General features: G+C 34.5%; 1 long non-coding RNA gene across 1 annotated transcript; it reads left to right on the top strand.

The window, feature by feature from the left end:
- Positions 1–35,216: 35,216 nt before the first annotated feature.
- Positions 35,217–46,625, top strand: LOC115832339. Its single transcript, XR_004027788.1, has 3 exons — positions 35,217–35,290; positions 37,781–37,783; positions 46,615–46,625. It is a non-coding gene; the product is annotated as an uncharacterized LOC115832339 (long non-coding RNA).
- The last annotated feature ends 25,464 nt before the right edge of the window (positions 46,626–72,089 follow it).

The following is a 72,089-nucleotide window of genomic DNA, read 5'->3' as shown; positions in this document are numbered from 1 at the left end:
TAAAATATTCAATGGCTACAAAAACCCATTGAGCAATTGCACATATAAAATCAAAATCTGTGAGGAACACAACTAAGGATTCTAACAAGACGATTGAAATAATATCTCTGGTTAAACTAACTGTGGAAAATTAAGCTATAGTGAGGACAAAAATAGACTCCAATGTAGAACTGCTGTTTATCTTATTTCATTTATATAAATAACATGCAACATGTGCATATTCAATGTAAGATCATTTATGAGTAAGAATAAATATAAAATCTCTCATGGAAAATTCTGCAAAACAAGATTTATTTCTAACTGTATACCACACAGTACAAGTATTTTATGAATTGGTACAGCAGGTAATAGAAATCCAACTAGATTGAACTACATTAATGGGTGAAGTCTCTTTCAAGTATTAACTTTTAGAAAATACAAAGACCGAACTCTATGAGCCCTGAAGAAAGGAAAGCTGGTGGTTTCCTCTTATCACCTCTAATTCAGGCATATCAATATTGGCAGATGAGTTGAAATTGTGTAATTACACTGACTGTTTTTAATTCTTACTCCATTTAAAAGCCATGTGATAGTGCCAAGTTATTTAATCTTTATGATTATCATTTTCCCTTTTTAAGGGAGAAAATAATACCAACTCATAAATTTGTTATGAAGTTTAAATAAAGTAATGTTTAAAGGGGATTTGGATAATAGCTGGCACATGTTAAGTGCCCAACCAATGTTAGCTCTAATTAGCTAACGATAATATCTACTATAGAAAATTTGCATCAGGCTCCTCATTCATCTGAACACAGATACTTTATATCCCACCAACTCTTGGAATCGTGCATTTGTTCTCTATTTCAGTACGGTTTTATTTTCCTATTCTGTTTGATGAATCAGAATCTTCCCTGGGTTCCACATCTGCTAGCTCCTGTAGATGCACAATGCTGAAAGGCCCATATATTCTTACCAGCACATAGCAGCTATTCCCTATTCCCCAACTCATGTAAGGATGAGTGTACAAGTGTGAGATGGCAGATAGAGGCACATAATGCAAACTGGTTTATGACATACAGGTGCTTAGAAATCAGAAAAGAGTTCTCATAAAGACCAGAATAATAAAAAGGGTAAAAAGTATACAATCAGGAAAGTGACCCCTTTGAGAGAATACAACAACAATATCTTGGTATAGAAGAGAGGTGAAAACGAAGAAAAAATAAATACGTATGCACACATGTATGCATGCCGACATGTATGCCATCAATTTTAGTCCTATAATAAGACACTCTTAATTATTCCATGTATGCCCTTTATTAAGAAAATTTCTTTCTATTCCAACATTGTTGACAATGTTTTTTTTCCTAATAAATGGGTGATAAAATTTATAAATTTCCCTCTACATCTAATGATATAATAAGGTATCTCTTCTTTAATTCTGGTGATATTATGAATTACATTGATTTTCATATATGGAAATAATTTTACTTTTGAGACAGGGTCTTGCTGTTTCTTAGGCTGGAGTGCAGAGCCGTGATGACTCACTGCAGCCTCGATCTTCCAGGCACAAGCAATCCTCCCACTTAGCCTCCCAAGTAGCTGGGACTACAGGCATGTACTACCATGCCAAGCTATTTTCTTTTTTTATTTTTGTAGAAATAGGGTCTTTTTCTATTGCCTAGGCTTGTCTTGAACTCCTAGGCTCAAGTGATTCTCCCAGTCAGCCTCCCAAAGTGCTGGGATTACAAGTGTGAACCACAATATCCACCCTTGAAATAGCTTTTTTTTTTTTTTTTTTAATTTTTGGGGAAAACTTCATTGTTTATGACGTATTTTTCTTTATTAGTATCATCAGATATAATTCATATGTTATACAATTTATACATTTGAAGTACATAATTCATTGCTTTCTAATATTCATAAAGTGTGCATTCATCACTACAAACAATTGTAGAACATTTTCAAAACCCCCAAAAGAAACCTCATACTAGTTAGCAGCCACTGTCCATTACACCTCAACCTCCCCAGACCTAGATAATTGCTAATCTACTTTTTGTCCCAATTGATATTCCTACTCCTTTCATATAAATGGAATCATAATATGTGTCTTTTATGACTGGCTTCTTTCATTTAACATAATGTCCTTAAGTTTCATTCATGTTGTAGCGTCTATCAGTAATTCATCTCCCCTTTTAAGATTGGCAATGTTTCTTATTCTAAATATTTAATAAAAGTTATCAATTGAACAATCTGGTGTTAGAGTTTTCTTTATGGAAATAATTTGATGACAGATTTAAATACATTAATAGACATGGGGATTTTCAAATTTTCTATTTTATATTGGTTTTATAATTATTTTTCAAGAAATTTGTCCATTGCAATGTTTGAATGTGTCAGCATATTCTTTGTATTCTTATCATTTTTATAACTCTATGATCTTTAGTGATGTCTCATTTCATTCCTGAGATTGATAATTTATATATTTTACTTGTTTTTGATACGTATTTCTAGAACTTAATTTTATTTAATACTAAAAACTGGCTCTAATTTTTTCTATTGTTTTTCTGTTCTTTAGTTCATCTGTTTCTTCTATTACCTTTATTATCTCCTCTATTAATTTGGTTATAATTTGCTCATTTTTTTAACCTCAGTGTGGAAGTTTAGATAACTAATTTTAAACTTTTATTTTTGAATAGGACTTGATTTTAAAGTTTTCATTTAAATAAATGCTATCTTATGAGCATCACCAACATTTTATATTATGTATTATTTAGTTTAAAATAATTCCAAATCAATAGTTATCTAGACATGCACTATTTAATTTGCAACTTTGTGAGGCTTTTCTATTTATTTTGTTTTTATTTCTAATTTAATTTCATTTTAGGCAAAGAGCATACTCTGTATGTTGTCAAAGTTTGAAATTTATTTCTGAAATACATCAGTCTGTTTCATAAGACAAAGAATATTTTCTTACAAACTCAGAGGACTTTTATCAAAACCCATAAATCATATTAATCAGAATAATATTATCTAATCTTAAGACCATATTTATATTTACCAGTTATTATTTCAGTGTGGTTTATAACAAAAACAATTTAAAAACAAACAAAATCTGGATGCAGGTTCCATCTAGAATCATATTTGTACTTACTTGCCATGGTACTTTATCTTTTTCAAGTCTGGAATACTCTCTCAGTGTTTCTTTTTCTTTCATAGCCTAGGCTTTTTCTTTTTTTATTGATACGTAATAATTATACACATTTCTGGTATACATGTGATATTTTGATATATGTATACAACATGTAAAAATCCTATCAGTGTAGTTGGGGCACCCATCACCTCAGCATTTATCATTTTTTCTTGGGAACATTTTGAATTTTCTACTCTAGTTATGTTGAAATATACAATAAATTGTTTAGTCACCTAACTGTGCTATCAAATATTAGAACTTATTTCTTCTAACTATACTTTGTATGCATTAACGAGTGTCTTTTCATCCTCCTTTCCCATACCCTTCCCAGCTCCTGATAACCACAATTCTACGCTCTACTTCAATAAAATCAACAATGTGTGAGTTTCTTTTTCTCCACATCCTCACCAGTATCAGTTATTTTCTTTCTTGTTCTAACAGCCATTCTAACTGGGGTCTCGTGATATCTCACTGTGGTTTTGATTTGCATTTCCCTGATGATTAATGATGTTGTGCATTTTCAAAATGATTGTTATCCATTTGAATGTCTTTTTTTTGAGAAATGTCTACTCATCATTTCCTCATTGTTTAATCAGATGATGATGATTCTGCTGTTGAGTTCCTAATGTATTCTGGTTGTTAATCCCTTGTAGGATGCATAATTAACAAATATTTTCTCCCATTCTATGAGTTGTCTCTTCACTCTGTTAATTGTTTGATTTCTAGAAGTCTATATTTTTCTGTATGAATTTTTGTTGTCTACATTTTGGAGATTGTGCCCCAAAAATGGCCAAAAGCAGTTTCCTAATGTTTTCTTCTAATAGTTTCATAGTTTCAGGTCTTATATTTAAGTCTTTAACACATTTGATTTTATTCATTTTTTTTACATGGTGACAGAAAAGAGACTAGTCAGTCTTATTCTTTTGCATATGGATATCTAGTTTTAACAGCACTATTTCTTGAAGAGACTTTTCTTTCCCAAATGTATGTTCCTGGCACCTTTGCTGAAAATGAGTTGGCTATAATGCATGGATTTATTTCAGAGTTTTCTATTCTGTTCCATTGGTCTGTTGGAATCATGCTATTTGGGTTATTATAGCTTTGTAGTATATTTTGAAGACAGATAGTGTGGTGCCTCCAGTTTATTCTTTTTGCTCAGGATTTCCTTGGCTATCTGGAATCTTTGTTGCTTCATACACATTTTAAGATTTTTTTTCTACTTCTGGGAAGACTGTTATTGATATTTTCCTAAAGATTGCATTGAATCTGTAAATCACTTTGGGTAGTGATATGGTTTTACTCTGTGTCCCCACCCAAATCTCATCTCTAACTATAATCCCCACATGTCGAGAGAGGGACCTGGGGGCAGGTGATTGGATCATGGGGGCAGTTTCCCCCATGCTGTTCTTGTGATAGTGAGTGAGTTCTGAAGATATCTGATGGTTTTATAAGGGGCTCTTCACCCTTGTCTCACTCTATCTCTATCCTGCCACCTTGTGAAGAAAATGCCTGCTTTCCCTTCCATCATGATTTCTCATTTCTTGAGGCCTGCCTAGCCATGCAGAAATGTGAGTCAAATAAATCTCTTTTATTTATAGCTAGTCTCGAGCAGTTCCTTATAGCAGTGTGAAAATGGACTAATACAAGTCTTAGCAACAACAATCTGACTTCTTTTTCAATTTGGATGCCCTTTATTTTTTTCTTTTGCATAATTACTCTGGCGAGAACTCCCAGTACTATGTTGAATAAAAGTGGTGAAAGTGGGCAGCCTTGTCTTGTTCCTGATCTTAGAGGAAAGGTGTTCAATTTTTCTTTATTAGGCATGATGTTAGTTGTGGGTTGGTCATATATGACCTTAATTGCTTTGAAGTATATTCTTTCTATACCCAGTTTGTTGATAGTCTTTATCCTGAAGAAATGTTGAATTTTATTGAATGTTTCTCAGTATCTACTGAAATGATTATATAGCTTTTGTCCTTGTTTCCGTTAATGCAATGTATCATATTTATTGATTTATGTATAAGGAACTATCCTTATATTCCTAGGATAAATCCCAATTGTTCATGGGAATGATCTCTTCCATGTGTTGTTGAATTTGGTTTGTTAGTATTTTGTTAAGGATTTTTGGATCTATGTTCTTTAGGAATAGTTGACTAGTTTTGTTTGTCTGTCTTTGTCTGGTTTTAGTAGCTGGGTAATGGCTGAACTCAGAGTGAGTTTGGAAGTATTTCTTCTTCAATATTTTTGAGTAGTTTAAGTAGAAGTGGTATTATTTCTTCTATTTTTTTTTTTTTTTGGTAAATTTTAGCAGTAAAGCCATCAGATCTTGGACTTTTTTTTTGATAAGAAACTATATTACTCCTTTGATCTCATTACTTATTATTGGTTTGTGCATGGTTTTGTGTTTTTACATAGTTCAATCTTGGTAGGTTATATGTAGTTTGGAATTTATCCATTTCTTTTAGGTTGTCCAATGTACTGACATACAATTTTTCATAATAGCATCTAACTCCCTTTTGTATTTCTGTAGCATTGGTTGTCTCTTTTTTTTCACTGATTCTATTTGGGTTATCTCACTTTTTCATAGTCTAGTTAAATGTTATTTTTGTTACCTTCTTAAAAATTGGACTTTTCATTTCATTGATCTTTTTATCATTATTTTGGACTCAATTTTATTTATTTCTGCTCTAATCTTTTTTTTTTCCTTCTACTAATTTTGGAGTTATTTTCTTGCTTTTCTAGGTGCTTGAGGTGTATCATTAGGTTGTTTATTTGTAGTCTTTCTACTTTTTCGATGTAGGCATTTATTGCAATGAACTTTCCGTTTTGTACTTTTTTTTATGATATCCAATAGGTTTTGATATGTTGTATTTCTATTTTTACTTCTACAGATTTTCAAATATTCTTCTTAATTTCTTCATTGATCCACTGGTCATTCAGAAATATGTTTAATTTCCATGTATTTGTACTATTTCTAAAGTTCCTCTCATTATTGATTTCTATTTTTATTCAATTGTGGCCATAAAAAAATTGGTACAATTTCAATTTTGTTGAATTTCCTCACTTGTTAAGTGGACTAACATATGATCTATCCCAAATGATGTTTCTTGTGCTGATGTGAACACATATTCTGCAGCTGTTGGATGACATGTTTTATAAATCTCAGTTAGGTTCATTTGGTATAGTATATTTAACTTTGATATTTCTTTGTTGATTTTCTGTCTGGATGATCTGTTCATCACTGAAAGTGGGTTGTTGAAATCCCTTGCTATTATTGTATTATAGTCTAGCTTTCTCTTTAGATCTACTAATATCTGCTTTATATATTTTGGTGCTCTGATGTTGATTGCATACATATTTACTTTTTTCTTTTCTTCTTTTTTTTTTTTTTTTTTTTGAAGACAGGGTCTTACTCTGTTGTGCAGGCTGGAGTACACTGGTGTGATCACAGCTTATTGTGGCCCTGACCTGCTGGGCTCAAGCAATCCTCCCACCTCAGCCTCCCAAGTAGCTGTGACTCATGCACATGATACCACACATAGCTAATTTTTAAAATTATTTTCAGAGATGGGGTCTCACTTTGTGGTCCAGGCTGCTCTTGAACTTCTGGGCTCAAGTGAGCCTCCTGTCCTGGCCTCCTAAAGTTCTGGGATTACAAGTGTAAGCCACCATGCCAGCTCTGCCAGCTCACATATATATTTACATTTGTTATATCCTCTTGCAGAATTTACCTCTTTTTCAGTGTGACCTCCATCTCTCTTACAGTTTGTTACTTGATGTCTATTTTTCTGATATAAATATAGCTACTCCTACTTTTTTGGCATGGAATATATTTTTCTATTCCTTTCCTTCACTTTTAAGTGTCTTTATAGGTAAAGTGAATTTTCTGTAGGTAGCACATAGCTGGCTGTGGTTTAAATCCATTCAACCATTCTATGTTTTTAAATTTGAGAATCTATTCCATTTATATTCACTATTATCATTTTTACACAAAAACTTCCTACTGCCATTTTGTTATTTACTTATTCGTTGTTTTGTAAGTAAGTCCTCTCTTCTTTTTTTTCACTGTCTTCCTTTGTGGATAATAGATTTTTTTGGTAGTATGTTTTAGTTCCTTGCTTTTTATTTTTAGTGTATCAGTTATAAGTTTTGCTTTATGTTTACCATGAGGCTTACAAAAAAAAATCTTGTATTTATAAGAATTTATTTTGAAAAAATAACTTTGATCATGAAGGAATTAAAAAAAAACTAAAAATTTTTACACTTAATTTATCACCCCACATATTTTGACTTTTATTGTCTGAATTTCCATTGTTGCCTCTTAAGAAATTGTTGTAGTTATTAATTTTTATGTCATTATCTTCATACTAGAGATGCAAATTGTTACTCACCTCACTGCAGTAGTATTCAGAAATTGTGCACTTAGTTCTACTAGTGAGTTTCATACCTTCTGATATTTAATTGCACATTAGCATCTTTTCTCAGATTAAATAACTACTTTTAGCATTTCTTTTAATACATTTCTAGTGCTAATGAGTTTTTTCGGCTTTTGTTTCTCTAGGAAAGTCTTTGCCTCTTCTTGTTGAAAGGACAGGTTTACTGATGGACAATATTCTCGACTGGCAGCTTTTTCTTCAGGCCTTTGAATATGACATCCCATTCCTTCATGGCCTGTTTGGATTCCAGTGAGAAGTCTGTTACCAGATGAATTCATGCCCCTTTATGCCATTTGCTTCTTTTCTCTTTCTTCTCTTAGGGATTCTCTTTGTCCTTGACCAGTGAGAATTGTATTACTATATACCTTAGAGTAGTCTTACCTGTGTAGGATCTGTTTGGTGATCTTTGGCTTTTCTGTACTTGGATATTTATATATATATTTCTCTGGGTTTGAAAGGTTTTGTTATTTTCTTTAAATCAGATCTACACTTGGTTATCCCTCAATCCTCCTGGATGGGCAATGACTCTTAGATTGGCCTATTTGAGTTTATTTTCTAGATTTGTAGGCATTCCTCATTCCTTTTTAATATTTTATTTCCCTCTTTTTTTTTTTTTTTTTTTGAGACAAAGTCTCGCTCTGTCACCTAGACTGCAGTGCAGTGGCGTGAACATGGCTCACTACAGCTTTGATCTCCTGGGCTCAAGTGATCCTTCTGCTTCAGTCTCCCAAGGAGCTGGGACTACAGGCATGCACCATCATGCCCTGCCCAGCTAATTTTTTAAACGTTTTGTAGAAATGGGGCCTCACCATCTTGCCCAGGCTGGTCTCAAACTACTAGGCTCAAGTAATCCTTCTGCCTTGGGGTGCCACAATTGCAGGTGCCAGCCACTGGGCCAGGCCTAATTTTGCATTTTTAAATAGCCTATAATTGAGATCACTAATTCTTTCATCTTTATTAGTTTTTCTGATGAGACCCTCAGATGCATATTACAGCTCATCTAATATATTTCTCAGCTCCTGAATTTCTATTTGATTTAAAAAAATTATTTCAATCTCTTTGTTAAATTTACCTTATAATTTCTGAATTGCTTTTTAATGTTACTTTAAAGTTCTCTGAGCTTCCACAACACTGCTTTTTTGAATTCTTGATCTGAGAGCTCATTGGGGTCTGTTGCTGACTTCTTTTTTTTTTTTATTATTATACTTTAGGTTTTAGGGTACATGTGCACAATGTGCAGGTTTGTTACATATGTATCCATGTGACATGTTGTTTTGCTACACCCATTAACCGGTCATTTAGCATTAGGTATATCTCCTAATGCTGTCCCTCCCCCCTCCCCCCACCCCACAACAGTCCCCCGAGTGTGATGTTCCCCTTCCTGTGTCCATGAGTTCTCATTGTTCAATTCCGACCTATGAGTGAGAACATGCAGTGTTTGGTTTTTTGTCCTTGTGATAGTTTACTGAGAATGATGTTTTCCAGTTTCATCCATGTCCCTATAAAGGACATGAATTCATCATTTTTTATGGCTGCATAGTATTCCATGGTGTATATGTGTCACATTTTCTTAATCCAGTCTATCGTTGTTGGACATTTGGGTTGGTTCCAACTCTTTTGCTATTGTGAATAGTGCCGCAATAAACATACGTGTGCATGTGTCTTTATAGCAGCATGACCAATCACAGACAGAGAGCCAAATCATGAATGAACTCCCATTCACAATTGCTTCAAAGAGAATAAAATACCTAGGAATCCAACTTACAAGGGACGTGAAGGACCTCTTCAAGGAGAACTACAAACCACTGCTCAATGAAATAAAAGAGGATACAAACAAATGGAAGAACATTCCATGCTCATGGGTTGGAAGAATCAATATCGTGAAAATGGCCATACTGCCCAAGGTAATTTATAGATTCAATGCCATCCCCATCAAGATACCAATGACTTTCTTCACAGAATCGGAAAAAACTACTTTAAAGTTCATAGGAACCAAAAAAGAGCCCGCATCGCCAAGTCAATCCTAAGCCAAAAGAACAAAGCTGGAGGCATCACGCTACCTGACTTCAAACTATACTACAAGGCTACAGTAACCAAAACAGCATGGTACTGGTACCACAACAGAGACATAGATCAGTGGATCAGAACAGAGCCCTCAGAAATGATGCCGCATATCTACAACTAACTGATCTTTGACAAACCTGACAAAAACAAACAATGGGGAAAGGATTCCCTATTTAATAAATGGTGCTGGGAGAACTGGCTAGCCATATGTAGAAAGCTGAAACTGGATCCCTTCCTCACACCTTACACAAAAATTCATTCAAGATGGATTAAAGACTTAAATGTTAGACCTAAAACCATAAAAACCCTAGAAGAAAACCTAGGCAATACCATTCAAGACAAGGCATGGGCAAGGACTTCATGTCTAAAACACCAAAAGAATGGCAACAAAAGCCAAAATTGACAAATGGGATCTAATTAAACTAAAGAGCTTCTGCACAGCAAAAGAAACTACCATCAGAGTGAACAGGCAACCTACAGAATGAGAGAAAATTTTTGCAACCTACTCATCTGACAAAGGGCTAATATCCAGAATCTACAATGAACTCAAACAAATTTACAAGAAAAAAACAAACAACCCCATCAAAAAGTGGGCAAAGGACATGAACAGACACTTCTCAAAAGAAGACATTTATGCAGCCAAAAAACACATGAAAAAATGCTCATCATCACTGGCCATCAGAGAAATGCAAATCAAAACCACAGTGAGATACCATCTCACACCAGTTAGAATGGCCATCATTAAAAAGTCAGGAAACAACAGGTGCTGGAGAGGATGTGGAGAAATAGGAACACTTTTACACTGTTGGTGGGACTGTAAACTAGTTCAACCATTGTGGAAGTCAATGTGGCGATTCCTCAGGGATCTAGAACTAGAAATACCATTTGACCCAGCCATCCCATTACTGGGTATATACCCAAAGGACTGTCACTGACTTCTTACTTTATCCAGTTGGGGAAGTCATGGTTCTTTGCTTGCTGTTGTTTGTTAAGGATATATTTCTGTGTCTTCACATTGAAGGATTACTTATTCCAGTCTTTACTGTCTCTCCAACATATGTGTGTTTAAATGTTCTATGGATTCCTTTAACACTGTATCACTGCTTTCTTTTTGATGTTAGATGACACCTTAAGGCCAGGGTTGCCATGCTCTTGCAAAAAGTCCCAACTAGGGGAGTTAGAAAGGGTTTCTCCAGCTGTGTGGGGAGGCCGTCTAGGGGTTCATCCACAGAGGGCCTGTGAAGACTGCTTTCTATTGCACAGTGCAGCTGAACAACCTCTCTGATTTGCATTCTTTTTTGTCTGAGTTGGAGAGCAGCCTGTGAGTTTTGCACTGGTGCTGCTATTCCCCGTCTCTACTGTTTATATTCAGCTGTCCACAGGGGTCCCTCCCCACACAGGGAGTTACAATGCTCACCTGAGGGAGAGGGCTGAGGCAGAAACAGCTTTTCTGTGTAGAAACCCAAGCTGACGGGGAAGCTGGCTGTATGCCTCATTGTCACTTTTTCCAGTAAAGAAATCATTAGTCCAAGAGACTTTTCCACACAGTGCCTTACAGTATGGAGGGCAGTTGTACAGATACAGAAGTCCATTTCTCCTAATTTCTGCTCAGTTTTTTACTTATTTGTGGCATTAGGATTTCTTATAAACCTCAGTTTTGAGTTCCAGGATATTGGTGGTGATAAGCTTGGCATTAGATAATATTCTTTTTTCATTTTATCTGTGGGAAAGTGAAGCCAGATTGTTGAAATCACTCTGTTTCTGAGGAGTACAGCTCAGTTATTTTGTGAAATATCACTAAATTGCATTATTTTTTATATTTCTCAAGACTAAATTCAAATTATTGATTTTGGGTAAGAATACCATTAATATACTCTTTCTGAGTATATTTTATCAGCAAGAATATGACAGTGATGGTAGTGGCAGCCCATCTGGAATGGTACAGCCATAACAGCGGTTGCTGCAGTGGAGGCTTGGCCAGGGCTGTGCACTTCACAGAGCCAAGAGGTGCAGGAAGAGGCAGAAGTGCCTCTCCTTTCCAAGTTGGAGGAGCTGGAGCCCCATCCTCCTGTGTACAGCTGTAGCCACCCAGCCACGAATGCAGACCCGGGCATCTCTGTACTCTTTGGGGCCCAGAAAACCCCCTGTCCCTGTAGGCTCAGAAGTACCTACTCCCACTGCCTGGCCTCTCTCTACTCCTTGTGCTCACTCTGATTTCACAGCGAAGTTGTGGCTAAGCCTGGACACTGTCATGACATAGCCAAATGTGCACATGCTCAGAGCAGCACTGACATGCTAGACCACTGACGCCTCAGCTCCCCTCCAGACTTTGGGCACCAACGAGCATGGGAGGGAGGCCAAGTGGGGGCTAAGGTCAGTTCACCACAGGCCTGCAGGTGCCCCTTGGCATGAACAGCCTGGGCATCATGAGCACTGTGGACAGCAGGTTAATGGCATCAGGAGGCAGACAGACTCCTGGGCATAAGGAGTGGGTCCCCAGTAAACCCCACCTTTAGCCCAGGGATGGCCCAAGGCCTGGGGACTGGGCTGCCAGTTCCGTGGACCAAAGTGAGAACTTATGGTGCTTTTTCCTGGCCTGCCCATGGCTGCCCATGAATAAGCATGTACTTCCTCCCCTCTGAAGCCCATAAAAACCCCGGACTCAGCCAGACTTGAGCTGATGATTGGATGACCTGTCTGTGAAGAGGAACTACCTACTGTGGGTCTCCTCTCTGCTGAAAGCTAAGCAGAGGATGGATGACCTGTCCAGGGAGAGGAGCTAGCCACTGCGGGTCTCCTCTCTGCTGAGAGCTAAGCAGACAAAGAAACAAACTGCCTATGAAGAGGAGCTTCTCATTGTAGGTCTCCTCTCTGCTGAGAGCTGAGAAGATAATGGAACAACCTGCCTGTGGAGAGAAGCGACCCACTGTAAGCCTCCTTTCTGTTGAGAACTGAACATTCCTTGGGATGACCTGCTTGGGGAGAGGAGCTACCCACTGCAGGTCCCCTCTGAGCTGTTCTGTCACTCAACAAAACACCTCTTTGCCTTGTTCACCCTCCACTTGTCCACATACCTCATTCTTCCTGGATGCAGGACAAAAACTTGGGACCTGCCAAATGGTGGGGCTGAAAGAGGTGTAACACAAACAGGGCTGAAACATGCCCCTTGCTCCACGTCACCACGTTACAGGTGACGAGGATAGAAGAGAGATGGAGATAAGAGCTGCAGCCCTTTGGGAGGCCCAGACCTAGGAGTTCCCCAAACCAGGCTGCGACACCCTCTTTGGGGCTTTGCAGTTCCTGGCATCTCCAAGCTTCTAGGTGCCACCACATTTCCCAGCATTGTGGAAGTGGCTTGCAGTACTCCTGGTCCAGCTGCAGCCTCACAGGGAGCTGGCATCCATGCTGGTCCCTGGAGCTGCTCACCCTGCTGCATCTAGTGTGCTTGGCTGTGCACAGTGGCCAGGCACCACGCTCATTTGCTCACACACCCCTCACCACTCCATGCCTGGCTCACCCTTGGTAGGCATGGGATCCAGGCCAGTAGCCCAAGCCAAATGCAGCCTGCCACGTTGAGTGGGTAGAACAAACCCAGTGGGCCCAAGAAAGATTTGAGCAAAGGTGCCACCAGCTACAGAGGTTTCTGGCTGGAAAAGCTACACCCCAAGGATCCTGTGACAAAAGCTTTACCTTATTACTAAATCGTTTATTTTGAAATCTCCCACATCAAGTAATGCTTATATGTCCTATTGTCCCTAAACCTTCAGTTTCTTTGCACCTCACCACTAGTTCTGTAGGGTCCAATTATATCTTGTATGATCTACTTGAATAAACTTCTAATTGAGCCTATGACAACCATTCTTTTCTTCACTTTCAGACTTATCAGACTAAGGCATAGCATATATGAACTTTCTTTTTAGTGCCTAAACTTTCAAGAAGTACATAATTAAATTAACTTTTAAAGCCATGTGTAATCTGATCTCAATATACCATACTAGGCTTATTTTTTATAACTCCAATGAGCACATAGTTATTAAAGACTAAGTTATTTGCTTCTGTATAAAATTTCTTAATAATTGTAATACTTTCCTTCTCCATGTATTGCAAAACTCCTTTTTTACTCATTACAAAAACTTCTCATGAGTTCTTCATTTTATATATTTAATCACATCTGAATGAACTTGTCACCAATTTTACTTATTGAAATCTTAGCCACTTGTCAAAGTCTATTTCAATTACCATCTCTCTGATGAAGTCCTTTTAAAAATATTTCTAGTTTTTTTTTTTCTTGAACTGTCATACTGTCTGAATCTCTTTATAAATACTACATAATACTATTACACAATCAACCATGAATTTTTATCCTGCTTGGGGCAGGGGGGCAGTACGTATAGACTAGTGTTTAAGAGAATTTGGCGTAAGGTCAAATTGCCTGTGCCCAATTCCTGGACTACAACTTCTAATTATGTAATTTCCCCAGCTCTTTTACCTTACCTCTCTGTGCCTCATAGAGGTTACCTAACTCATAAGCTTAATTCTATTATAAAGATTAGGTATAAAAACTCTTCTAAAGAAGTTATCACAGTGCCTGAAACAGATAAAGTGCTCAATAAAAATGAACTATCATTTTTATGTGGGTTTTGCCTTCTTAACATCATCCTTACATGCTCTCCCCTCACTATTATTTTCTCTCTCCTCTGCTTTCCCTCTCTGACTTTCTTATTTGATAACATATTCTCAGCACAGCTTCTGTAACTCATGCTGCCCAACTTAAACTCTAATTTTTATTCCTGTTGGAGTGGTCTTTCTCAAACCTAATCCTATATCTAAAGTACCCGTTCCTGCTTAAAATCTTTCAGAGAATCACATGGCTCATAGCAAAGAGGTAAATTTCCTTACCATGACTTAAAATATCTTTTAAGTTTTGATTCTCCTTTTTGCAATTGTATCAATATTTTTCAGATTCATAAACTTCCTGTGATGTTTCACAAAACTTGACATGCTAATGGAGCAACTTTTGTCTGCAATACTATTTATTCTATATTCTTCCTTTTTACTAAATCCAATGAAGGCATTCTGCCCTCATTCAAGATGTTAGCTGAAGGATCATCTTTCTGATTATTTCCTTTCAATCACACGAAGCCAGTCACTTAGGTCATATGTTTACATGCCACGCAACATACTGATTGCTAACAGGGAAGATATAACTTTATTGTTTATTTGTCTATCTATCATTATTAGCAAGTCATCAACTTTATATCTCTGATATTTAGTGCGCTGAGTATGGTGGTTTTAATAGAATGCCCAGTATTTTTGAGCAGATAAACAGGTAAATGTTGTTAATAATGTAACAATTATTGTGTTGATCAGGACAGACATAAGGCATTAGATTTTCCTTTGGAAGAGGACATGCTTGATGATGTCCTCACTTAGAGACTTATATTGTTGGAGTCTCTAGATTTAGAATACCACTAGATATAGCCAAGGAGGAAGCATAATAAAATATATATGGGAATTTATAAGCTATCACTGGAGGTGACAGGCTCACCACTGCTCACTTGTAACCAGAATGGTGCAATTCTACCGTGTTCCAGAAGTAAGAGAAATAAAATATTATGGATCAGAACTGTTTATTACAAGATCAACACCTATAATAGTAAACTGTGAGTTCTTTAAGGGCACAAAATATATTTCATAATCTATACGTATTTAAAAAACACACATACACATGGTTGCCCATAGCAACTATTCAGTAAATTCTTTATAATGAGGGGCTATGTAATCTCATATTCATTTTAAACATCAATTCAAATAATGATTATATTTTTAGGCAAAATATATATAGGTAAATAAATGTAAGTAGTTCTAGAATGACTTCATTTAGCTAAAAGGTTTGTAGATTTCATTCACTTTGATTTTTCATTTTCTTAAATCTCAACTGTTTCAACTTAGGAAACAATTGTGTTATCTGCAGTTTTTACTCCAGTGTATAATATAAATCATCCTTGGGACTTTGCCGAAGCTCTTCCTCTGTTATTATTCTATTTTTAAATCTTTTAACATTCTATGGTAAAACACTGTCATCTACAAACAATCATATGTGGGGTGGTTTAATAATACTTTTTTGTGGGAAATTAAGTGTTATATTTTCATACCATGCTAATTATCTTCAGTGTAAATGTTTTAATTCTTTTCTAGTCCCACTGAACACGGCTCTCCTTCTGACCTAATATAACCTTTATGCACTCAATTATATTTCTGTAGAAAATTTACTGGTTTTGAATCTCTACTCTGGAATCCTTCCAGTGGTTTTCAGGCTTATATTCTTGACCTTACTGAACAAGCATGAGTGGGTGAAATCTTACTGAAAGTGACATGAAAGATATTCCAAAGTATTAACCCTAAACATTGATGATGTATAATTACAGTGTTGTGATGAGAAGCTTCTTGATTTTGAAACCCTAAAACTTTTGGAGTTATTTGGAGGATATGAGAAGTACAATTTAAAAAAGAAAATTAAAACTTTTCTAAATATCATATATGAGTATACTACATTAAAGTGTAGTTGTACAAAGAGGAAAGTATCTAAACACATTGTCCCCCTGACATAAAATATTCTGTGAGAGCCCTATTCCTCTGATATTTTGTTTTGGTGACTTAAATTCAAAATGACACACTTGTTACATTATTTCAAACCTTGCTACCTAAGTAATCCGGATATACGTGAAACCAGCAGTAATATGAAGAATGATATGATTTATGTCTCTTTTCAAGTTTTCATTTAATTATTTAAAAGTAAGTCATAGGTAGTTCAGTCCAGAAAAAAATTGGATAATTAAATATTCTTATTTCCTTCCCAATAGGATCCTCATCCTTATTCAACAACATATGAGGACTTTCTTCTCCCTCTTGTGTCTTCTACTCTTCTCAGCTGATTCAATATGGAAGAATAACAGAATAACACAAACACTATGCTAGAACAGAGGCACAAAATTTACCACTCAGTACTAAGAGAACAGACATTTTTAAGCAAACTTTGAACATAGGAAACATTGATTATAATGGTTCAAAAATGAATGAATCTCACTGAATTCTAACTTATATCACAAATAATGTTATTTTCAAAAACAACTTATTTAAAATAAAAAATCACAATAAATTTTTTTTAAAAAAACCCATATATTTGGAAACTATATATTAATGAGAAACTCTTAGTTAAAAATCAAAATATCATAGAGGCTATAAAATGATTAGGATTGAATGTTAAAGGACACTTTCACAGACCAAAATCTATGAGAACAGTAGAACTAATATTCTACATTAAATGTTTCATAAAATTGCTCCTTTGTATATATTTATCAGAATATGAATAATTAAAAATAGAAATAAAAAACTAATAATACTCTTCAGTATAACTGGATAAGTGTAAAAACATGAAAATAAAGAATAAATTCCACATAAATAAAATGGCAGTATAAAAAAATAAAGAGAAATAATAAAAAGAGCAGCTGGATCTTTTACAAACTTAATATAATAATAATATAGTAAAGCCTTATCAAAATTTATCTAGTTAAGCAAATAAAAATAAAGACGACAAAAAGAACAAATCCAGAGATAACACAGATTAAAAGAATAAAACAATTAACAATGACATACTAATAAATTGTGTAATATTTAGTCACATGAATAAATTTCTGGAAGGTTTTTAATTTGTATAATTGTTTAAGAAAAGATAGAAACTTTTTTAAAAAAGAGCAGAAATTGAACTAACCAAGGAACATGTCTCTACCTTAAAGAAAATATACAGATAATGTTTACAGTTGTTTCTTCCAAATATTCAAGAAAAGGAATCTTCATATTATAGAAAGTATTCCAGAGTATATAGAAGAGGTGGAAAGCTGACCAATTCATTTTATGAAATGAAAAAATTGGCTAATCAGATTCCTGAAAAAGGATGCCAAATTTCTAAATATGAAATATTTATAAAATTAACTGCATAGTTCATTAATAGAAATATAAAATGATTGAAGATCAGAGAATCTAACAATAGAAATTACATTAATGAGGTAATAAATAACATCTTATGATTTTCTAATATTTTCAGGAAAAGCATGCTACCGTATTAGTAACCTATTTATAATACAACTTTCAGGAACTTGAAATAGGAAACTTCATTAAATTGAAAAAAACAAATTCATAGAGCAAACAATCTAATATTTGTAATGTGGAGAACTTTTAAACATATTTTCATTAACATTCAAGGACATGACAAGAAGGACCACACTTAAATATGTGGTTCTATTTTACAATTATGAGTGGAAAAAGGCTAATATAGCAAACATGACAGTCCTATTCAAAATACAAATTTATCTAATATCTGTAGAAATCCCAGAGGTTTTTATATCAACTCAGCAAAGCCAATTATGAAAGCATAAAAGTCAACAGAGAGCTAAGCCAATTTTGAAAAAGGACAAAGAGGAAGGAAGGAAACATTCTACTCAGTATTTATTCATTTCCAAGCAACTGAATTTTTGATAGACATACAGTATTTGTTGAATAACAGAAAAGTAAGAGAATGGAACAGACAGAACATTTAGAAACAGAACAATGGATACACAGAAATTTGATTAATATAATAAAGAAAACACCAATAATTCATGTGGAAATCACTTATTTATTAGTTCCAGTGCTGCAGAAAAATTGTACTGCATCTTTATGGGACATATGGAAAAAATAAGGCTAGTTTCCTACTTTATGCTATCCATAAATTATACCCCTTATAAAAATTGATTAAAAACACAACATTTTATAAATAAATTGAAGACAGCAAATTATTAAAACCAAGAATGTGTGGGAGAAAATCTACTACAAAGAAGGTAGGATAATATCTATCTCACTAAGTAAAACTGTCTTTAAACACACACACACAGAAACACAAACCATAAAGCAGAATGTTGACATATGTTATTACATCAATAGTAAATATTCTAGTTCAGTCCAAGGACACGGTAGACAAAGTTAATAGACAAACTATAAAAAGATATCTGCAAGTCTAAATCAACAAAAGGTTAATATCCATCAAATTTAATTATATGAAAATTACATCTCAATTAGATGGCATTCAACATCCACAAGAATGGCAAAAAATTAGAAAAAGTATAACGCAAAGTATTGGCTAAGTTGTGCAGAGGAAAAAAACATGAAGTTTTGCTAGCAGACATGTAAATCTATTGGTAAAGCCACTTTGGAAATTATTGAACTTCAGAGTTCATATACAGAATGATTCAATGAACTCTCTTGAGAAATAAATACTAAAAAATTACTGAAAACATAAAGATAAGCACAGACAAAAAGACCTTCATCACGACATGTATGTGATAGCAAAGGGTTTGATGCAACTTAGTTTTCCATGACTACAAAATGTATAAATAAGTAAATCTAGTAGATGTGTAAATCTCACAGGACCCAAAAAAACAACAATACAATGAAATTAAACCAAGGTATTAGGCAACAAATAGCACAATGAATAGAATAGTACCTCACATCACAATACTAATGTTGAATGTAATGGCCTAAATGCTCCACTTAAAAGATACAGAATGGTGGAATGGATCAGAATTCCCCAACCATCTGCTGTCTTCAAGAGACTCACCTCACACATAAGTACTCACTTAAACTTAAGGTAAAGGGGTGGAAAAATATATTCTATGCAAATGGTAACCAAAAGCAAGCAGGAGTAGCCATTCTTATATAGGACAAAAAAAAAACTTTAAAGCAACAACAGTTAAAAAAGACAAAAAGAAACATTAAATAATGATAAAAGCACTAGTCCAGTAGGAAAATATCCTAACCCTAAATATATATGCACCTAATACCGGAGCTCCCAAATTTATAAAACAATCACTACTAGACCTAAGAAATGAGATAGAGAGCAACACAAATGATAGTGGGGGACTTCCATACTCCACTGACAGCACTAGACAGGTCATCAAAACAGAAGGTCAACAAAGAAAAAATGGAGTTAAACTATACCCTAGAAAAAATGGACTTAACAGATATTTACAGAACAGTCTATCCAACAACAGCAGAATATACGTTCTATGCATCAGCAGATGGAACGTTCTCCAAGATAGACCATATGGTAGACCACAAAAGAAGTCTCAACAAATTGAAATTATATCAAGTACTCTTTTAGACCACAGTGGAATAAAATTGGAAATTAACTTTAAAACGAACCCTCACATCCATCCAAATACATAAAAATTAAATAACCTGCTCCTGAGTGATTGTTGGGTCAACAATGAAATCAAGATGGAAATTTAAAAAAATTTTAAACTGGATGATAATAGTGATACAGCCTATCAAAACCTCTGGGATACAGCAACAACAGTGCTAAGAGGAAAGATCATAGGATTAAATGCCTACATCAAAAAGTCTTAAAGAGCACAAACACACAATCCAAGGTCACACCTCAAGGAACTAGAGAAACAAGAACAAACCAAACCCAAATCTGGCAGAAGAAAAGAAATGTCCAAGATAAGAGAAGAACTAAATGAAATAGAAACAAACAAACAAACAAAAACACTACAAATGCCAATGATCGCTTGGCACAGAATGAGCAGATAAAAAAAAAATACCTCAGCACAGAATGAGCAGATAAAGAAATCACTGCTGGGGAGAAAAAGAGTTGATTCATGTGTCCATCACTTCGAAATCTCCCGGGATGTCCAAAGAATCAGCATTTGTCCCACTAGTCCTGAACTTTGACAACCTATGATGTGGCTGTGTTAGACCTGTCAAAGGTGTAACTATTAGCCTACCAATGTTGCTTTTTAGACATCATAGCTTCTTCCCTTCCCCAACTCAGCACAGAGTGAGAAGACAAAAACCACAGTGATGTGTTTCCCTTTGGGAAGGGAAATTGTTGATAGAGCCTCCTGGGATCTCTGGCTAAGCTGATAGATGGAGTCTTCTCCTGTATATGGCCAGTCTGTAGAGATTGGGAAAGAAGCCTGCTTTGTATAATGTGCAGACTCCAACACAGAGAGACAAGAGAAAGGACCAACTAGGCAAAGATGTTCCAAACAAAGGAACAGGATAAAATTTCAGAAACCAATCTAATGAAATTCAGTTGTATGATTTACCTGACAGATAATTGCAAATCAACTTCCAGAAAGATGCTCACTGAGGTCCAAAAAACAATGCATGAAAAAAATGAGAATTTTCATAGAGCTAGAAAATATAAAAAGTACCAAGCTAAAATCAAGGGGCCAAAGAATTCAATATCTGAACTGAAACATTTTCTAGAGGCATTTAAGAGGAGATTGGATTAGGCAGAAAAAAGGGTCAGCAAACTCAAAGGTCACTGCAAATAATTCATTTAAGAGAGTAAAAATTAAAAATAAAGGAATTAAAAAGGGTGGAGAAATTTTAAGAGAATGATGAGACCAATCAAGCAGACAAGTAAATGCATTATGGAATCTCAAAATAAGAGAGAAAGAAAAATGAAGGAAGATTATTCAAATAAATAACAGCTGAAAACTTCCTAAATCTGGAAAGGCAATGGACATCCAAATCCCAAAACCAAAGTACATCAAATGAGATGAATCCAAATGAAGACACACTAAAATCAAACTGGCAAAAGACAAAATATAGAATTTTTAAAGAAGTAAGAGAAAACCAATCTGTCACATATATCCCCATAAAACTCTTGGTAGAATGTTTAGCAGAAAACTCGCTGGCCAGAGTACATAAGATGTTTTATTCAAAGTGATGAAAGGTAAAAAAAAAAAAAGTTAACCTAGAGTATAAAATTGTCTTTCAAAAATTAAGAAAATATAAAGAACTTCTCTATCAAATAAAACCTGAGGGAGTTCCTAACTGCTAGACCTGCTTACAAGAAATGCTAAAGGAAGTTCTTCAACTTGAAAAGAAAAAATGCTAAATAGCACCACAATAACATAGGAAAATATAAAATTCATTGTTAAAGGTAAATATGTAGATTAATACAGAATACTATATACTATAGTGGCAAGTAAATCACTTTTAATTCTAGTATAAAAGTTTAAAAAGTATTACAAATATAATAAGTAAAAATGTATTAAAACGTACAAAATAAGAATAGGTGTAAATTGAGATGACAATAGCATTAAATATGTATGGGGGAAGAAAGAAATAAAACGTAGAGCTTTGTATTCAATTGAACTTAAGTTCTTATCAGCTTAAAATAGACTCTTATAACTATGAGATATTTTATATAACCCACAGGTAGCCACAACAAAATCCTGTACAAGTTACACAAAAGAAAAAAGAAAGGGATGAAAGCATATTAATACAAAAACAATCAACAGCACACAAACAGAGACAGCAATAAGGAAACAAGGTACTAAAAGAGACTCATTAAACAGTTAAAATGGTAATGGTAGCTATATCACTATCAATAATTGCTTGAAATTTCAATAGACTAAACACTGCAATCAAAGGACATATGTAGCTGAATAAATCTTTTTAAAAAGACCCAAATATACTATTCACAAAAAACTCACTGAAGATTTAAAACCACACATAGGGTAAAAGTGAAGACATTGGAAAATATATTCTATCTAAATGGTAACAAGAAGAGAGCAGGGATAAATTTTCACCATACACAAAAAATTAGCTCAAAATAGATTAGAAACTTAAGTGTAAAATCTGACACTGTAAACCTATTAAAGAAAACATAGGGGAAATTTTTTATGATATTAGTCTTGGCAATGATTTTACGGATTTAACACCAAAAGCCCAAATACCTGAAGCAAAAACAGACACAGAGGACTACATCAAACTAAAATCCTTCTTCATAGCAAAGAAAAAAAACCAAGAGGGAAAAAGGAAAACTTATTGAATGAGAGAACATATTTGTGACCATATATCAGATATGGCATTACTTTTCAAAATATGTAAGAAACTTCTATAACTCAATATCAAAACCACTAAAAAAAAAAAACCCCACAAAATTTAGGTCATTAAAAATGCACAAAGTACTGGAATGGATATTTTTCCAAAGACGACATATATGGCTGGACATGGATTCAGGCCTGTAATTCCAGCACTTTGAGAGGCCAAGGTGGGAGGATTGCTTGAGGCCAGGAGTTCAAGACCAGCCTGGGCAACATAGCAAGACCTTGTCTCTACAAAAAATAAAAAAAGCCAGGTATGACATGCCTGTAGTCCCAGCTACTCTGGAGGCTGAGCTGGGAGAGTCACTTGAGCCCAGGAGGTTGAGGTTGCAGTGAGCTATGATTGCACTACTGTACCCCATCCTGGATGACAGAATAAGACCCTGTCTCACGCACACACAAAAGAAGAAATACAAATGACCAGCAGGTATATGAAAAATTGCTCAATATCACTAATCTTTAGAGAAACAAAAATAAAAGCTACAATCAGATATCTCCTCATATCTGTTAGGATGGACATTATCAAAAAACCTAAAAGATAACAAATATTGGCAAGGATATGGAGAAATTAGATTCCTTTTACACTGTTAATGCAGATGTCAAATTGTGAAGCCACTATGGAAAACAGCATGGAGGTTTCTTAAAAAATTAAAAATAGAACTACCCTATAACCAGCAATCTTACTTATAGATGCTTATCCAAAAAAAAACCTGGAACTAGAATCTTAAAGAGATATTAGCACTTCAATGTTCACTGAAGCACTATTCCCAATAGCTAAGATGTGGAAACAATTTAGCTGTTCATTGATATCTGAATGGATAAAGAAAATGTGATATATACAACTAATGAAATACTATTCTGCCTTTAAAAGGAAGGAAATTCTGCAATATGTGACAGCATGGATGAACCTGGAACACATTACGTTAAGTCAGATAAAACACATGCAAAGAAAGACGAGTACTACATGACAGCATTTACATGAAGAATTTAAGTTAGTCAAATTCATAGAATCAAAATGTGGAATCATGATTGTCAAAGAAAATGAGTGTAAAGTTTCAGTCAAACAAGATAAATATAAATAAAATAAATAAAATATAAATATAAATAAATAAATATAAAAATATCTAGCAATCTGTTGTAATAACATTATCCCTATAGTTAACAATAATGTAAACTTAAGATTTGTCAAGATTGCAGTTCTCATGTTGTGTTAGGATCACTATAAAATAACAAAATAAAATAGAAGAAAATAAATTTTTAAAAGTATTGAATTTAATGTTAGAATATTCAAAAGGTACATCACATAATAGTACTTATTGTTAAATATTCAATGCTAAAATTGATCAAACATATAATTACAACCTACTTGGTATACAAAGATGTATGTATATGCAAGGCATATTTGAACAAATTAGAGTCTTTTGGCGATGGCAGTCTGGGTAATTTGTATAAATCATTTCATAAAAAAGCTAGATTACCTGGACAATATTTTTAAAATCTGATCAAAGATATTCGAGGGACATCAAGACAGAAAGGGTCATGGTGTCTAGATATGAGCAGCTGAACAATAGCTTTAAAGAAAATGAAATCACCAAATGACTAGACGTTACAAAAAAAACAGAAATTTACAATCTTAAAGTTACAGGCACATAAGCACTGCAAAATTTAATCTGTATCTTTGAAAAGGGAGTGTTGCCAGTTTTACTATGCTCCTGATCAAGCTACAGTCTGCTCAGAGGAATGCCAGAGAGCTACCCTCAGAAGATTCAGGGCCAAAGATGGATGGTCTGATGTGTGCTCGTCCTCAGGCCAGGTATATCTGCAAGACCTCCAGACTGACGAACTTGTTTCAGCAGCAATGGCCACTCCTCAGCATAACCTTGCCACCATAGACAGAAGGCTCTACAAATTTCTGTAGCTCCATGCATTGATAGATGTTCTAAACATTTTGAAGATAAACAAAATTTGCCAGTGGCTTCAAAGAGCTACAATAGAATCTCACCAAATCCATTTATCTAATGGAATCTAACTAAATGCTATCTATATTGAAATTTTAGCAAGTAAAATGCCTATAGTGGAATCTAACGAAAGTTCTCTTCTTCCATCTAGTGACAAATTTGGAGAATGCACACCTACCTTCCCTAATATGACGGTTAAATAAGACTGCAAGGTATACTCTGACAGACATGATGCTTTAAAAGTTCAACCGAAAAGTATGCAGCCAGAGCAAAAATGTTGCAATGTTTTTTGTCTCTCAAATACACAATCAAAATTGCTCCTCAGCAAAATGTTTGCCTGACATTGGATATAGCAGAAATTATTTACAACAATCATTAAAAATGCCTGCAGGTACCACAAAGAGCCAGTTTAAAGAAACAAGCCTGAAAGCTCAATGTAATATATACAGTTTTTTGTAACCTCGCCATTAAGATTTTTTCTCTCCTTTAGATTTTCTTTTCTTTTTTAATAAAATAGGGTCTTGCTGAAGGTGAACTTTGTGCAGAGTACTCTAGTTGATTATCCTCAGAAAGGCTAAATTTAGAGCTTTCTTGGCCATAAATTGGTCGTGCCCAATCCTTCCATATCTTCTGAATCTTCATGAGAACTTACAATCTTAGCTCAGAATTTAAGATTTTTTCAAATGTTCATTCTAATTTAGTGGTATCCTTTGATCTAATATTTTCCTATTACTGAATAATAAAATATATGGACTAACATAAATATGGAAAGATTTTCATCACAGTCCTTTGTAATTTTAAAAAGATAAAAGCTAAATTATAATCAATATCTGTGAAAAAATTACTTTCTATATATGAATCAAATCATACAATTATATTTTTAATAACATAAAAACTAGCTGTACTCTTATGAGTGATTTTAGATTTTTAATGCTTCTGTTTTCAAGTTTTACAGTGATTTGTATATATTAACTGTATAATTGAAAAAAAGGAACTTATATTTCATTCATTGCAATCAATTCATTTATTAGGAGGTGGAAATTAAAGTTCAAAGTCACACTGGCAATTATTGACACAGCCAGTACTTGAATCCAGGTCTAATGAGTCCTGTGCTTTGCTGGTTCTCCAAAGCCATGCTGTGAAATGTAAAGTTAAAATGGCTGACTTTTTTATCCTCTTCTAATCCATTTCCAATTGGTCTTTTCCTTGAAACAGTAACAAATATTGCTCAATTCTGCATCTATTGACTATTTTTCAGGGGATGGAATAAAAACTGGAAGTCACAACTTTTCAAGAGGCCACCAGTCATTAGATACTGACATCCCTTAGAACTGCTGCAAGCTTAAATCAAACAGTCACCTGGAAGGAATAGGTCTCTGGAGACTCCCCTCTAGCTCTGAGATCTGTATTTCACAATTATTTGAGGTACTGTTAAAAGCAGAGAGTAAAATAGTTGAAAATTCACTTGCTGTTTTCAATGTATTATTTATGCAAGAGAATGTGTAATTTGGGAAAAAAGTAAATCCGAAAACTGAATAATTTAATATACATGTCTTTGTTAAATTTTTAAAATATTATTTTCCATTGTAACCATTATTAGAGAACTATGGAATGGATGGACAGGGCTGGATGGATGTAGAGTGGAAACACGTACAAATGCCCTTTCTTTACGATCCTTCTCCTATGAAAAGTAATTATCTGTTTTGATGTTTCAGTGAGTACTTGATTCTATAAATTCTAAATGTATGTAAGTGTTGGTACTTCATGTTTTCAGGAGTAACTCTATTTTGCTACAACAACCTTCTGCTGAGCTAAGATTATAGATCCAGGAGCTAAGTGGCCACTCAAGATATATTCTAGTATCCATCTCTTGTTTAAGACAAGTAATAAAACATTCTGCAGAAGTGATAACTCAAGTCCATAAAGATGAAGTGAAATACTTAATGCATATAGAAATAATAAGTAGAGTGGAAAATCAAAACCCATGTATTCTGCCTTCTCCAACATTATTGTTTATAGCAATATATTCTGTTTAATATATTATTATTTTCATTCTAGAAAAACAGAGAAATAGTGTATTAGTTAAAAAAAAAAAAGGGGGGGGTGAAGATAGGCTGGGTAGAGATAACCTTTACATAAAAACCTTTAAAAAAAATTCAGACTCGGCCAGGCGCGGTGGCTCACGCTTGTAATCCCAGCACTTTGGGAGGCCGAGGCGGGCAGATCACGAGGTCAGGAGATCGAGACCACGGTGAAACCCCATCTCTACTAAAAATACAAAAAATTAGCCGGGCGTGGTGGCGGGCGCCTGTAGTCCCAGCTACTCGGAGAGGCTGAGGCAGGAGAATGGCGTGAACCCGGGAGGTGGAGCTTGCAGTGAGCCGAGATTGCGCCACTGCACTCCAGCCTGGGTAACAGAGCGAGACTCCGTCTCAAAAAAAAAAAATTCAGACTCTCCTTTCTTTCCTCAACTATATATATAGTTTCATATATATATAGTTATATATATATAGTTATATCTATAGTTTTATATATAGTTATATCTATAGTTTTATATATATAGTTATATCTATAATTTTATATATATAGTTATATCTATAGTTTTATATATATAGTTATATCTATAGTTTTATATATATAGTTATATCTATAGTTTTATATATAGTTATATCTATAGTTTTATATATATAGTTATATCTATAGTTTTATATATAGTTATATCTATAGTTTTATATATAGTTATATCTATAGTTTTATATATATAGTTATATCTATAGTTTTATATATATAGTTATATATATGTTATATATATATGTTTGATTGATTAAGGAAATGATTAATGATTAGGAAATTAAATTTGTCTAGTAAATGTTACAATTATAAGCTCTACCTAAAAAAAAGAGAGCAATGTATTTTTCAATGATGTTATCACATTAATTAAAACATGGCTTTATATCATGTGTAGCTACTATAATTTATGAATATAGGCTTTTATTAATTAATTTCTCCAATATTCCTTGGCCATGTACTACATACCCCTGTATTAGGGTTTTCCAGAGAAACAGAACCAATAGGAGATATATAGATATAGATACATACACATATGAATATTATGTGAATTGGCTCATGAAGTTATGGAGACTAAGTCTCACAATTTCCCATCTGCAAGCTAGAAAACCAATAAGCTGGTAGCATAATTAAGCCCAAGTCCAAAGGCCTGAGAATCAGAGGACCAGTTGTGTAAGTATCCATCTGAGTCCAAAAGCTTGGCAATCAGAAGCATTGAAGTCAAGAAGATGGTGTCAGCACAAGCAGAAAGAACAAATTGCTCTTCCTTTATTTTTTGTTTTTGCTCTATTCAGGCCCTGAACTAATTGCATGATGCAGACCCATATTGGGAAGCCCATCTGCTCTACTCAGTTCACCAATTAATACTAACCTGTTACAGAAACCCTCACGGACAAACTCAGGAATAATGCCTTACTAGCCAAATTGGGCCATTATTGTGTTGCTGTACTGAAATACCTGAGGCTGGATAATTTATAAAGAAAAGAGGTTTAATTGGCTCACAGTTCTGCAGACAGTAGAAGAAGTATAGTACTGGTATCAACTTAAGGAGAGGCCCCAGGAAGCTTACGATCATGGTAGAAGGCAAAGGAGGAGCATGTATCTCACATGGCAAGAGCGAAAGCACTTTTAGACAACCAGATCACTCTTCACCAAGGAGATGGTGCTAAGCCATTCATGAGTGATATGGCCCCATGATAGAAGCATGTCCCATCAGGCCCTGTCTCCAACACTGGGAATTGCATTTTTACATGCGATTTGGATTTACACATATCCAAACTATATTACTTCATCCCTGAACCCCCAAGTTTCATATCCTTCTCACACTGCAAAATATGATCGTCTCTTCCTAACAGTCTCCCAAAGTGTTAACTCATTCCAGCATTAAGTCCAAAGTCTTTTAAGTCTCATCTGAGACTTCTCTCCTTCCACCTTTGAGCCTATAAAATAAAAATCAATTATTTACTTCTAAGATACAATACGAGCACAGGAATTAGGTAAACATGCCCACTCTAAGAAACAGAAAGTGTCCAAAGGGAAGGGGCTACAGGCCCCACAGAAGACTGAAACCCCACAGGGCAGTCATTAAATCTTAGAGTTCTAAAATAATCTCCTTTTAGTCTATGTCTAGCATCCCTGTATGAGGGGTGGGCGCCCAAGGCCTTGCACAGCCCCACCACTGTGGACTTTCCTAGGCACAGTTTAGGTAGCTGTCCTTATGGGTTGGAATTAAGAGTCTGCCACTTTTCTAAGCACAGGGATGAAGCCTCTCAGTTGATCTTCCTACCATTTTGGATTCTAAAACACAATGACCCTGTTCCCATAGCTCCTTTAGGCAGTTCTTGAGTGAGAACTCTGTGGGAAGGCTTCAACCCCACAATTCCCCCTTGGCTCTGCCTAGTAGAGGCTCTCTGCAGGGGCTTTGCCTAGGCACCCAGGCTATCTCATATAATGTATTAGTTCAATTCTCACACTGCTAAAAAGAACTACCTAAGCCTGGGTAATTTATGAAGAAAAGACGTTCAAGTGACTCACAGTTCTGCAGGCTTAACAGGAAGCATGACTGGGAGGCCTTGGGTAACTTAAAATCAAGCCAGAAGTCAAAAAGGAAGTAAGCACCTTCTTCACATGGCAGCAGGAGAGACAGAGAGAGCAAGGGTGGAAGTGTCACACAATTTTAAACCATCAGATCTCATGAGAACTCACTATCATGTAGACGGCAAGGGGGGAAATTCACCTCCATGAGCCAATCACCTCCCACCAGGTCGCTCCCCCAACATTGGAAAGTACAGTTCAACATGAGATTTGGGTGAGGACACAGAGCCAAACCATATCATACATCCCCTGAAATCTAGGTGGAAGCTGTCATGCCTCCTCTACTCTGAGAACCTGCAGCTTTAATACTACATCAAAGCCACCAAGGCTTATGGCTTACATCATTCAGAGTTGCAACCTGAGCTGTACCTTGAGCCTTTTGAGCCAAGGCTGGAGCTGGAGCAGCCTAGATGAAGGGAGCAACATCCCAAGGCTGAATAGAGCAATGGAACCCTGGCCTGGTCCACAAAAATCATTCTATCCTCCACAGGCTCTGGGCCTGAGGAGAAAGGAGAGCCAGTCCGAGTCTCAAACTGAAGAACTTTGAGTCCTATGTTCAAGGGCAGGAAGCATCCAGCATGGGAGAAAGATGTAGGCTGGGAGGCTAGGCCAGTCCAGCCTTATCACATTTTTTTTTTTTTTTGCCTGCTTTATATTTGCTGGCAGCTGATTAGATGGTGCCCACCCAGATTAAGGGTGGGTCTGCCTTACCCAGCCAACTGCCTCAAATGGTAATATCCTTTGGCAATACTCTCACAGACACACCCAGGATCAGTACTTTACATCCTTCAATCCAATCAACTTGACATTCAAGATTAACCATCATAGTTGATGAGAAAGGGTAAGCTCCTTAAAATTGAGTAGAAATTATGCTTTTATAATAAAAGACTTTATTTAGATTTACCATAAACCTCTTGCCACCACACTTGCACAGCCTACCCCACTATCAACATTATCCTCCAAAGTGGTACATCTGTTAAAATTGATGAAACTACATTGACAGATTATTATTACCCAAAGGCCATGGTTTATATTCAGGTTCGCTCTTGGCTTTGAACAAATGTATTCTACGGCTTTGGACAAATTTCAAATCACATGTGTCTCCTATAACTATCATACAGAAGTTCCACCAACCTAAACATTTTCTGTGCTCTTTCTATTTATCCTTCCCTGTCCCCTAACTCCTGGCAGTCACCAATCTTTTTATTGTCCCCAGAGTTTTGCCTTTTGCAGAATGTGATATAGTTGGAAGCATACAGTATATATAGTTTTAAGACTGGCTTCTTTTATTAATAGTATACATTTAAGATTCTTCCATGCCTTTTCATGGCTTGACACTTTTTCCCCTTTTATTGCCGAAAAATAGTCCATTGTCTGAATGTATAACAATCTATTTATCCACTAACCTACTGAGTCCTTCATAATGATTGCTGAGTTCAACCATCTTGATTGCCTCCAAGTTGTGGCAATTAAGAATAAGGGTGCTGTAAATACCTGTGTGCAGTTTTTGTGTAAACAAAAGTTTTCAACTCATTTTGGTAAATACCAAAAACTATAATTGCTGAATCATATGGTCAGACTGTTGTCAAGATTCTGGATTTGTCCATTTTAATTATTGTGTGGTGGGATCTCATTATTTTAATTTATATTTCTATGATGACATGATGTAAAATATCTTTTCATATGTTTTTCATATGTTTACTTGCCATCTGTTTATCTTCTTTAGTGAGGTGTCCATTAAGGTCTTGGCCTACTTTTTAATCAAGTTGTTCATTTTCTTATTGATGAGTCTCAAGTTATTTGTCTATTTTGGGTAAAGGTTCTTAAATGAGTTGTTATTTTACAATTGTTTTCTCAATCTGGGGCTTGTTCTTTCATTCTCCTGAGATAAATTTTTAATTTTAATGAATTTTTTGTCTACTTCTATAATCCATTTTGTCTTACTTTTTTTGTGAAGAATACAGTCTTTATCCAGATTCCATTTTTTTTTTTGCATAAAGATTTCCAGCACTATTTGTAAGAAAGACTATCTTTGCTTCATTGTACTATCATTGCTTAGTTGTGAAAAATCAGTTGACTATATTTATATGGATCTATTTTGGGACAATTTTGTTTCATTAATCTATTTGTATATTCTTTCGTCCTGTGATAACTTTATTATAAGTTTTAAATTTGGATAGTATCAGTCTTCCAACTTTTTTTTCCTTCAAAATTATGTTACATGTTTTGAGTCTTTTTATCTCTGTATAACCTAAAATCAGGTTGTTAATATTGACAAAAATAAAAATAAATAAAACAAACCTTAGTATTGTGTTAGTGATTGTGTTAAATCTATAGGGTAAGAACTGCATCTTGACAGTATTGAATCTTTCTATTTATGAGCATGGAAAACTCTCCATTTATATTCTTCTTTAATTTTTTATTAGCATTTTTTAGTTTTCTTCATAAAAATCTTGTACTTTAAAAAATTTTTTACTTAAGTATTATAATTTTTGGTGCTAATGTAAATTATTTTGCTTTCTGATTTCAAATTCCACTTTTTTATTGCTGCTATATGGAAAAACAAGTGACTTTTGTATATTAACCCTGGGGTTATTTCTTTCAAGACGTCCTTTGTTGACTTTTGGATTTTATATATTAAAATTATGTCATCTGTGGACAAAGACAGTTTTGTTTCTTTTTTCCATGTCAGTATCTTATTTTATTTTATTCCATCAGCTAGGATTTCCAGTGTGATGTCGAAAAGAAGTGATGAGAGGAGACATCCTTACCTTGTTTCTTGTTTCTAATGATAGTTTCTTGCCATTAAGCATAATGTTAGCTATAGTATTTTTTGTAAATATTTTTTACCACATTGAAGATGTTCCCTTCTATTCCTAGTTTACTGTAAGGGAGGGGTAAGGTAATTCATAGAATAGCTAATTATATTAGTGCAAATACAGAATTATCATGGAAGAGAATAAAATTCTTTAGCAAGTACACAATCAGAAAGATGTTTAGAAAATATGCAGCGTCCCACAGATCACTTCACTTAAGGAGAAGGAACCCAACCCAAATGCAAGGCACAAGTTGCACTATCAGCCATAGAAACTTGCCCCAAGAAGCTTTATCAATCACATTAGTAATTATAGTTCTCTTCTGTTCAATGCAGCCCTTGCCCTGCAGAGATTTTTGCATGAGAAAAACATGCCGCTTGTAAATATTCCACAAAATTACCATTTTCAACAATCATTTTATTATGACCATTATTCACCAAAGACTGCTAACTAGTCTTTCCATCCCTACATTATATCTTTCATCATACACCCAACTCCCTTGGCTTTAAAAATATGGAGTTATTTATCTCAGCAAACACTGAAAATTCAAACAAATATTTAAAAACCTCAAATTTAATTCCAAGTAGTCAAATACTTGCCTTATGGAAATCCCAAAAGAAGAGAGAGATAAAGGGGAGGAAAGAATATTAAAAATGTGATAGATGGAAACTTCCAAAATCTGAGGAAGAAAATGGACATCCATGTCTAGAAGCTTACCAAGCCCCAAATAAGGAAAATGCAAAAAAAATCCATACCTAGAAAACTTATAACCAAATTGACAAAAGTCAAAGACAAAAGGAGAATTTTGAAAGCAGTAAGTGAAAAGTGATTTTCATATATAAGGGAAATCTATAAGACTGTCAGTAGATGTCTCAGTGGAAACACTGCATGCCAGAAGGGAGTGGGATGATATCTTCAAAGCACTAATGAGATATAAATAAATAAATGTCAAACAAAAATACTATATCTGGCAAAACTTTTCTTCAAAAAAAAGTAATAAAAACTCCTTGTGAAACAAACTTTGAGGGTGTTCATCAGCACTAGTCCTGGCTTATGAGAAAAGCTAAAGAGAGTTCTTCAAGTTGAAAGAAACTGATGCTAAACAGTAATATGAAATGACTGGTATAGGTAAATACCAAAGCACATACAGAATAGTGTAATACTGTAATGTTGATGAGAAAATCATTTTTAATTCTAGTATAAAAGATACAAAGACATGACTACATAAACATAACAAAAAGATAAATAAATATAAGTATAAAATATGTTAATGAAAGCATAGTACAAAAGCTGCAAATAGTAACATCAATAACAAAGTGTTAGGGGAGAGGAAGTAGAAATGTAGAATTTTTGTATGTGAAAAAAATTAAGTTTTTATCAGCTTATAATGGACTCCTATAAGTTGGTTTATGTAAGTCCCATAGTAACCAGAAAAACTATCCACAGAAAAAGACTTACAACATAAAAAATGATAAAAGGATCAATGCATAGTAATAAAAAATAATAAAATACAGAGAAAGACAGTAAAAGTGAAATAGGTGCAAAAAACTAGACAACACCCAGAAAATGATAAACAAAATTGCAGTAGTTAAGTCCTTTTCTATCAATAATTACTTTAAATGTAAATGGTTTAAACTCTTTCAAAGGAGCTAAGAGTGGCTTAACAGATACAAAACAAGTTTCAAATATATGCTGTCTATAAGTGTATTAGACTGTTCTCACACTGCTATAAAGAACTACCTGAGACTGGGTAATTTATGAAGAAAAGTGGTTTAATTGACTCACAGTTCTGCAGACTATACAGGAATCATGGCTGGGAGGCCTCAGGAAACTTACAATCACGACAGAAGGTGAAGGGGAAGCAAGCACTTCTTACCATGGCAGAGCAGGAGAGAGAGAAAAAGAGGGAAGTGCTTTATACTTTTAAACAACCAGATCTCATGAGAACTCACTCACTATCATGAGAACAGCAAGGGGGAAATCTGTCCCTATGGTCCAATCACCTCCCATCAGGTCCCTCCCCCAAAGTTGGGAATTATAATTCAACATGAGATTTGGGTGGGGACACAGAGCTATACTATATTAACAAGAGACTCACTTTAAATTTAATGACATATAGAAGTGAAGGGATGAAAAAAGATATTCCATTCAAATTATAACAGACAGCAGGGTTGGCCGTACTTAAAAATACATATACTTTAAGTGAAAATCTGTCACAAAAGATGAAGGACATTATATAATAATAAAAAAGGTCAATTTTCCAGTTACATATACTAATTATAAATATATTTTTACCCAATATCAGAGGACCTGAATAGACAAAGCCAACATTAAAAAACTGAATAGAGAATTACATAGCAATAAAATAGTATGAAACTTAAATACCCTATTTTCAATGATGAATAAACCATCTATCTGGACAGGAAAATCAATAAAGAAACAGCAGATCAAACAACACTATAGACCAAATGGACCTAAAAAAAAAGGAACACTACATCCAACAGCAACAGAATATACATTCTTCTCAAGTATGCATAGAATATTCTCCAGGATAGATCACAGGTCTTAACTAAACATGTCTTACAAAATTCCGAAGATGTAATTGATACCAAATGCCTTTTCTGACCACAATGAAATAAAACTAAAAATCAAAGCAATAGAAAACCTGGGAAATTCACAAACATGTGAAAATAAAACAAAACATAATTGAGTAACCAGTGGGTCATAAAATTTAAAGGAAGAAAATTAGGAACTATCTTGAGACAAATGAAAATAAAAAGACAACATACTGAAACTTACGAGATATAGAAGAAACAGTACTAAGTGGGAAGTTTATAGTGACACAGGCCTATATTTTAAAAAGAGGAAAGATTTTAAACAACCTAACTTTATCCTTCAAAGAACTGCTTAAAAAAAATTCAAAGTTAGTAGAAGGAGAGGAATACTGAAGAATACAGAAAAAATAAACAAAATGGAAAATAGAAAAACAGTATCAGTGAAATTAGGGAGTTGATTCTTGAAAGCATAAACAAAATAGACATTTTCCAACCATTACCAAGACTAAGAAAAAAAAGAACTGACTTAAATAAAATCAAGTATGAAAGAGGAGATGTTATAATTTATACCATAGCAATAAAAAATGAACCATTAGAAACTATATGAGTTCTAGAAGTAAAAAAATTAGATAACTAGAAGATGTGGATAACTTCCTAGAAACATACAACCTTCCTAGACTGAATCATGAAGTGTAGAAAGTCTAAGAAGATCTGTATTCAGTGGATATTTACTAAAAATATCCATGTTTATTGTAATAGAAATAATGCAATTTTCAAACTTATGTAGAATCCAAGTGAATTCTCAATAGCCAAAACAATCTTGAGAATGAAGAACAAAGCTGGAGATATCATATTTCCTGATTTTAAAATATATTACAAAGCTACAGTAATCAAAGCAATGTGGTCCTGGCATAAACACAGACATACAGACCAGTGGAACAGAATAGAGAGCCTAGAAATAAATCCACACATATATAGTAAACTGATCTTCAACAAGGTTGCCAAGTATCCATTCTGAAGAAAGGATAGTCACCTCAACAAATGGAGCCAGGAAAACTGGATATCCACAAGCAAAAGAAGAAAATCACCCTTATCCTATAGCATACATAAAAGCAACTCAAAGTGGATTAAGGACTCAAACATAAGACCTGAAACTGTAAAGCTCTTTAAAGAAAACATCAGAGACATTATAAAAACATCAGAAAAAACCTTCATGACATTGGCCTCGGTAATAATTTTATGAATAAGACACTAAAAGCACAGGCAACATAAGCAAAAGTAGTGGGACTGCATCGAACTAAAAGGCTTCTGCACAGCAAATAAAACAATTAACAAAGTGAAAGGGCAACTTACAGAATGGAGAAAATATTTGTATACTATATACCTGATAAAGAGTTAATTTCCAAACACATAAATAACTTGTATAACTCAACAGCAAATAAAATTAACAACCCAAGTTAAAAAACAGGCTAAAAACTTTAATACACTTTTCTTCAAAAAATATGCACAAATGGCCAAGCAGTATATGAAATGATGCTCAATCTCACTAGTAATTAGGGAAGTACAAGTCAAAAACACAATAAGCTATCACTTCGCAGCTGTTAGAATCCCTAGTACCAACAAATCAAAAGACAGGTGTCAACAAAGATGTGGAAAAATTGAGACCCTTGTACACTACTAGTGGGAATGCAATATAGTACATCTGTTACAGAAAACCATACGGATGTTTCTCAAAATTAAAAATAGAACCATCACATAACCCAGCAATCCCACTTCTGGGTATTTATAAAAAAAAAAAAAAGAATTGCCCTCAGAGTCTCAAAAAGATATTTGCACTCCAATGCTAATTGAAGCACTATTTACAATAACCAAGATACGGAAACCACCTAAATATCAATGGACACATGAATGAATAAAAATTAAGTATATACATATAATATTATTCAGCCTTAATAGAAGAAAATCCTTCTATTCAGCCTTAAAAAAAAGAAAATCCTTCTATATACAACAACATAGATAAAACATGAGCACATTACACTAAACAAAATAAGCTAGTCACAGGAGGACAAGGAATCCTGATTTACTTAGACGAGGTATCTAAGGTAGTCAAACTCATACAAGGAGAAAGCAGATAGGTTGTTACTGGAGCAGAAGGAAGGGAAAATGAGCTGCTAACAAATAGGTATAAAGATTTAATTCAATTATGCAAAATGAATTTCTCGAAATCTGTTGTACAATAATTTGTCTATAATAATATTGTATGATACACTTAAAAATCTGTTAAAAGGGTACAGCTCAAGTTAAGTGTTCTTAAAACGAAAAGTAAAAAGTTAAAACAATTCATGCAATCAAATATCTTATCAGAAAGGTAAATATGAATGAATATTGTTAAAATGTAGAATTATTTTTATTTAGAATAGTCATAGTAGAGCAAACATTACAAAAATAATCTAAAAAATTTTTAAATAATACCAGAATGTTATTAATTTTTGCAATTTGATTTTGTATCTTGCAATATTATTGAATTTATTTATCAGTTCTACCAGCTTTTTGGTAGTGAGGATGTGGATCAAAGAGAACTCCTGTACAGTGTTGCTGGAAATGTAAATTATTACAGCCATTATGAAAAAGAGTATGGAGTTTCCTCAAAATCTAAAATCTAAAAATAGAAATACTTTATGATCCAGAAATCCCAATGTTGGGTACATTTCCAAAAGAAAGAAAGTCAGTATCTAAAAGAGATATCTGAACTACCCTATTTATTGCAGCATTATTCACAATAGCCAAGGTATGTCTCCTTAGCCAAGGAATGAACCTAAGTATTCGTTAACAAACTAATAAGAAATAGGATATAGATACACAATGGAAAATAAGCCACAAAAGAATAAAATCCTGTCATTTCCAATAACATAGATGAAATGGAGGACACTCTGTTAAGGCAGGCATAGAAAGAGCCCCAATCTAGCAAAGCAGGCCAACATTCAGATTCAGGAAATACAGAGAACGCCACAAAGATACTCCTCGAGAAGAGCAACTCCAAGACACATAATTGTCAGATTCACCAAAGTTGAAATGAAGGAAAAAATGTTAAGGGCAGCCAGAGAGAAAGATTGGGTTACCCACAAAGGGAAGCCCATCAGACTAACAGCTGATCTCTCGGCAGAAACTCTACAAGCCAGAAGAGAGTGGGGGCCAATATTCAACATTCTTAAAGAAAAGAATTTTCAACCCAGAATTTCCTATCCAGCCAAACTAAGCTTCATAAGTGAAGGAGAAATAAAATACTTTACAGACAAACAAACGCTGAGTGATTTTGTCACCACCAGGCCTGCCCTAAAAGAGCTCCTGAAGGAAGCACTAAACATGGAAAGGAACAACCGGTACCAGCCACTGCAAAAACATGCCAAATTGTAAAGACCATCGAGGCTGGGAGGAAACTGCATCAACTAATGAGCAAAATAACCAACTAACATCATAATGACAGGATCAGATTCACACATAACAATATTAACGTTTAATGTAAATGGGCTAAATGCTCCAATTAAAAGACACAGACTGGCAAACTGGATAAGGAGTCAGGACCCATCAGTGTGCTGTATTCAGGAAACCCATCTCACGTGCAGAGACACACATAGACTCAAAATAAAGGGATGGAGGAAGATCTATCAAGAAAATGGAAAACAAAAAAAGGCAGGGGTTGCAATCCTAGTCTCTGATAAAATAGACTTTAAACCAACAAAGATCAAAAGAGACAAAGAAGGCCATTACATAATGGTAAAGGGATCAATTCAACAAGAAGAGCTAACTATCCTAAATATATATGCACCCAACACAGGAGCACCCAGATTCATAAAGCAAGTCCTGAGTGACCTACAAAGGGACTTAAACTCCCACACAATAATAATGGGAGATTTTAACACCCCACTGTCAACATTAGACAGATTATCGAGACAGAAAGTTAACAAGGATATCCAGGAATTGAACTCAGCTCTAAACAAAGTGGACCTAATAGACATCTACAGAACTCTCCTAATATTGCATTTTTAACTCAAATGTGAAAGATGAGAAAGTTAATCTCATAGATGTAGAGAGTAAAATGGTGGTTACCAGAGTTTGGAAAGGGTAGGAGGAAAGAGGGGAAGAAAAGAAGTTGCTTAATGAGTACGACAATGCAATTAGATAGAAAGAATACATTGTAGTGTTTAACAGCACAGTAGTGTAAGTATAGTTAACAATAATTTATTGTATATGTCAAAGTGGCTAGTAGAGAAGATCTGATATCTTCCCAAGACAAATAATGTTTGAAGTGATGGATCCCAATCACCCTGATTCAGTCATTACACACTGTATGCAACCTATGAAAAAACACATGCAGTCCATAAATATGTACACTTATATATGAATAAAAAAACTAAATATCAGAAAATTTATCTGGACAACCATATTATTTAGAGGTCTCTACAGCAGTCTTCTCTGACAGGTGTATGGTGACAGTGAAAAATTACTTTATCATTTGATTCCTTGAAAAATAAAATACAAATTAACTTCTAGCTTACTCAGTGTATAGAACAGAAAAAAAATATAAATACTATTTGCTTTATTAGCCTAGAACACTCTAAAATATATTGAGTTTTGAGGTAAAAATTGAAAGGTGGATAGTTAAAATGTGTATGGTGATAAGGAAACTATTTGTTTGAGCTATGAATAGAATGACCACTAGTTCTGATTTACCCAAGAAGTTGTCTGCTTATACCTAAAGTCTTGGCATAATTATTAATGAAGAATATTTTTATCTCCCAAATTTCCCAATTTTGACCATAAATTGTATGGTTGCTATGATAGTAAATTATATGTGTTAACTTGGTTAGGCTATTGCATCTCTATCTGCATCTCTATATCTGAATGGTATATTGGTTTTGTAACTCTGGAGAAAGCTGACACATTTACCACAGGTATAAATAGTTAGATAATAATAATAACCAGTAACTATAGTTATTACCACTAACTAATAATCCCAAGCTGCCAAAGTTCTCATTTATAAAATGATGAAAATAACTCCTACTTCATAGTCTGTTTATTATGAGTATTCGAGATCCATTTTGTGCCTGGTCAGAATAGCATTCCAAAAAAGAAAAAAAAAATGTTATTTTAGAAGAAACATTAGTTCTAAAAATGGCTTTCTTCTTAATCGAGATTCTATAGATAGTGATTTACTTTTTCTTAAATCAAAGATCAAACTTTAGTGTGTCCTCCTTACATGGGCTTCTTTGTTGTAGAGTCTGGGTTTTTCTACTTTTGGTGGAAGTGAGGTGGTACCTTCTGCTTCAAGTTTTTTCACCTAAGTTCTAAGGAGAGGGGTTCCCGTTAATGGATTGACTGTAATGTTGGAAAAATGAGGATTACCGCATGCTGAACAATTCCCTGGACGTGTCCCCAGGAGTTCATTTTCTTTGTTTCTCTTTATTTTAAAAACCATAGTGCTACATTCACCATTAAAAGCAAGTCTCAGAAAATTTCTATCTCCAAAAGTTTCCAAAGGTGCATTTGACTGCCTAATGGGGTTTCATCAAAAGTATCAATAAAACTCACAGCTAAAAACTCAAAGATAAGCCAAAAATAGTCTTTTATTTAAACCATAAGCACTTAAACCTATTTCTACCAAGTCTATTTTGTAGAAATTTAGCCAACGGGTGAATTTAATCTTAATTGGTCAATTTCATATAAAGTATTCAATTTTTAAATAAGTAATCATTATCTACTCCCTGAAAGCACTCTACTTAATAATATGGAGACAAAAAAAACGTTCAAGTCATAGTTCTGGTTCCAAACTTTAAGTTCAAATCAGGTAAGGAAAGAATGGTGAAAATCACTGTGATGTAAAATTGAGAAAATGAATGCCATAGCAATTGCAAAGATAAAATGTAATGGAGTTCAGAGAAAGGAATGATTGTTTCGGCTGGAGTGTTACATTAAGGAGATGGCATTTAAACTGTACCTTGAATAATGGGTGAGTTTTAACATGGAATGATGAAGAAGAAAGAGATTAGAGACGGAGGGTACTTGTAAATCAACTCTCAGAGTTGAGAAATGAAGAGGACCTGGGAGAACTACAAGAAGCTCAACATCTTTAGAACTTGGAGTGTGAGAAAAGGAGTAGCAAGGTGTAAGGATGGATTGACCTCTGTTTTGACCTAAATTGGCAGGCTAAGTTTTTAGGTGGTGATAGATATCCATTTCAGATTTTGTTTTCCTTTATTGTGGCAGATGTTATTAATGCAACATTTTGTATTAGCCCATTTGTGTTACCATAAATACCTGAAACTGCGTAATTTATAAAGAAAAGAGGTTTATTTTGGCTCATGGTTCTGTGGACTGTACCAGAAGCATAGTGCAGGCATCTACTTTGGTGAGGGCCTCAAGAAACTTACAACTATGGTAGAAAGCAAAAAGAGACCCAATATGTCACAGCATGAGAGAGGAAGCAAGGGAGAGGAGGAGGTGCCAGACTCCTTTAAGTAGGAGTCATTTGTTTAAAGGACTAATAAACTGACAGGGTAAGAACCCTTTCATCATCAAGCATGAACTAACAGAGTAAGAACTAACAGATGAACACATGAACTAACTGAGTAAGAACTCACTCATCATCAAGGTGATGATCCTAAGCCATTCATAATAACCCCGTGATTTAAACCTCCCACTAGGCCTTACCTCCAACAGTGGGGATCAGATTTCAATACGAAATTTGGAGAGGACAAATATCCAAACTATATCACTTTTTAAAAGATAAATATAGCAATAAGATAAATATGGCAAAATATGTTCAGAATGCCTTAGACATTTGAATTTGTTTTAAAAAGTATAAGGTAAAGAGAATCTGAAATAAGAAAATGTCCGTGGAATGGCGAGAAGGGCAGCAAGTTTTGCAATACCACAGAGATAGAATAAAAAGGATGTGAAAAGGCAGAGGAATTCAAAGATGATTTCAAACCTGAATGACTAGAATGATCTTATTTGAATGAAGGCAGTCAGAGCAATGAGCAGAGGTAAGTTTTTCAGAAAGTGGGAGGTGTGCAGTCTTGTTCCTGTTGATGTTAAGGTGCTTATCACACAAGTCTGCCAGGGTGAAGGATGTCCTCCAGGCTATTGTACTAATTTTTCTATTTATATTTTGTTCTTATCTAGAGATGTCCAAACATTATTAAATAGCCACTTGCCTTGCTTTTTATTTTAAGAGAAGTACTTATAAGTAATCATTTCCTGTAAAGTTTGCTGTTTACTTTTTTTTTTTTTTTTACTGTGGTGGCTACCATATTCTAGTATTTTTCCTTTTAGGCTTACTTCCTCTAGAAATATATTGGTGGATCTGGAGTTCTCAGTGAGGTCTTGGTGGGTACATGAGTTTTATTCATATGAAAGGGAAAAACTTTAGAGACAGAATGGGACAGAATGTGATTCTTGTGGGCATATGGTAGCAAGTGAAAAAAAGCCTAAGGAAAGACACTTGATAATTATTGCATCTATGAAGTAGTAGAATAAAGACAAGGAAGAGAGGCAATAAGACAACACTTAAAAAGTGGGTAACAGATATGCAAATGTTTGGAAGTAGAGAGTTTCACGAAACATAACTCACTAATTAGCATATGGTTAGATGGAAAGGGAAGTCATTCTCGATCATGAATTAAATAGTCTCTTCAGGTGTTTTTACATATATAAACATGGAGCTATGTTTGCCTCTTTTTTCCCAATATTTGTACATTCTTTCAATTATAGAATCTAGAACTTTCTAAACAATGTTAAATATCAGTGGAAATAGTAAAATACTTGCCTATTTTTCATTTTAATAGTTTGATACAGGTCATTATTTTCTACAAAGTTTTCTCTTGGCCTTAGACTTAGTTTGATATTTTATTAAAAATGGTTGCGATTTTAAAAACATTTTTGGTATCTGCATATATTAAATTGCATTTTATCCCATTATATAATATCTGCTATATTATTTCATATTAATTTTAATTCTATTTTGATGGATTTTGGTATGTCTTTCCCATGTACACACTTCATGTCACACCATTATTTCCCTATTCAAGAAACAGTATGGATGTTTTATCTTTACTGCTATTTTTTTAAGAGAATGAAAGAACCAAACATAGAAAGCAATAAAGACAACAGTTTCCTCTTCTATTTCAAAAGCATAAGCTCTGAAAGACTCATCCAGGGAACAAGAAATAGATTTCAAAACATAGATGAATAGACAATATATCTCATTTTCTGGCTGAACAAAACTCTCCAGAATAGGGGAAGTAAAAGATTCGCAGGGAAATCTTCAATGTGTCCTTGGGGAAAAGGTCTGCACTTTGACTTATCCCTACCCACTGGACAATCACTGTGTGTGTGGGAGGGAAGGGGAGGCTGGAGAACTCTCAGAACAGTAGAAAGCCCATAAGGGTTTTAGCTGTACCATAGTAGAATGTATGCCCTATTTCTGGAAAAGTTTCTAAATATATATCTGGCTATCCATATTTTCTTTTTGATAGACTTCATACACAAAAGCAATAAATAAATAATGGTTGAGAAAAAATTTATGCATATGAGAAGGGAAAGTCATATTATGAATACAGAAAAAGGTGTCTAGAAATTGGTGAGGGAAAGAGAAACAATTCACTTTTGAAATGAAATAAGACCTACATAGACAACCAACAGAAGATGAAGTGAAAATGGTCAATAAATATATGGGAAAAGTACTGCCTCACTAAAAGTGAGAACAATGTGAATTAATCAACAAAATATTTTTCACCTATAGAATCAATGCAAATAAAAAGAACTAAAAAAAAATAATGCTTTGTAATTCTGGCAGAATTGGAAACCAGATACTCAAAGGACCTTCCCACAAAAAAACAAAAAGCCTGGACAAAAATTAATTTTTAGGCATTGCTGTTTCACAGTAACTTCTGAAAATCTGTTTCTTCTTTAATCAAAATATATTTGTATTTTATTTCATAAATAATAAAGTATATGTATTTATAGTAAATAAAAGATGGAATAAAATAATCATCAAGCAGTAAAATACTATCAAAATAATGAATACAGTTTAAAAATACCAACTTCTAAAAATAAAAATTAATTTTTTGAAATTTAACAAAACTTAAAAGTTTCATCATTAAACACCATGGAAGAAAAAATTATAAATCACAAGAAAGATATAAAAAATTTTCTCATAATTAATCACATAAAGACATGAAAAACAGAGGGAAAACGAGGCTATAAGATAAGAGGAATAGAATGAGGAAATGGTACAATACTGAAAGTCTGCTGTGACGGTTTTTAAAAGCTTGGAGAAAGCCAAGATCCATCAAGTAAAGTAACGATGCAAGAGTTACCATGGGAGGCAGTGGAAGAAACTAATTAAAAATTCACAAAAAGTATATAGTAGAATAGGTATGCCACCTATGGATGACTATTATTCACAAGAGGGCTTGTCTAATACTTTGTTTACCAAACAACAAGGAAGGTGATTGTGAGAAAGGCACATTAAGAAAGCTCAGTGGTGCCTAGGTCAGAAGTAAAATTAGGAGAAAGCATATTGAAATGGGCTCGGTGAATAACTAAAAGGATGATATTCAAGAAATAAGAGAGTCCAGGTGGCAATGTTTAATGATAAGAAGAAAGCACTATACAATTATTATAAATCTATCAAGATTAGAATAGGTATCAGGGACATTTGACCCATATAGAACTCTAGAGATGGTTACTAGAACACGGCATCTCTATGGGCAAGATTACATCTGGAAAAAAACGGAATTTTTCAATCTATATAAGCAAAAGAAATGATTATATGATCACATGGTTGAGGAAAGCTAGCCCAATAAACAGTCATAATCTTTTGCTGTTTGGTTCCCTGACTGGTTAGGTAAGAAATATGATGATGGGAAAAGTCAATTGGAAAACTTTGCAGATAGAGATGGAAAAAAAAAAAAGAAAATCTATCCTGGAAAAAACTGCAGTTTAGCAATATACTTTAAAACCTGAAAAATGTAGGGACAGTGATCCTAATCATATTATTAATGCACTAGTCTAGTTCTCACAAAAGCCAGACAGATCCTGGAGGATAACAGTGGTCTTCCTCACATAGTAAACCCTACCACAGCATATGCTTATACAAGAACTTTGCTGAAACATATGAAGACTACCTCTGTTATATGACAGGTGGCTATTGACCTAGGAAATGCTGTCCCATTGTTAATCATAAATTAAAAAAAAAACAGTTTGCATTCACTTGGAATGGATAAAAGTATACGTTGATAGTAATTTCCTAGGCCTTTGTTACTTTTTCAACCTCTGTAACAATGGGAACTAAAAGGATCTGGACCCTCTGGCCATGTAACACAATACTAAAGCCAGTTCAATAAAAGTATAACAACATGGTAATCAAATCACATTGGCAATAAGTGAAAAATATATTGGAAGCTATATTAGTCTGTTCTCATGCTGCTAATAAAGACATACCAAGACTGGGTAATTTATAAAGGAAAGAGGTTTGACTCACAATTTCACATGCCTGGGGAGACCTCACAATCACAGCAGAAAATGAAAGAGGAGATAAGTCTTGTCTTACATGGTAGCAGGCAAGAGAGCATGTATAGGAAAATTCCCCTTTATAAAACCATTAGATCTCATAAGACTCATTCACTATCATGAGAACAGCACAGGAATGACTTGCCCCATGATTCAATTACTTCCAACCCAGTCCTTTCCATGACATGTGGAAATTATGGGAGCTACAATTCAAGACAAGATTTGGGTGGGGACACAGTCAACCCATATCATTCTGCCCCTGGCACCTATAAAATCTCATGTCCTCACATCTCAAAATTATGCCTTCCCAACAATCCCTCAAAGTCTTCCGCATTAACTCAAAAGTCCAAGTCCAAAGTCTTATCTGAGACAATGCAAGTCCCTCCTGCCTATGAGTCTGTAAAATCAGAAGCAAGTTAGGTACTTCCTAAATAAAATGAGGGTACAGGCATTGGGTAAATACAGCCATTCCAAATGGGAGAAATTGGCCAAAACAAAGGGGCCACAGGCCCCATGTCAGTCTGAAATCCCACAAGGCAGCAATTGAATCTTAAAACTCTGAAATAATCCCCTTTGACTTCATGTCTCACATTCAGGTCACAGTGATGCAAGAGGTGGGTTCCCATGGCCTTGGACAGTTTCACCCCTGTGGCTTTGCAGGGTACAGCACCCCCTCATGGCTACTTTCACAGGCTGATGTTGAGTGTCTGTGGCTTTTCCAGGTGCACAGTGCAAACTGTCAGTGGTCTACCATTCTGAGTCTGGAGGATGGTGGCCCTGTTCTCGTAGTTCCTCTAGGCAGTGCCCCAGTGAGGACTCTGTGTGGGGGCTCTTACCAACATTTCCCTTCCATACTGCCCTAGTACAGGTTCTCTATGAGGGCTCTGCCCCTGCAGCACATCTCTGCCTGGACATTCAGGCATTTCCATACATGCTCTGAAATCAAGGTGGAGGTTCTCAAACCTCAATTTTTGACTTCTGTGCACCTGCAGGTACATCATGTGTAAGCCACCAACGCTTTGCTCTTGCATCCTTTGAAGGGTGCCTGAGCTGTACATTTGCCCGTTTTAGCCATGGCTGGGATGCAGGGCACCAAGTCCTGAGACTGCACAAAGCAGCAAGGCCCTGGGTTCAGCCCACAAAACCATTTTCTCCTCCTAGGCCTCTGGGTCTGTGATGGGAAGGGCTGCCATGAAGACTTCTGACATACCCTGGAGACATTTTCCCTATTGTCACGGGTATTAACATTTGGCTCCTCATTACTCGTGCAAATTTCTATAGCCAACTTGAATTTCTTCTTTATTGAAGAAAATGAGTTTTGCTTCTCTATCACATCATCAAGCTGTAAATTTTCCAAATGTTTATGCTCTGCTTCCCTTTTAAACATAAGTTCCAATTCCAAACCATACCTTTGTGAATACATAAAACTGAATGCTTGTAACAGCACCCAAATCAACTCTTGAATGCTTTGATGCTTAGAAATTTCTTCTGCCAGATACCCTAAATCATCTCTCTCAAGTTCAAAGTTCCATAGATCTCTAGGGCAGGGGCAAAATTCCACCAGTCTCTTTGCTAAAGCATAACAAGAGTCATCTTTGCTTCAGTTCTCAACAAGTTCCTTATCTCCATCTGAGGCCACCTCAGCCTGGACTTTATTGTCCATATTACTATCAGCATTTTGGCCAAAGCCATTCAACAAGTCTCTAGGAGTTCCAAACTTTCCCACATCTTCCTGTCTTCTGATCCCTCCAAACTGTTCCAACCTCTGCTTGTTACTCAGTTCCAAAGTTGCTTCCACATTTTTTGGGTATCTTTACAGCAGTGCCTCACTACCTGGTACCAATTTACTGTATTAGTCTGTTCTAAGACTGCTGATAAAGATATACCTGAGACTGGGTAATTTATAAAGCAAAGAGTTTTAATTGACTCACAGTTCCACATGGCTGCAGAGGCCTCACGATCATGGTGGAAAGTGGAGGAGCAGCAAAATCACATTTTACACAGTGGCAGGCAAGAGAGTGTGTGCAGAGGAACTCCCCTTTATAAAATCAGCAGATCTCATAAGACTTATTCACTATCATGAGAACAGCACAGGAGGGACCCACCACCATGATTCAATTACCTCCCACTGGGTCCCTCCCACAGCATGTGGGATTATGGGAGCTACAATTCAAGATGAGATTTGGGTGGCAACACCGCCAAACCATATCAGAAGCCTTGGTAAGACGCAGACATTTCAGAAGGTGAAAGACAAACCTTACAAAAATTCATTGCCCCATCATATTAGTGACATATTTAGGAATAGAGTTTTTTAGGACATGCTGGTATACCCTCTTCATGGTAATACATAAAATATTGAATCTCATAACCCTCACTATTAAGAAGGGAGCACAATATATTTGTCTTAGTTCATTTTCTGTGGTATAACAGGATATCACACTCTGGGTAATTTATAAAGAACAGAGCTTTGTTTGGTTCATGGTTCTAAAGGCTGGGAAGTCCAAGAACATGGTACTGTCATCTGACAAAAGTCATCCCCATGCTCAAAGATGGAAGGTGGAGGAGTGTGTGCGAGAGTGCAAGACAAAGAGATGGACCACGGACCAGACATTTTATAACTTACTCTTGCAGTAACAATATTAATCCATTCATGAGGGCTGTACCCTCATGCCCCAAGTATCTTTTATTTGGACTTACCTCTAAATACAGTTGTATTAGGGATTAAGTTTCCAACACATGAACTTTTCAGGGACATATTCAAATCATAGCAATCTTGCAGATTTCTTTAAATACTTAAGGTAGAATATTAGTGGGAATGTTAATCTGATCCAGATACAGAGTAATTATTTTTTAAGCCTGTCAGATTTAAATGGGGACCAAAACAGTAAAAGATTTGGCTGCAGGTCTAGGCTGTGGTACAAACACTTTTGCCACGTGGGCTGTATTAGTTTACAAACTTATGGTATCTGTTGTCAAAATAAACTAATATGCAAACAAATAAGAAACTACTCTGGAGTTCAAGACAAGTCCAATCAGAGTATCAAAACATAAATACCTATAGTCCTGTAGCTAGTCTGTGATATTTGTATCAAAGAGTTAAACATTTTTCAAAGAGCAGCCTTCTGTGAGCTATTGGCTCCTGGTAGAGATGGAGAAATAAAGTGACAGTGTGACTGAAACTGCCTACTATAAGCTGGGTTCTGCCAGACCCATTATGTCTTAAGGCTGGCCAGTCCCAGCATCACTGAGTTGTAAGGTATGAGTAATATATCCAGGAATAAGAACAAGGAGGTACCTCCAGATCTCCATGTGTTCTAATAATATTACACGAGTACCTATTCTCCAGCTCTCAAATATGACCATGTGGGAAGTTTTTTTTATCATCAGCTAATCGAGGAGCAAAAAATGCCAGGTTTTGTTCACAGATAGGTTGGAATAAATAGCTGGGTATAACTGGGTACATGGGTTGTGGTTGCACTACAGCCTCACTCAGGGGTGGTCCTGAAATCATCATTGAAGGAAAAATCCTTCCGTTCAGCATTTCTTCAAGCAATGCATGCGCTTATCCATTTAATGTGAAAAATGAGGGGGCCTGGAATTAGAATAGGTACATGACTTGGCTCATTGGTTGCAGGCCTGGAAGAAGAATAATTGAAATATCAAAGACAAAGACGTCTGGGTTGAAGGAAGGGGAAGCATGACGCTGAATCTGTGAGAGTGGGCATGAAACATAAATAAGTGTTTGTATGTCCTGTGTTAATGCTAGTCAGTTTATCCACTGCAGAATAAGGAATGAACAACCAAGGAGACAAAAACAACTGGGCCAGTTGACATCAGCCATCTGTTCACCTCAGCATCATAGTACAAGCATAATTGGCACAGGAACAGTGTCCCTATAGTGACAGAAATGGAAGTAATTAATGGATCCAATAGCTTGGAGTCACACTAGCTAAGGCCGATCTACTTTCTTCTCCTCCAGGGAAATGTTCAACATAATGTTGATGAAACTCAATTCTGAGCCCTTGATATGGTGATATTCTTCTGAAGACCAACCAGACACTTGGCAGCAAGTTCACTTTAATGGACACTTTTCTCCCTGGAAAGGGTAGTCATTTATTTTAACAGCAGTAGACACACATTTTAGATTTCAGTGTGTTTCTCTTACCTAGAGATGTCTTATTACACTATCCAAGGGTTTTAAGAATATTTCTCCAATAAAATTAGAGACATACTTGCAGCAAAGAACATATGAAATTGGTCCAATAAGTCACCATTTCTCTTCATGTCTCATTAACCAGAAATTGCCAAGCTGATAGAACTATATAATCACCTGTTGAACGTATAGCTGTGGTATCAGCTTATATAGGATAACTGTAAGGAGGCTTCTGTATCAATGACTCATATATGGATTTGTAACCCCAATAATTAAAAAACACTGTTGTTAAACCAATAAATAAATTAGGAGTCACCTCACTTTCCATCATTACCACTGACCTGTTTGGAGGATTTGCTTTTCCTGTTCACCCATATTTAGGTTTTGCCAGTTTGAAGTCTTGTTTCTTATAGGCTCATACAGTACAAGGAAAATGCTTCCAAGAGACACTGAAAGGGTCCCATTAAATGTCAAACTACGGCTGTAGCTTGGTCACTTTAAACTTCTTGTGCCAAGAGCCCAGAAAAAACAAACAAAAAAAGATCTGGATAAAGTAGTGCTTCTATTAAAAATGGGGTAGATAATAATACGATTGCAACCTGACAATTACTTAAGCAACTCTTCAGACCACCAATCCAACTTTCATAAGAGGTGAATAAGCCATAAACTGAGGAAGGCAAGGTGACTAGCTGCTCATAAACATCAGGAATGTAGGTCCAGGTCACCTCATCAGATAAGCCACTTAGACAAGCACCAGTTCTCACAAGCTTGAGAGAATTTTAGAATAATTTGTGAAAGGAGGAGAAAATAATTTAATATTTAAAACACTAAAATATTTAAAATTATTTTTCACATATTTTAAATCATTTAAAATCATGTAATATTTATAACTTACATTTATTAAAACAATTTTAAAATCACTATCTGGTGATGATACCTTAGAATGGCACGTTCTTTCTAAAGCAAAGCATTTGGATCTAGTTATATTTTAAATATTTTTTACATTTTATTTTAATGTAATATGGTAATGTTAAGTGTCTTACCAGACTTAACATGAGATCTGCTCTCTTAACAAATTTTTAAGTGTGCAATTCAGTATTATTAACTCTAGACGCAATGTTGTAAAGCAGATGTCTAGAATCTATTCATCTTGCACAACTGAAACTTTATGCCCTGTGATTAGCAATTTCCTCCCCGCTCCATCCATCCTTTGGTGACCAACATTCTACTCTTTGTTTCCATGAGTTTAAATACTTTAGATACCTGATTTAAGTGGAATCATAAAGTATTTATCTTTCTGTTACTAGCTTATTTCTCTTAGCATAAAGTTCTCAAGGTTCGTCCACATCGTGGCATATTGTAGAGTTTCCTTCTTTCATAAAGCTGAATAATATTCCATTGTATGTTTATACAACATTTTCTTTATCCATTCCATTGATGGACATCTAAGTTATTTCTACATCTTTGCTATTGTGAGTGTTGCTGCAATGAACATCGGATACTAATATTTAGTTGAGATCCTGGTGTCAATATTTTGATAAATACTTTGAGGTACCACTGCTAGAACAAAGAACAATTCTATTTTTAGATTTTTGAGGAGCCTCCTTTGTTTTTCACATCCTCTGCCCCATTTTGTATCTCTATTAGCAATGTAAAAGGGTTTCAATTTTCCACATTTTCATCGATGCTCATTTTTTTTTTTTGTAATAGTTATCCTAACAAGTGTGAGCAGATATGTCATTGTAATTTTGATTTGCACTTCTCTGGTGATTGGTGATATTGAGCACCTTTTCATTTATCTGTTATTTGTATACCTTCTTTGGAGAAATAGCTATTCAAATCCTTTGCCCATTTTTAAACAGGTAATTGTATGTTTGTTTTGTTTTTGCTATTGATTTAGAAGTTCTTAGCTTATTTTAGAAATTGACCCCTTATCTAATAAATGACTTAAAAATATTTTCTCTCATTCTATACACTGTATTTTCTATCATTTCCTTTGCCATGCAGAAGTATTTTGTTTTGATATAGTCCTACTTGTCTATTTTTGCTTTGTTACTAGTGCTTTTGCTGTCATATTCATAAAATCATTTTAAAAATCAATGAGTTTTCCATGTTTTCTTTAATAAGTTTTATGGTTTCAAGATTTATTTTTAAGTCTTTCATTCGAGTTGATTTTTTTGTGTATAAAGGTCCAAATTCATATCTTTTGCATGTTGGTATCCACTTTTCCAAAAATAATATATTAAAGAGACTATCCTTTCCTTATTGTGTATTCCTGGCACCCTTGTGAAGGTCAATGACTGTATATGCCTAGATTTATTTCTGGACTGTCTCTTTTGTTCCATTGGTCTGTACATCTGTCTTTATGCCAGTAAAATACTGTTGTACTTGTTCTAGCTTTATGATATATTCTGAAATCAGAATGTGTGATTTAACTTCCACCTTTATTCTTCTTTTTCAAGATTGTTTTTGGCAACTGGGGGTCCATTTTGGTTCCATATAAATTTTAGAATTCTTCTTCTATTTCTGTAAAAAAATACCTTTGGAGTTTAAATAGGGATTGCATTGCATTTGTCAATTGTTAAAATGTCCATATTAACCAAAACAATTTAAATCTTCAATCTATGAACATGGAATGCTTTCCTATATTTTTTTGTTAATTTCCTCCATCAATGTTTTATGATTTTCCAGGTACAAGTCTGTTTTCTACTTAGTCAAGTTTATTTCTGAGTATTTTATTCTTTTTTATGCTAATGTAAGTAAGATTGCTTTATTAGGTTCTCTTTTTTTGATGCAATAATTATTTATTAAGTACCTCTTGAGCAGTAGTTCTCAACCTGGCAAAAATTTAGTCAACTAACAGATTTTGAAAAATAATGATGTTTGAGTTCCACAATCACCATGTTCTTATGTAACTATTGTAAGGCAAGCCCTGGGCTTTTGTTGTTTGTTGTTTTAGTATAGATGCTCTTTGTTAGTAAATAAAATGTCCTTCTATCCCTGGTTTGCTAAGTATTATAAATGTACAGTGTATTTTATCAAGTATGTTTTCTCCATTTTTGGAATAATCATATGATTTTTATTTTCTAATTTATTTTTAATTTTATTTCTATAGTTTGAGGGAACAGGTGGTGCTTGTTACATGAATAAATACTTTAGTGGAAATTCCTAAGATTTTGGTGCATCTGTCAACCAAGGAGTGTACACTATACCCAATGTGTAGTCATTTATCCCTCACCTCCCACCACCCTTCCTCCTGAGTCCCCATAATCCATTACTTCATTCTTACGACTTTGTGTCCTCATATCTTAGCTCCTGCTAACAAGTGAGAACATGTGATATTTGGTTTACCATTCCTGAGTTACTTCACTTAGAATAACGATCTTCAACTCCATCCAGGTTGCTGGAAATGTCATTATTTCATCCCTTTTAGTGGCTGAGTAGTTTTCCATGGTGTGTATATATATAGCTATAAACATCCGTGTGCTGCCATATATATATATATACACACACACACTGTCTTTGAAATCCCATCCCAACCCTTTTCTTTTATTTTAGATGTTTATATATGTATATATACATATATATAAACACCTATATATATTATATAAACATGTGTATTATATAACATATGTTTATATGTTATATAATACACATGTTTATATAACATAAACATGTTTAAACATTATATATTATATTATATATTATATACAATTATATTATATAATATTATGTATAATATATACATTATATATTATAAACATGTTTCTATAATTAAACATAATACGTTTATATAATATAAACAGATACATGTTTATATAATACACATATATATTTATGTAATACCATATATAGATGTTTATAACTATATATATATCTATATATACATATATAAACATCTAAAAAAATAAAAAGAAAAGGGTTGGGATGGGGTTTCAAAGACAGAGTATAATCTGGGCTGTGCCATTTAGTAGTTTTGAGCTACTTAATCTCACTAAGAATCGATTCCCTTACATGTAAAATGAGGGGGGAATAATTACTTCACAGTGTTGTGAGAAATAAATAAATAAATAAATAAATAAATAAATAAATAAATAAATGTAAAAAAAATAGTAATTTCTTAAATCCCTTTTTTATAAGTTTCTGTGACATTAGTTGTAATGTCTCCTCTCTCATTTCTGATTTGAGTCTTCTCTTTTTCTTAGTCTAGCCAAAGATTTGTCGGCTATGTTTATCTTTTCTAGAACCCAACTCAGTCTTGTTAATTTTTTCTATTGTTTTTCTATTCTTTATTACATTTACACCTGTTCTAATCTTCACATCCTTGCTTCTGCTAACATTGGGCTTATTCTTTTTTATTGTTCCTTAAAGTGCATACTTAAGATCCAGCAATCCCACTCCTGGGTCTATATCCAAAAAATCAACCTCAGGGTCCTGAAGATATCTGCACTCCCATGTTCACTCTAGCACTTTTTACAACAGTCCAGATATGGCAACAACTGTATGCATATCAATTAATGAAAGGATAAAGACACTGTAGTAAAAGCATACAATAAAATACTATCCATCTTCTTAAGAAAAAGGAATCCTGCCATATGGAACAACATGGATGAACATAAAAGACATTATGCTAAGTGAAATAACCTAGTCACAGAAGGACAAACACCTTATGATTCCACTTATGTGAGGTAAATAAAATCATTGAACTCATAGAAACAGTAGAATGGTGATTTCTAGGAAAGTAGGAGAGGGGGAAAGTGGGGAGTTGGTGTTCAACAAGTATAAAGTTCAATTATGTGAGATGAATAAATTCTAGAGATCTGCTTTCCAACAATGAGCCTCTAGTTAACAGTATTGTGCACCTAAAAATTTGTTGAAGGTAGATTACATGTTAAGTGGAATAGAAAAAAAGCATTAGATAAAAAAAATTAGGATATCTGAATTAACTATAGACTTAAAGTAACAGTAATATGTTAATATTGTTTCATTAATTATATGCAATATACTGTACTACTGCAAGATGTTAACAACAAGGGAAACGGTGTGCAGGATTTGAAGTGATATGGGGGCTCTCTGTACTATCTTTGCAATTTTTCTATAAATCTAAAACTTTACTCAAATATAAAGTCTATTAATTAAAAATGATAAAAAATGCAATTTGAGGCTTCTCTTTATTACATATTATGTATAAATATTTCAATAGAATCAAATCGCTTAGTGACTTGAACCCAGCTTTTTTTTTTTTTTTTTTTTTTTTTGAGATGGAGTCTCAGGCCGGGCGCTGTGGCTCACGCTTGTCATCCCAGCACTTTGGGAGGCGGAGGCAGGTGGATCACGAGGTCAGGAGATCGAGACCACAGTGAAACCCCGTCTCTACTAAAAAATACAAAAAATTAGCCGGGCGTGCTGGCGGGCGCCTGTAGTCCCAGCTACTCGGAGAGGCTGAGGCAGGAGAATGGCGTGAACCCGGGAGGCGAAGCTTGCAGTGAGCCGAGATTGCGCCACTGCACTCCATCCTGGGAGACAGAGCGAGACTCTGTCTCTCTCTTTTTTTTTTTTTTTTTGAGACGGAGTCTCGCTCTGTCGCCCAGGCTGGAGTGCAGTGGCGCAATCTCGGCTCACTGCAAGCTCCGCCTCCCGTGAATCCAGCTTTTGATTTGTACTACAATTTTCAAATAAAATGAATCGTTGAAGAAATGACCGATTCTAGGATTGGAGCATGAAATATGCATGATGAGATTGGAGCATTTTGTAATGCCACAAAGTAAGTAAGTGCTTGAGGAGAAAACACACATATATACACCTAAAAATATTGGGTTATTTCAAAGGCTGCCTCTGGAACATTTTGATCAACAAAATACAGTAGCATTAAATTCCAAGTCAAAGTGTAAAATGAATATTCCTAATTTATACTGACATAAGTAAATTATAGAATGAATACATAGGACAGAATAGACCAATCTCCTGTGCAAAATTTTCAAAAGGATCTTTATAGACATTCAGTTACCAAGGAAGTGGAGCGCAACTTCCTACCCTTTTTCAAGTTGACTGAACATGATGACTCTTGTCCAAACAGTACTGAATGAAAAGGGATTAGGTGGAAGAGTAATTTTATAATGGAGAAACCTGACAAATACTACCTCAGCCAAGTGATCAAAGTCAGCACCAACAGTGATAAGTCATATTGATATTATATATCTTTAACATGATGCAATGAGAATGGCAATTTATATTGTTTTCCTCTCAAAAACTGATGTCAAGTATAATCAGGAGAAAAACAAGTCCATATTGAAAGGCATTTTATAAAACATGTGATACATGCTCCTTAAAACTGTCAAGGCTGTGGGAAAAAAAAAGGAAAATGAGAAATTCTTACAGTCACAAGAAGCCTAAGGAGTCATGACAAAATATAATGTGATATCCTGAATTGAACCCTGACATAAAATGGACATTAGGTGAAAACTAAGAAAACCTGAAAAAGGTACAAATTGTAGTTAATAATGTACCAATATTGAGTCACTTGTACCATACTAATGTAACATAACCCTTGAAAAGTGAAACAGGATGTGGAGTATTGGAAACTATCTGTATTATCTGCTTAATATTTCTGTACATCAAAAATTGCCCTAAAATACAAAGGTTATTTTTAATTACCTACAATGTATTTTGGGGCTATAACATTAAATTCTTAGGGAGGACTTATTGGCTTTTTGCAAATAGCTTTATAAGTATAGTCTGAATAGTTTCTTATGATAAATATAAATCAAGTGTCAAGAGGCAATTTGGCAGCATTGTTAACAGTATTTTTCCTCCCTTTGAGGAAGAAAAATTGCTACAGGAAAAAATAAAATCGCATCCCACATAATAATCCAATTATTGCTATCAGAAATCTATATATGATTGAAAAGTTTGAAATACTTTTTTTTGAATACTACATTTCTGAGATAGGTGGAAATCAAAACTCTGCAGTGGAAGAATTACTATCTACTGCAAATAAAGTCCACATTTTAACAGAAATAATTTCTTTAATTTTAAAAGAGAAAAGAATAAAATGACAGCAGCAGAGTATGTTCATTCTTAATAAGTACAAGAGCTTATTTTTATGATGAACTTACCAAGTCTTAGGCAGTGTGATAAGCACAGATTTGCATTCATTATATCATTTGATTCCCACAATTCTATGATATAGTTTATTCACTACTTTCTCCATTTTATAGTGTGGCTACAGAAACATGGAATTATTGGATAATCTACCCAAATCTTCATACCTAATAACTAGTAAAACAAGCACAATCTAAGTATTAGGCAAATTGTTTTAATCACTATAATCACAAGAACATATATAGGGTATTGGAAATCCAAGAAAGTACAAAATTTCTTTTATTGCTTTTGAAATAAAAACTGTATTTTTAACGTTACAGTGCAGATCTTGTTAGACACATGAATGTGTATAATCATGTTAAATGCAAATAAAATAAAACTAGTTCATAGAAAAAAAGCCTATTTGTGAATGACTTTGTTAAAAGAGCATTTCTGATTGTATATCTATAAACCTAGGGAAAGTTAAGTGGACAATGTATATTTTATTGGTTCACATGTAAACATTTGATTTGCAGTTCCACTATTACTCTTGTAAATTCATCTCTACAGTGTTACAGAACCAGGTCTCTTCTGCCCACATGCAACAAGCCAATCAATGAGACAATGAGTCTTGCAAAAAAGGAAGAGTTTATTCACAAAGCAGCCAAGTGAGGAGGCAGAACAGGTCTCAAAAAAGGGTAGAAGGCAGGTGAGGGTTGAAAAATACCTATTGGAGACGATGTTCACTATTTGGGTGATAGGTACACTATAAGCTCAGACTACACCAATACACAATGTATGCATGTAAGAAACCTGACTTGCACCCCCTAAATAGATACATATTTTAAAAATCTGCCTCCCCCAAAATAAGGCTTAGGGATATTTATGGGTTAGAAGTGTGTGGTCTATTGTATGGAAAAAAAACGTGATTGGTAGTGGACAGAAATCAAATAATCAGTGATCTATTGCAAGCATAGTAGGGATTCATGCCATTTCACAGAACGTATGTTTAGAAGTTGTTGGTGTTAGCATGATCTGAGAGTGGAGTTTTTGGCCCTCTGACATCAAGAAAAAAATATCTCTCATATTTGCACAGGTTCAATTGAAGGGTTGAGGGCCTCAACCAGTTTGAACTGGATCAATGCTGCCTCAAGTTCTGAAAAGCAACTGAAGCAACTGCTACTACAGTAATTTATAAATGCTATCAATGAGATGGCCAGCGAAGGTTATATTACAGCACTCAGCAGTGCAGCCTTCAGCTACAGGAGCCATCAGCTTCATGGAAGAAAAATAAAACACCAAAAAGCAAGCCACTCAGTGCAATCAAGGAAGGCTGAGTTTGGCAGTCCTAATTAGATTAACTTTTTGGTTTTAATAGCATGCATCAATTAGTCATTATCTTGGCTTCCTTGCTCATTTTACTTGTATTTCCAGAATGATTTGTCATGATATTCGCTAAAACAATTGTTTTAAGCCACTAAGATTATGGTAGTTTGATACACAGCAAAAGCTAACTGAAACACAAATTGCTATCATTTTTTAAAAATGTTTTTAATAGACTTTTTTTTTAGAGCAGTTCTAAGTTCACAGCAAAATTTAGTAGAAGGTACAGAGTTTCCTTACATACCCAGCCTCTACAAACTTACAGCCACTTCCGCTATCAAAAACCATCCCTGTAACATTTGTTACAATTAATGAACCAACACTGACACATCATTACAACCCAAAGTTCATCCTTTATATTAAGCTTCACTATTACGCTTGTAAATTCATTGGGTTTTGACAAACATATGACATGTGTCTGCCATAACTCTATCTTACAGAACAGTTTCACTGCTCTAAAAACCTATGCTCCACCTGTTCAACTGTCCTTTCTCCCAACCCCTGGTAACCATTGATCTTTATACCATCCCCATAGTTTTGGGGTTTTTTTTTAGAATGTCAAAGCTGGAATCACATATTATGTAGTCTTTTAAGATTGGCTTTTATCGCTTCTTTCTTCACCACACACTTAAAATTTCTCTATGTCTTTTCATGAGTTTTTAACACTGAATAATATTCATTGTCTGGATGTACCACAGTTTATTTATCCACCCATTCACAGAAGGACATCTCGGTGGCTTCCAGGCTTTGGTGATTATAAAAACTGCTATAAACATTTATGTACAGGTTTTTTGTGGAGGCAATTTTCCACTTATTTGGGTAAAACAAAAAAATGCAAATGCTAGCTCATGCTAAGAATATGTGTAGTTTTATAAGAAACCATCAATGTGTCTTCTAAAGTAGCTATACCATTTTGCATTCCCACTAGTAATGAATGAAAGTTCCTGTTGCTCCATAGCCTCACCAGCATTTGCATTGAAGATGGTTTGGATTTCACCATTCTAATCAGTGTATAGTGGTATCTCATTGCTTTTAAAATTTGCAGTTCCCTAACGAAATATGATATTGAACTTTTTTCACATACTTACTTGGCATCTGTATATCTTTTTTTGTCTTCAGATCATTTGCCCATGTTTCAGTTGGGTCATTTGTTTTCTTATTATTGATTTTTAAGAGTTCTTTACATTTTGGATACCAGTCCCTTTTCAGATATGTCCTTTGCAAAGATTTTCACTATGAATTGTCTTTTCATTTTCTTAATATTTTTCATAGGATTTTTTTTAATTTTATGGAGTCCAGCTTATCAATTACTTTGTGCCTGGATTGTGCCTTTGGTATTGTAATGAAAATAACATCACCATACCTAAGGTTATCTAAATTTTTTTTCCTGTTATCTTCTAGGCATTTAACAGTTTTGAATTTTACATTTAAGTCTATGATCCATTTAGAGTTAGTTTCTATGAAGGGTGTAATATCTGTGTCTAAATTCATATTTTTGCATGTATATGCCTAGTTGCTCTGGAATCATTCGTTGCAAAGTTTTTCTCCGTTTATCATCTTTGCTTTTTTGTCAAAAAGATCAGTTGGCTTTATTTATATGGGTCTATTCTGGGCTCTGTATTCTGTTCCATTGTTCTATTTATTATTTTGCCAATATCACAGTCTTGATTACTGTAGCTTTATAGTGAATCTTGAAGTTAGGTAGTGTCAGTCTAACTTTGTTCTCTTTCCATATTGTGTTAGCTATTCTGAATATTTTATCTCCCCATATAAACTTTAGAATTGGTTTGTCATATCCACAAAATATTTTCTAGGATTTATATTTGGATTACTGAGTCTTCTTATCTATGAACACAGAACACCTCTCCATTTATTTAATTCATCTTTGATTTCTTTCATGAGAATTTTGTAGTTTTCCTCATGTAGGCTTTTTTCATGTTTTTTTAGACATCTAAGTTTTTTTTTAATTTTTGGTGCTAATATAAATATGATTGTGTTTCTAAACTCAAAATTAATTTGTTCATTGCTTATATATAGGAAAGTGACTTACTTTTGTACGTTAACTGTGTATTCTGTCACCTTGCTATAATCACTTATTAGTTGAGAGTTGGTTTGTAGACTGAGATTTTCTCCACAGAACAGACTGTTATCTATGAACAAAGACAGTTTTATTTCTTCCTTCCTAATTTGTATTTTTTAATTTCATTTTTGTGTTTTCTTGTATGTCTTAGTCCATTCAGGATGCTATAAAAATACCGTAAGCTAAACTAAGTAGCTTATTAACAATAGAAATTTATTTCTCACATTTGTAGAGGCTGAGAAGTTCAAAATCAGGGCGCCAGCAGATTCAGCGTCTGGTGAGGGCTAACATATTGGTTCATGCATGGTTGTCTTTTTTACTATGTCCTCACATAATGGAAGCGGTAAATGAGTTCCCTTGGGCCTCTTTTGTAAGGGTGCTAATCCCACCCATTAGGCTCTACCCTCATGACCTAATCACTTCTGAAAGGCTCCAACTTTTAATGTCATCACCTTGGAAATTAGGATGTCCATATACATTTTGAAGAAATGCAAATATTTAGATCACAGCTTTGCATTAGCTTGGACTTCCAGTAAAATGTTCGAAAAGAGTGGTGAGAGGGGTCATCCTGGCTTTTTCTTGATCTTAATGAGAAAGCTTCTATTTTCTCACCATTAAGTATAATATTAACTATAGGTGTCTTTGTAGATGTTCTTTATAAAATTGAAGAAGTTCTCATCTATTGTTAATTTTGCTATCCATTTCTCATTGAATTTTACTCCCTTCTCATTTTATTTTTGCAACTGATACAAATGGAAGATGGGAATAGGAGCATCAAAAATATTAAAAGATAAGTACATGAAGTCAGCACCTAGATCTAGACTTTTCAAAAATATGTTCCTACCAATACATATTTGTTTGCTTTATATATGATATTTATACAATATCTCACTGGTGGGAATAAAGTTGTGAAAAATCCTAATTTCTTTCATTCATTTTATGTAACTAGTGCATCTGGAAAGTTAAAAGTTGACTACATTTTAATTCGCTTAAAGGTTAGCATAGCCTTCCTTAGTTTCTCTGCCTCAAAATGTCTACCCTAAGTTACATAGTAGGGCAAGAGAAGATTGATTAAGCAATTGTATTCCTTAGTTGTTTTGTTCGAGAGGCAGGAGAATATCTTTTGAGTGCGGACTTTAAGAACAAAATGACCTTTTTCACTAAATCATACTTAAATTGCAAGTTACCCTCCAGTTTGTAGAGGATGCACATTAGGGAGGAGAAAACAAAAGAGATGGCTTAAGGACCAAAGAGCTGGAGCTGAAATTTCATGTAGCCAGTCTTGTGGGAGGAAAGTAGACAGCCAGAGTTTTCCAGACTTCATTGGAAGGAAGCAAGCAGTCCTGACAAATCGATTTCTCAAGAATCTATACTAAAAGCACTCACTTTAAACAAATCCATAAACAAAGACTAGGGAGATTCGGCCTCTAATAAGGCCTTAATAACAATGACTGATAGCAAATACCACACAACTATGTAGGGTACAAAATAGGAAGAAAATTGAATCTAGTTAAGATCAGAATGCTTTCCTCATTCATATTGGTTAAAGTTTATCCCAAGTGTTTGGTGATGAACTGGAGGCTCACTACAAAGCTAACATAGATCCTCAATGGATCATTACATGAGTGCAGGAACCTGTACTTTAAGCAATATACAATCTGGAAGCCACACTCTTCACAAATTGTATGCACACTTAAAATATCACACACACGCATGCACATACAGAGAGATAAAATTCTTCAAGTGTTGTCACATAGATATGAGGGTACCAGGTAGAGACCACAGAGTCTGGTATCTAAATGCAGCAGCAAAATTAGGTAATCACCCCTTCATGTGTAATCTTTGTTATTTTTTCCACAACTTTTCATATCTTGTCTGTGTTTGGTGTCATATGAATTTGCTGGATCTTTTAGAAATAGGCTAAGTTTGTCCAATGTAAAATAGCTAGCTACTTAGACAATATGTTGAATATAAAAAATTCACTTTTTTCAATTTTTTTCTATTAGGTAGAAATAAATGTATAGTTATACAACTTATATATTCTTACTTAAAGCATATTTTTGACAGACTGATTTATAAGAATTGTCACATATTCTTAAGACAATTATATGTAAATTCTTAAATTATACAAATTGCTATTCAAAGACAAATTAACAACCAATTTTTAGAAAATAGAACTCTGCTTTGAACAGAGTAGAAAAATTAAGAACTTAATCTGTAGGACCTATGTTTATTACAGGAACATTTAAAATAAGAAAACAAAGCTGGGGAAAAAAACTCAACAGTGCATGAATGGACCTACAAAATTCAGGGGAAAAAGCTATTTTCAACTTCTTAGCTAAATGATCCTGTATAAACTCAAGGTGATTACAATACTTACCTGTTTCAATTCATTGTTCCTCAGAATATAATTTTAAAGTTTAAAACTTTTATTCTGACTTATAAAAATAATATCCTGAACTTTTATGATGGTAGATTATGGCTTCACTTACTGTATCTTGCTGCTTATACATTGTATGTTTTCAACTTTTTATATTCCCAGGATCCCAAAGTAAAAAACACAACCAAATTTCAGGGAAGTAATCATGTTCTTTTGTTGCTGTGATTTCAGAATGTTCCCAGGAGCACAGTCATTCTAACTGACTCTCTCACATGCATGAGTATATCTCAGACTTTGCTATAATATATTTTATTAATCATAAACTGTGGTACCATTTTTAGGCTTCTTGAAAATCCAATTTGTAATTTTTACCTTATTAAGCCTCTCATAACTGCAATTAGAACAATAACTCCTATTAGCTCATGCTGCTTTTCTTGCTATCAGTAATCAAAATAAGCCAAAAACATTTATAGAATGCTCTCATTATTGTCTTTTAAAAAAAAATTATGTATTTCTGCCTTTATCGAAAGCTTGAGATGAAAATTTCCCTTTATAAATGTATAATAAATGAATATAGTTCTATGAGAAATGTGAGAAGATACAGTTCTAATAGTGCCTGATAATAATGGTTATTTTACATATATAATACGTTGTATGATTCCCAACACTTTACATACTTAATATACTTACTGCTTTTAAAAACTCTATGATATATATGTAATTTTATTTTATCAGTTTTTCCAAATGAGGCACTGCAAGCACAAAAAGGTTGCCCAAAGTCACATAGCTAGTAAGAAGCAGAACCAGGATTCACACAGAGACGGTGTGTTACTAAAGTCTGTGCTCTCAGTGTCTCAATGGCTACGTTACATCGCCTCTTCTTTTTAAAATAGTCTTCATATATCATAGTTGTACACATTTTGGGAGTACAGGTAATATTTTGATACATGTATAAAATGTGTACTGCGCAAATCAGGGTAATTGGGATACCCATCACCTCAAATATTTATGCACCACCTCTTTTGATGTGATCTGCATTCATACAATTCACCTAACGTGATATGAATGATCATATTTCCTTTCTAGTAAAAAGAAAAATGGTATCAATGATAAAGAAAAGCAAAATTTAGTAAGATCTTTAGAGGAAAAAAAGAAGGAAGAAGAGAAAAGAAAAATGAGATCAAAGAAGAGAGGAAGAGAGAATGGCTAGCAAGTTTACTTTGACATCCATTGGAAAATATATGATTTTAAAAATATTAAAATGTAGAAAAATGTACCAACAAAAACATATACCATATTTTTGTATACCAAATTCTTTAGTGGAGAAATGCACAAAAAAATCATTTACCTTTCTGATGTTGGGATTAAACTGTTATTTATATTAACCAAAAAATTAAAGAAAAACATTTTATAGTACTTATTGAAGAGAACATATTTAATCACAGCGAAGGTGAAGGACAAATTAAAGAAGAGGAAAAAAAACCTCAAATCATCCCAAGTCTTGATTTCATTAGAGGATTATTGTAATACTACTGGCCAACAGGTGTGTGATACAAATATGACACACCAGTTTTCAGAATCACATAGCATAACTGTAGAAACATTCAGGAGTTATAACAAATTGAAAACTATCTATAAAACAATAACAGCAAAACAGCTGGATATAGTCTGAACAGGAATAAATAATACTAAGCTTCTATATGAACTATCCCTAGTGTTTCAGTTGAGTTTTGAATATAATTAAGCTAGTATTTTGTTTTAAACTCTAAACGGCCTCTCAGATACTACACCAGAGAAAGATGTATTTGCTAATCATTCCTAATGTCTGATAAGAAGCCTCCTTTTAGAGCTTCCTCTGTTTGGATAATTAGCATTCGGAGAATATATACAAGTCATTGTTTTTCATTCTCCTGGCACCTCTATCCACCTTGTCTTAAGGGCACCTCCAAAGCTACTTCCACCTGCCACTCCCAAAATTTCCAAGCACAGACATTTTTTCTGAGGCATTACCTCTCGCTCATCTCTTATTTCACACCATTTTGATAGTGCTCGATGTAAGTCTAGAGCTGACTGAAGCTATTTCTCCATCTCATATAATATCACAGAGGGAAAGGTTTTCTGCAATAAAAAGGTGGAAATGAGGCCTAGACAGAAAAAAAATTTTTCTTATGTCCCTGTTTTCTAATTACATGATTCATCAAATTCTAGTTTTTCCTAAACTAGTCTCGGTTTTTGTCACTCTTAAATAAAGGGGTAGGAAAAGAAAGGAGAAGATATTTTAATTCCAATGACAGATTATTGTAAGGCCCCTGGACAAAATAGTATTTTATTGATCTTTCATCATTGCTGTTTGCCTACATAATCTAACATTTAGGAAATATGTTATGTCCAAACTAAAAATGGCAGGAATTTAATGATAGCAAAACAAAAGGTAGCATTAATTCCTACTCTCCTTTGACTGCACGCTCTGAAAAATTTCAGGTTTCTGCAAGTTCTGGGCCACCTCCAATAGCATCTCTGATGAGATCCCACTACCACTCCAAACACCAGATAATGCAGCTGAACTGAGTATTGGCTTGTGCATCATGGTATTTGGTTGCCTTATAACCCATAGAGCACATGTTTTAGATTCCACTACAGCTGGAGTGTCTTCAAATAAAGTATCCAGGCTTCATCAGGGTATATGGCAAACATAATCTGAAGAATGTGTTAAAATTATGCATTCCTCATATTTTCCCCAGACTTTCTGAGACATAAAATTTTGGGACATTAGATTAAATAGTTTTGTGATGAAGCTTCTTATGAGACTGTAATAGATATTCACTTCTGATTAAGAATATTTGCCACATTTTCTTGCTACATGTTCCTCAGTAAAGCAAAAAAAAAAAAAAAAAGGTTAGCTCTACTCTTAAACTAGCAAGAATCTAAAAAGAAACTGGATAACCTAGAGTTAGGCACAATAGTGACAGACAAATATGTATTTGTCTTAGTCCATTTTTTGCTGCTGTAACAGAATAGTACAGACTGGATAATTTAAAATATACAGAAATTTATTGACTCTTGATTTTGGAGGTTGGGAAGTCCAAGATTAAACCTTTGGAATCTGATGAGAGCCTTCTCATTGGGTCCTAACTTAGAGGCATCAGAAGGGCAAGAGGAGGGAGAGGGGGCCAAATGTATCCTTTTATGAGGAAGCTATTCCTTTAGTAAAGTCATGAAATCATTTATGAGGGTGCTGCCTCCATGACCCAAACACTTCCCATTAGGCTTCATCTTCCAACACCTCTGCACTGGGCATCAAGTTTCCAACACATGAACTTTAGGGGACACATTTAAACCATAGTGTTGTACCTCTGGCCTCCAAAATTTATGTACTTCTCACATGCAAAATATCTTAACTCTATCCCAATGGCCCCAAAGTCTTAAGTTTTTCCAGCAGCAACTCAAAAATCCAATGTCCAGAATCTAATATGTCGGATATGGGTTCGACTCAGGGCATAATTTATCCAGAGGCAAATTCACTTCAGCCATCGAGTCTGTGAAATCAAACAAGTTATCTACCTCCAAAATGCAATAGTGGGGCAGGCATAGGATATGCATTTACATTCCCAAAGGGAAAAACAGACATAAAGAAAAAAGTAACACCCTGTTTCCAGGGTGGGGTGCAGTGGTATGATCTTGGCTCACTGCAACCTCTGCCTCCTGGGTTCAAGCAATGCTCCTGCCTCAGCCTCCCGAGTAGCTGGGACTACAGGCATGTACCACCATGCCCATCTAATTTTTGTATTTTTAGTAGAGATGGGGTTTCACCATGTTGGCCAGGCTGATCTTCAACTCCTGACCTCAAGTGATCCACCCACCTCGGCCTCACAAAGTGCTGGAATTACAGGCACGAGCCACTGCTTCTGGTCCTGGCTCCTTTCTATAGGTACTAATCTCTTTAGCAAATAATGAGTTGGCCAAACCTTTGATTTGCTCTCCTAAAGATGCTTTTTCACTCTTTACATGGCCATGTTGTAAATTTTCCAAATCTTTTCACTCTGCATCTGTTTTGATCATAAATTTTGTCTTTAAATCATTTCTCTCTCCTCTCATATCTTTACCTTATGCAATTAAAAGTAGCCATGTAGCTCTTTTAATATTTTGCTCAGTAGAGATTTCTTCCACCTGATATCCTAGTTCTTTTGAGCCCTTACTAGAATTGCCCTTCATGCTTTATTCATGGCAATACAGGCTTTCTCTGGCACTGTTTTTTCAAACTCTTCTGGCCTTTCCTTATTACCTCATTCCAAAGACACCTATTTTCAGGTATTTGTTACAGCAACATTTCACGCTCTGGTACCATTTTTTATCTTAGTCCCTTTTATGCTGCTATGACAGAATACCACACACTAAGTAATTTAAAAAGAACAAAGATTTATTGGCTAACAATTATGAACACTGGAGAATTCAAGATCAAGTTGCTGGCATCTGGCAAGGGCCTTCTTGCTGTGTTATAACATGGCAGAAGGCATAACATTGGTATGATAAAGGGAGAGGAGGATGCCAAACTTACCCTTTTCTAACCCACTGTCATAATGCATTCACTTCCATAAGAAGGGTGTTAATCTCTATGGGGGGGGGGGGCATGATCCAAAGACATCTCATTAAGTCTCACCTCCCAACACTGCCACATTGAGGACCTGAACTATTGAGAATACATTCAAACTATAGCAGTGTTATATGAATAAATGAATGAATTAGCTAAATGTTATAAATCACCACTAAGGTGAATAAACTGCTTAATTTTTTAGCAACAAGAAAGCAACAAAGTCCTCCTACTGTTAAGTGTTTCTATAAAATGTAACACTGGCCCTAGAATAATGTAGCAGCTTTTTAATCTTTTTTCATCAAAATAAACTACTAGATTGTAAGCTATTTTTTAGTGTAACAAGTATTTACTATTCACCTATTGGGATGATGCATGGTGGAAGAGTTGGCAGAATTCAGGGTGAACCAAGGGGCCTAAAAATGGCTAAAATAAAGACACAGTTCCTTCAGAGCTTATAATCATACATTTATCCTCAGTTACTTTTATCCAAAGTGGAAAGCTCTAGCCAGGCCTGGATGTGAATCATATGACCTAGGATGGACTGTACAGTAATTATTAACCACATCTTAAGAGAATGAGTGTTAAACAATTGCCAAGGGAGAATGTTATGTTCAATTAAATTCAGAGAACTATGCACAAATTATATCTCAGGGAAAGTATATCTGCAGTAGTCTACTCACAAATCTGACAAATAACTAATATTTCATTTCTCTTCTAGAATGGAATTTACCATGGTAAAATTTTAATCATGTAATTTGTAAGAAAATGATTCACATCTAAGACTGCAACTTCCATCTCATATAATTTATTTTTTAATTCAACGAAGACACAGAACAGTAAACAACTATTGTGTTTGCTTGTCAAGATACATTATCCATTCTTCCTTCTTATTTTTATTTGGGGAAGTAAACCTACTCCTCTCTCAATGCCAGCAGCACTAAAAGTTAGGCTAGTACCAATGATTACAACATATTCATTGTTATATATATAAACTGCAGCTATTTGTGATGTTTGTCAGCAAACTAAAGAAGTCTATATACAGAAGAAAGCAGAGGTGAGAGACAGAGGAGAAAGGGAGAAAAAGGGACAGAGAAAGATACTATTTGAGGTTTTGGTTTGGTTTTTATTTGTGCTTAGTATAGGTTCCTGCCTTTAAATCTCTTAGTTATGTGAGCAATATTAAATTTCTCACTTGGCTGAAAGAATATTTGAACTTCTGTTACTTGCAATAAATAGCACAAAGGTTTGGGGACTTGGCTGGATCTCAAAAGTAGTTCAGGATGTCAGTTACTGCCTCTTGACTCCTAAAATTCTTTTATATAATAATAAGCATTAAATTTGACGCTTATTATCCTCTGGAGAGGATAGTGTGAATTATTTCAATGATGCCACCAAATTAGGGTATCCTCCAAATGAGTACACTTTTAAAAGGGAAAAGCAACCTTAATAAAAATTGCTTCAGAACAATAGGCACAAACCAAAACTATCCAAGGGAAAGCAAAATGTATGGTCCATCACTTTGGCACTTAGACCTTTTGTTTTTCACTCAGCATATGGAGATCAAACTTTTTCTATTATGTGATTGTTATTAGCATCCAATGATATGCTGACTATGAACAAAGTTGAAAACCAAAGTGTTCCATGTTACTTTCTGTTTTACTGGGATCTGATTTTAATAAAAAGCAAGAAACAAACAAAAATAGAGAATACATCATGAAAAGTGGCAGAGAGAGACTAAACACTGAGAATGAACTTTTATTTTCTTCAAGGTATCAGTAGTCTGTTTTGAAGACAATGAAAGTGTGTTGCAGGAGAGTATTGGCACAGCTTCTGAATCTTTGTAATAATGACATTTTATAAACATTTCCCTCTGGGAAATTGATCATCAGACGGTAGGCATCCTGCCCACTTTACTACCCAGAGTTAACTCTGGACCATCAATGATTCATATAAAATTATGTCTTCTACCTATGGAAATATAAGAAAACCTTGCTTTCTAATTAGTTTTTATTTTCTTATTTAGACAGACTGGTGTGGATGGGGCAGGAAGGGGGTCAGAGAATTTGGAACCGAGTCACTGTTCTGGCACTAATTACCTTTGTGAAATAACTTTATAATCCTTGGTTTCTCAAGTGTGGTTTCGTACAATGAAAGGGTCAGGAAACTGCAGTAGAGGCATAAGAACAGATATTCTGTTGTCAAACAAAACATTTCAACATTTGGCTCCATCGGTTACCTGGGAGCATCATTTATGGTCTCTAAACCTGTTTCCTCATCTGTGAAATGAGGATAGCAATAAAAGCTAACTTCTAAATTTAAGTATTCAATGAGATATTACTTATAATGCATATGATATGTACATAATAACTTTGTTTTTAAGCTCTTCAGGCCCTTTGCACCCATCACATTGTATCGTTCAATTTTATTGCAACATAAGTTAGTCTGAAGCTAAAGCAAATGGTCATTATGTAGTTTTGATATATTCTTCATGTAACTATCAACCTAACAGGTACCAACTCTAGCTTCCTGACCTAAGAGAGGTGACTTATTTCTTGTCTGCTACCTTAAAGACATGTTTTGCTGCTAATTTTTGATGTGCAGATTCATGACTCAGCATACGTACACAGCTTTGGAATAGATCTAGTTAAATATCTAAACTTAAAACAGATATCCAGACAGAAACTACCTGTTCCATATTTTCTCCATCTCTTAATTCCATTCAAATTGAAATTTTCAGTAGAAATGGATTCAGTTGCCAAATTCATCACTCATTTACTATTTCCAAGAAAATTAATTCATTCAGTTTATGCTTATACAATATTGTTTAACAACTTTTAACTGAAGACAAACCGCAATTTTTTAATGAAGTTGTTGCTTTTATTTTCTAGAAGTAAAGGGATTTTATGTTAAATCAGACTCATCAGCAGTTTATTAAAACTGTCATTTTAGTATGGACATATGATTAGTGATTATTTCATCTCCATTCTAAATTTTTAAAATTACATGAAATCCAGTGCAAATATAATGACTCAAAATCATTAGATATGTATAAAACTAGCACAATACAGGCCATTTGGATAATTTGTTTCTGTATTCCTCACCTATATAGCTTCATCGATTCAACATTGATTCAGTAGATATTATGTTACTCAGAGCTGTGAGTGTATGATTTATCATAGGACTTGTTTTAAATGGAGAAAGAAGAAAAAACAAACCAGTAAGAATTATGAGATATTTTCCTTATTCGTCTAAGCTTGCTGTTCATGGCACACTCGACAACTTATAATTCTTTTTTTATTGAAGAATTTTTATAGCATTTAAAATTGGAGGGACAAACACTAAATTACTGATTTAAAAATAAAATAAAAATTTAAAACAATGTGCCCCCTAGTCTAGAAGAAAGGTTATTTAAATGGACTCTACTTAAAATTCTTTTTTAAAATTCATATTAAAAACAAAAAATTCTGAAACTTTGCAAAATAACTCATACCAAAGAAGACCCTCAAACACTCAGTTTGGTTCCTTTGATGCTTTAAGGCCCTCTTAAACTTTATTCTTATGAATATATACATTTGTAATGTAGTATATAGATTGTGGTAAACAATTTTCACCTATATCCATCAGCTTATGAATTATTTGACACCTAACCCAAAACTCATATAGACCTAAGAAAAATAGAAATACTGTGGTCAGACTAGAAAACCAAAAGCACCAAAATAATAAAGAAAAACTACCTGAGAAGACACCATAAAGAGTGGGGCTACTGTCACAAAGAATGGATGCTGATAAAAAGCTTAATCAAAAGCCGACAAAGGCATCACAATAAGAGTGTAAATATGATTATATGCAGGCCACGCCTGTGCAAAGATTTAAAAGTTGAGAGAATTGGCTTTGGAATTATTGAAGGTAGCCTAGCATGAGGAAGACCACCAATTTAGGAATTACGAGACTAGAATTTCATGTCTAAGGCTAGGGCTAAATTGGAGTTTAAGCTAAGGTACTCATTTAATGTAGCTTGGCCCGGAATCCACACCCATCATACAGTGAGTTGCATTTGACAAGCAAGTTGCATCTCTCCTGAGCTAAAAGAAGAAGCCTCAACGGTACATAAAGGTTGGTATGGGAAAGGATCCACTGCTTTTATCAGATTTTAAGGAGTCTATGATTCCTAAATGCTTAAGAATCACTTGATTAATTTTTTCATTCCTCATATTAGAAATATTAATCCTATGTGAAAAGTTCATAACTAGACAATTTTAAATCTTTTAGCCATATTATGCAGTAAACTCATTATGATAAATAAACTGCATCATAAAGAAAAAGCAAGAATGTCTGAAAGTCATTGAAAACCTATGTGAGTAATGTAAAGGCAATGTGCCATTTCAGAATCAATTGTTTTGTGCTGTTCTATGAAATAGTCTAGTTCAGTAAATTTGATGTTTTCATAATTAACTGAAAACAGAAACAGAAAATTCATGTTTGGTAAATGTTATGATTTTATTATTCACTGCAGCCATTGATCTTACTAGTTTAAAATACATAAATATGGCCACTTTCACGATATTGATTCTTCCTACCCATAAGCCATACTGCCCAAGGTAATTTATAGATTCAATGCCTTCCCCATTCAAGCTACCAAAGACTTTCTTCATAGAATTGGAGAAAACTACTTTAGAGTTCATATGGAACCAAAAAAGAGCCCACATCGCCAAGTCAATCCTAAGATAAAAGCTGGAGGCATCATGCTACCTGACTTCAAACTATACTACAAGGCTACAGTAACCAAAACAGCATGGTACTGGTACCAAAACAGAGATATAGACCAATAGAACAGAACAGAGTCCTCAGAAATAATGCCACATATCTACAACTATCTGATCTTTGACAAACCTGACAAAAACAAGAAATGGGGAAAGGATTCCCTATTTAATAAATGGTGCTGGGAAAACTGGCTAGACATATGTAGAAAGCTGAAACTGGATCCCTTCCTTACACCTTACACAAAAATTAATTCCAGATGGATTAAAGACTTAAATGTTAGACCTAAAACCACAAAAACCCTAGAAGAAAACCTAGGCAATACCATTCAGGACACAGGAATGGGCAAGGACTTCATATCTAAAACACCAAAAGCAACAGCAACAAAAGCCAAAATTGACAAATGGGATCTAATTAAACTAAAGAGCTTCTACACAGCAAAAGAAACTACCATCAGAGTGAACAGGCAACCTACAGAATGGGAGAAAATTTTT

The sequence above is a fragment of the Nomascus leucogenys genome, chromosome 3 (genome assembly GCF_006542625.1).
Source record: "Nomascus leucogenys isolate Asia chromosome 3, Asia_NLE_v1, whole genome shotgun sequence".
In the NCBI taxonomy this organism is placed as follows: Eukaryota; Metazoa; Chordata; class Mammalia; order Primates; family Hylobatidae; genus Nomascus; species Nomascus leucogenys.
Note: the sequence above shows the minus strand (reverse complement) of the source record. Positions and strands in the feature narration are given on the sequence as shown.